Genomic DNA, 71,872 nt, shown 5'->3' with positions numbered 1-71,872 from the left:
TATTTTTCACACTTTGTAAACTCAATAACGTTTTGTAAAGCAATTTTTACACTGAATGTCGATGTACTGTAAACGTTTTATTGTAATTTCTTATTTATGTGTGTATAACTGTTCAAAGACCACATTGCTCTGTAAACCAAATCATCCAGTTGGGAGTTGCTACTATTAGAGCCCAGCATACTGTAGCTCTCTTAGTATGCCAGACCAAAACAGAGAGAGATGAGAAACTTTGAAAAATCCTTGGAGAATAAGTCACCCTCCTTCTCATAAAACACTCTCTCCTTTCATCTTGTTGAAATGTCAAGTCAGAGTTCTCTGGAAATCTCAATTTAAAGCACTGAAAATTTCAATATGCCATCTCAAAGGCACATATTATTTATGAGCTGAGTGGGAAGGCTTTTTTCAACAGTTTTACCTCAACTTACGGTCAAGACTTTTGTACTATCAAGTGGTTCATTGAATACTTGGCTAATTGGTTCATTGACTTAAGGATCCCTGACTCCTCTTATTACAAATCATAAATGTGTGTATTATGTTAATAATGTTAAATAGACTCATATTTATATTGTTTACTCTTTTTCCTATTTATTGTAAATTAATTTTATGGTCTGTCTGATAAATGCCTCACATAATTTGGCTACCTTTGAAAAGGCCGACACATTTCAAGGTGTTGTCAATAAAATGTATCATATTTTCAGCCTTTTCATTATGTGATTACTCCCATTTAGGTGGTACTCAGAACTGTGGCTTTTCACTGTAAAGTTTATTGATAAGACCTCAAGTTCAGTATGTGCTGATGGTGATATTTGTACAAAAAAAAAAAAGGAAAAAAGTGAATAAACTTGTTTTCTTTATGTAACTTCTCCTCTGGTCCGTACAATAACCTGGTAAACCTTTTGTCTTCTTCGGTATCATTTGGTACAAGTTATTAGGGTATTAATTAATTCAAATGTCAATATATGCTGGTATTAGTCTTAGCATTGAAGCTTTATGCATTAAGTAGATGCCTTCTTCCGCAATAACTTAAAATGAGCCCATAGGAGTTCAGTGTCTTCCTCAAGGACACTTCAAGAGGAGTGGACACATTGGCTGGTGACCTTCTGGTTACGGGACGGTTGATCTATCCATCTCCAGCCGCAGCTGCAAACACTCTCTGCTTTCACATTGCATTTGTCCCTGTGCTTGTTTGATTTGAAATATAAAGCCTGACACTGGCGTATCAGTCGTGTCATGTCTCCGCTATCCTCCCTGCTCCCTGCTCAGTGTCAAACACAGGGCCCGCACGTGTTACGTTATTCAGTTTGAACACGGCTGTGTCAGCAGTGAGAGATAAGTGCGTCTCCATCATACACACAATGTGTTATGCATGCTGGCGCTGGTGTTTTATGTTTTTGGGTTTGAGAGGCACAAGAGCAGCACATACTATCTCCCTGCTCTAAAATAAAAATGTACTCTTTGTGAAGAAACTGTATTGTTTCCAGCAGAGAACAAGGACACCTTTGATCCTATGTGTGCATGCGTGGAAGTATGTGTGTGTGTGTGTGTGTGTGTGTGTGTGTGTGTGTGTGTGTGTGTGTGTGTGTGTGTGTGTGTGTGTGTTGTGTCAGGCACTGAATCAGTATGAGAAGGTAGTCAGGTTGATCATGTCAGATACATATAGAGGGCAAATTCTTGTGGTAAGTGCTTCCACTGACATAATCAATAGAATCAGTTCCACTGTGTAATGAGGAGTCTATTTGAGAGCGATTATAAAGCAAATGATTGCTAATTGAACACATGGGAATATTAAATGGAAACTACATTAATTGCTGCACCTGGACTCTTCCTACACCTGCCTTGAGGCTGTACCAAGCCTGCCGACCTGTTTCACTCACAGGGATTCATAGAGCATTTTGATGTGTTGTGGCTTGATGTCACACACACACACACACACACACACACACACACACACACACACACACACACACTCACACTCATTTACCTTGTCGCTACAGTTTACAGTATTCATGTATTCACACTGGGATGACTGACTGACAAGTGTGTGTGGGGGTGGGATGGGAGAACAGGGAGGGTGTGTGTGTGTGTGTGTGTCTGTGTGTGTGTGTGTGGGGGGGTGCATGTCCATTTAGCGATAGGAGGCATCAAAGCTCAACTATACTCCCATTTCAAAGCATTAAGGAGCTCCAGTGAAGTCTCCCCATCCCCTGTCAATCTGCTGTGTCCGTCCACAGCCCACTGAACTGAAGAATTAATGAGAGACATCAGACTGGCATCCCCAACACCGGGGCCTTTATGCATAACATTACATCAGGTAAGCACTGTACCGACTTTCTCAGCTTCCCCTTCCCCTGTATAATATCCTATCAGTAATTTCTGTGTGACAGGAGCGGCAGAGGAACTGAGGAATAACGCGTCGCAGTCAACCCGGTATTATAAATGATTAATCCCAATGTGCACGGCAAAGATAATTGAATGCATTTGAATGTTGATCTGTTACAGGCCAGTGGTATAGTTCTGTGTGGTAGCCTGCACTAAAATAGGCTTGGATTTCCACACATGCATAAAGCACAATGGCGTAACCACAATACACAGCGTAATGCTGAGGCTCAGGGTGGGTGCGAGGTACTGTCATTCAAGACACAATATAAAAAGATAATGCCATCATAACTCTGTGGAATATGAAGTGATAACTTAGCCCCGAGGAGGAACGCTGCTGTGGCTTCAGTAGTGAAGAAAAGGAAAAAAAGGAAAAGGAAAAAAAAGAAGAAAAAAAGCCTATTTTAGTGACTAATGCATGGCATTGAAGATTACATGCTGGCCTTCCTCAGGGTCAAACTGTTCGCAGGAGCACAGCTGCAGTTAATTGCCTGATTGTCTGAGTGAGGACAGATGATTGAACAGCACCCACATCTACATCGTAAGCTGAAAACTCACATCCATTACGTCAGTGGGTCTCAAACTTTTTGGCTTGTGACCCGTTAAAGTTTCATTTTGATTTTCCCTTTTCAGGTAATTTCATTTGATTATCAGAGGAGGCCTAGATGCTGAAAACACATGATAATTAATTTGTATAGTAGAAATGTTTTTTTTTCCTGTTGCGTAAATCATCCCGCGACCCCCCAAAATTATCTCATGACTCCCTGGGGGGTCTGCAATACCACTGCAATACATAACATATAATCATATAATTTAAGAAGGAAAACTGAAGAAAAAATAGTGCTGCCAGTAGCCCCTACACAAAAACAAGAAAAAATGAACAATCGCAAAATAGAAACAAACAAAAAACAATCAGTAACCAATACAGAAAAATAATAATAAACAGAATAAACAGCTACATTGACTGTACAAAATATTCTCTTACTTTTTTCCTGAAGTACACTAATGAGGTGAATCCAGGTTAAAGCAATTATCCCTTATTGATTACCCTTATTAAATCTACACCAATCACCAAGGAGGAGATGTGGATAAAGAGAAGCAGATGAGTTAGAGAGTTTTAAGCTTTGAGACAGTTGAGATGGGCTGGGGCTGCAGTGTAGATTAGTATTACGTGTTTGTGGGAGAGTTTTAGTGTCTGTTGGAAATGTTGTGACTATGAGGTGTTGCCCTCTTCTAACACAGGTGTTTTTTATGTACACCAAACATGCACATCAGCAAATCTTTTCATGGCTTTCCAAATGTGTGCCTATCCTCACAGTAGGATATGCGCCCAAACATGTGAAGATGAATATGTGAATTCCATATATGCTGCACACTCCTCTTCCCCCATTCTTTTTACCTAGATCTGTCTCATTCAAATTCCAGCAGCTGAAGTGAGCGGAGCGGGCCTGGCTCTGCAACGTAGCGCAGATGAAAAAGCTTGGTTTCCTCGCTCTCTTTAATCTAGCTTTGCCTTTGAAGCAGCGGTGACTGAGAGGGACTAGAACAAAGTCAGGTGTTCTTCACTGAAACGCTGGTTTAGACGCCGTGACGAGAAATGGGTGACACTTTATGTGTGTGTGTGTGGGTGGGGGTGTGTTTGTGTGTGTTTGGGTGTTGACTGTGTGCATGTGTCCTTGTGTGTGATTATACTGAGTGGGAGTTCCTTAGTTGATGCTCCATTTTAAGAAGAGAAAAATGTACTCTCCTTGGAAAAAAATATCTCTTTGTGGCTTAATTGTTGAAGCATTTCTACCTGACTGAGATCAGAAATAGTTTCTCCCATTGCCATATCACTCAGGAAAGATTTAAAGTGTTTTGTTCCAACAGGAGACATCAACTATTTTAGAAAAACAAAGCTACAAATAAAATGTTGTGCTTTTTGAATGATTGATGTCCTTGGTAGACAAAATGTTAATTTTTTTTTCCAGACAGGATCCTGTATATTTTGGAAATTTTGAATGATGAATGGAAAAACTTGTATATCCAAAATGTCAACTTTTCAGGAACTAAGCAAAACCGCGTTGTTTTCATCTTGACCACAGTGCATTTTTCAGTTTATCCAATGGGTTTAGAAAGGGTTTCATATGAGGGTGGTAGAGTTTTCTCAACCCATAGAGGATCCTGGAATCCTTCAATTTAAGTTGAAATCTGAAAATCACCAAAATTGGAGTTACAAGGTTTCCTCCCGCCTACAACGATGATGTGTTTGTATACGTCGCATTTTGGAACGGACCTCTCTGGGCGCTCTGGTCCTGCAATCTTCTAGTCTTGCTTTAGGTCATGTCTAAGTATAAAGGATGTGGGCGGGATATCCCATTTATTTCCTTTGTACATCCTGTTGCAACAAATGGGGGTGACCGTTGCCTAAAGGTTGGAGAAGCGTGCTTCTGTCTGGAAAGTTGCCAATTTGAATCTTCAGACCCACTGGGAAATTCAGCGTGGCTACTGAATAAGTAATGCTCCCTCCTACCTCAGCAACTAGCAGTGAGGTGCCCTTGAGCACGGCAATTAACCCCCAACTGCTCCAGTGAAGTTGGTAAGCGGTAAACAGTATAAGGCTGTGGTTATACCGGCTTGCTCCCAGGTATGAATGTGTGTAACTATTAATGTGAAGGAGGGCAGTGCTGCAATACAGCATGCACGCTCAGCAAAAACCCGTTCCTGAATAAGTAAAGGGCAAAAAAAATATGCAGCGTGCAAACTCACATTCCGCTCCAGTCTGTGTATTGTATGTATTGTAGAGTGAATGACTTGTGAATGTAGATTTGATTAATCAGTGTTGTTAGTCGTGCCAACAACAACCAAGTCTGTCATACATTACAATATGCAGCACAATCAAGAGTTGTTTCTTATTGCGGAGTAAATGACTGATTAGTGTGGGGTAATGACTGATAATTTTCCATTCATTAAGCCTCCTTTCATAGCCTTAATTATGTGCTAATGGCTCATTCAGACTTCTAATTAACAAAATGGATATTTTTCACTGTCTTTTCCCCATGAAGGACAACTAAACTGTTGTGGAACTCACGCCAGTTTCAATCACAAAAATTTTGCCACTGTTTTTTTTTTTTTTGTTTGATTTTGTTTTTGTTTTTCGATTCGTTGGTATAACTGAATCTCTTATCTCTCTTTTTCACTGCATTATTTGATTCATGTTGCTTACGAGGCTAAGCTGACAAAGCTTGTGGTGTCTCTTTCTTTGATCTGACCATTAAATATTTTGATCGCAGTACAAAAATCAACCTCTTTGAACATTTCAGCTCTGTCTGACTCACTTGGGCCATATAAAGCACCTAAACGTTAGGAATCCCACTGTGAAAAGATTGAAAATATGAAACATTTTATTAACAATGCCTTGAAATATGCTTTTATGAGGGAAAACCTTGATTAACCAAACAGAAGTATTTTCAGAGAATGCTAAAAAGCTATTTTGCATGCTGCCTTGTGTTTGTCAAAAACAAGGAAACCTGAGCATTTCTAAGCCTCTCTAATCCTGAATGTTGGCCATACTGTCACAGATAAACAAGGTAAGAAGCCAGGTTTTCTCTCACTAACTGGCCCCATAATCTTCTCACAGTCTAGCCTGAAGATGTCTTTTCATGAATGCATATTTGTATTGATGTCTCCCAGCATTTCAGACCAGTGGTTAGACACTGTTAAAGGTCACGGGTTTAAAGTCGAGATGAAACGGCATTTCGAGAGTATCTAACTTCCGTATCGTGACGTATTTCCGAGTGAAACAGGAAAGACAGGAGGGACATAACGTTGGGAGGAATTTGATTTGAACGTTGAAAAGTGGGTGTACTGTTGCTAGCTAGCTAACTAATGAATCTTAGCCTCTTAGCTCTGTGCGCTAAAAGTTGAAGATTGATTGATGGGTGGATGTCATGATATTATTGGTTGAAATTAGTTACGGGCATGCTTATGTAAGCACACGGCATATTTTGTTTTACAGGAAGAAAACATGATTGAATTTTGATATAAGAATACAATGAAATAGATTTTTGGTATTTTTTTTGGCATATATTGTTAAATAGGTGCACAGTATGACCGGGGATGTGATCTAAAAGGGTTAAAAAGGCATTTTTCATTTCATCTCGTCTTTAACAGCGTCCTGTTAAAGAGTCCAAGAGCATGTAATGTAAATGTATTTCACTTCAAGAGGTAGGCTACACATATTCCTCTATGTCTTCACAGCAAGGAGTTGTTTATTCACAAGATAGATGAAGCTCTTCAACAGTTAGATGCAGTGATGAAGCGGTACTGAGGCAAAGCAGGAGCCGACTGAGAGGCATTTTTTCATTTACATTTTTAGGCATTTAGCTGACGCTCTTATCTAGAGTGACTTTCTATAACTAAGACTATGACTATGAGTAGGTAGGTGTTCAGTGTCTTGCTCAAGGCCGCTTTGACCGGATACATGGCTGACGGACACATTGGCGGTCGTGGGGATCCACCCTGTGACCCAAAGGTTACAGGACTGTACCTCACCCTGCCACCCATCTCTACTCACTGCTTCATTCAGAGGAGACAGTGGTGCCGTTTCAGCAGAAACCGAGCCACTGCCGCTTTTGCCAGCGCCGTCTCTCCAAACACCTCCGCTGTATTCACAGACCATGCAGCCTAATCCAATAAAGAGCTGCTATTTTAGCATGAAAACAGGGAGTCAGGGGGAGTTCATGTGGAGCTGTAAAACAGCAACAGTAAAGGCGGCTCAACTCTTGCTTAATGAGCAGTATAAAATATTCAGAACCCCGGCCCCAATGCCGAGTTAACACTTAAGATAATTGGAATAGAATAGCGATGGAAGTGGTGGGGTGGCAGGGAACAAAAAGGCTTTAACCGTTCTTCTGTGGGACGGCTGAGGGAGAAGAAGAGGGGCGATGCTACGTGGATGAGAGGTGCCGTCGGCTTTCTAGCGTCGCTGAGTGTGTCACAGTAGGTGGCAAATGGTGAACCATTGGCCATTCATTCATTCATTCATTCAATCATATATTTATTCACTTATTCATTTAATCATACATTCGTTCACTTATTCCTTCACTGTTTGCTGTTTCAATTTACGTAACACTGTTGGCATATGAAAACCTTGTAACTCCAATTTTGGTGATTTTCATGTTTACACCTCAATTGAAAGACTAGATGGTCTGGTCAATCTGTGGATTGAGAAAATTCCTTTTGGGTTTATGAAACCCTTTAAACAGCCATTGGATAAACTCAAAAATGTTGTCATCAAGCTAAAAACAAGGCTGCTTTCTCAGTGGAGATACAAGGTTTACACCCTACAGCGATAATATTTTATAACAACTACTGAATCTGATTGTTGCCACATTAATGTAAATGAATGGAATGAGGTTAGAAGTGTTGGCTGACTGACTGATATCCTTCTGTTAGTCAAAACTGCCTCAGAGGGCCTTGTGAGAGACTCTCATTATTCAACTCATTAAGAAGTGACACAGTTTCTGATACAAAGCTTTCTACAGAGACATTCTGCTCTAAAAACAAAAATGTAAAAAGCGTGCTAATTGTATGTAGAGGCACAGCGCCATTAAGATGCTGATATATGTATGGTATTCTGTCTTTTACATGTCTTGAAATGCCTCCTTGCACTGTATGAATGGTCATGATGTCTTTGTACCATGGGTTCCAGCATGTAATTCTGCTACTAAGTTAATTGTTATGTTTCTGTACCAGTGCCACCAAGACAAATTCATGTACATTTATTGTACTTGGTGAGTAAAGTCAGCCTGATTCTGAAAAATGACAATGTGATAAAAATTACTATTACATTCTGTAGCCCTTGTTGGGTTGAAAATACTTTTTTTTTTCAAGTGTTTTGTTCCAAAATTAGATAATACATTGAAAAAAGTGATACCTATTCTCACAAAATGATCGATAGCATTGAATGAAAAGAGGTTTTGGTACTTGATGAAAGACAGTAAGTAACATTTTGTCCTTGGTTGATAAAATCCAACACTTCAATAGACTGGATGCTGTGTATGCTTTACAAAATGGATATGTAATATGAACAAAATGTTTTGAAATAGTACTCTTCAAGTATTTTTTTTCTGTAGCAATAGCAACGATGGTGGCTGGTTGCAGAGGGTTTCATAATCCAGCCCAGCTGACACCTGGTTTATCCTGGGAGACAAACATATTCAGTTTCAGTCTCTCCTGCGGGGTGGAGGCTTTGATTAACCAGTGATGTGCTCCAGTATTGATCCGGCTGACTGCTCCTTATCTTTCTCAGTTATTACTGGTTCACTGCAGGCACCCTGGTGGGCTCAGTGGTCTAGAGTGTTGTGTTGGGAATACCAGCTCTACTTCGCCCAGGGGAGCCGCTCCTTTCCCCTGAAACTAGTTTTCTCCTGTTATACAAACTATAACAATGATATATTGAGAAGTTAGATATCCTTTTTGGAAAATACTGTACTTTAAAAAAACAAACATATGTGTTGATCAAGTGTAGTGTGTGCTATGTTTTTCAAATGATGGAGCAAAACTCTTAATTTGTTAAATTGTCCTATTCATCAATATACTCTCAGTAATGCATAAACAGTGCATCGATGCTGTTGGTGTAAAGTGCCTTATCTCCAGACAGTTAGCTTTTCAGAAGTTGAGTAAAAGCAGCTGATACTTCCATTGTCTCTGATGCATTTTTTAGAAAATCTACAATGGATTTAGAATTGGCTTCTGGGGTCCTAAGGACCATGTGCACTTTCAGTTAAAGTGTGAATAAATAAATACAAAAATAAATGAATAAACACAACAACCCAACCAAAATCCAAAATACATGGTTAGCAGCGGCAGGGATATGATCGAGGGTGTGTGCTTCTTTTGATCCTTTCAGCGAAGTCTATCGACCATATGGATCATTCGATCCTCGAGTGTTTTCACCGAGTTACTTCATCCTCCATGAATAGTTCCCTGAATGGCCTACTTGGGAACGGGAGCTCTAACCAAGTGTCATTAGCCCTGATGAAAGCAAATTGATTTCAGCGGCAAGAGGATTGCTAGAAGAACAATTGCCTCCATGAGATTATCTTAAAAACGAAGAGGATCCGTCGCTGTTCTTTCGGTAAAGGTGCACAGATGGTGCGCTCTCCCTCTGCAGTCCCTGTGAAGCGGTGAAACATCAAGACAGGAAATGAGCACAAAATTCAAGTCCCACTTTGAGAGATTGATCTGCCTTTATGAGAAGCTGCTTCGTGATGTTGTAGTTAAGTCACTGGGGCCAGTGGGACAATCATGCTGAGAAACATGAGGTGAAAGGCTGGTTAAAGCCATGCTATACACATGTGTCGCTCTAGTGTGGAGAATTAGCAGAAAGGGGATACAAGCTGTACGATATTAGCTGCCTTTTCATCATTTGTGACACGTTTTTATTCAGCATGGATCTTTGTTAGATAAACATGAACAGCATGTCCTCAAAGGTGTATACATATTTCCAGTCACATGACCATTCCAATTTGCCACTGGATATCAATAACGTGATGTGCCAATTCAGTGTACAGTGCTGTGAAAAAGTATGTGCACCCTCTGTACTTTCACATTTATTGATCAAGCGAGGATTATTTATTTTTCTTTAAAAATCCCTCAATGTGCTCCAGAATTCAGTACACCCTACATCATCAAAATCACAATCACAAAATAAAATCTGAAGCTAAATACAGAACATCCTCAAGTCACACTGAAATAGGCTGTAAGAGAGATATCAGTTTAATTGGATGCCCCATAATACTGTTCACACAGTTCTTTCTTGTGTTCCTAGTGGACAGGTGATGAAAGCTTCAGTCATTCATTCATTCAGTCATTCATTCTGTCAATTCATCCAAGAAGACAGATTTTCCATCACCCCTTTGTCCGACTGGCCTTAGGCAACCTGAAACTTAAATGAAGGACCTGAACAAATCCTTTAAATCCTTCAAACAAGATGTGTCATCTCCTGACAAGGCTGTGTTGCCGACTCTTGTCTCTATCCACCGACTTTATACGGTAAACTGGATGGTGGTTTGAAAAAAGGATCTAACTTTTCAAAACATAAAGTAAAACTCTAGACTCCTGCAGCACGGTGCGAAAGAAAGACAGCGTTTCTGAGGGTTGAAATCGATAAAAGATTCATCTGAGCAAGAGGGAGAGACTTGGAGTTAAACACAAGCAAACACGAGAAACGCAGAAGAATATCAATAAAAACAGCTTCAGACCAAAGCAGCTTATTTGACAGCATGACAAAGAACTATATGCTGTGGAATCGATTAAGCTAATTAACGTTTCACACAGGGGCGCTCTGTAAATATCAACTGAAAAGCCAGTCAATAAAGACAAACTCAATACATTTTACTTGTTGCATTTGTCTTCCCCCGCCGACTTAACAAACTTACATTTGTCTCACACGGATCGATCCAGTCACTCTTATACTCATGAGGAAAATTCGTCACAGGAGCCATCGTCCCTCAACTGCAGTGTAATTGCATCGACAATTTGGGTTATTGCTGGAGCAGGGCCTCTTATGATCACATTGAGAAACAGTCCCATAAGTAATTGCCATTTGAAAAATTGAGGCTCAGGGGGAAGCTGAGTGGTAAATGAGACTAAAAAGTCCCAGGTTTGGCCGCCACAGCAGTGATATGTTCTGCTGAAGCGTCCTTGAGCAAGACACTGAACCTCTATCTGCTGAATCATGGTAAATCTCTCTGGGTAAGAGCGTCAGTTAAATATCTACGATGTAAAATGTAATGTACATCGTTTTAACTTTCTGCCTACAGTACGATAAAATTGATTCTACCAACAGGATAATATCCCTGACTGTGAAAAGTATGATAACATCAGCTCTGTGGCTATTGGCCATACTCTGGTTAAGTTGTTATTCAAGATGAGTTGTTTATATGAACTCTGGATACCCAGCATATTCCTGTTGCCACGAATAAACCAATGAACAGAATATGTAATATGTAAAATATAGAATATGTAGAATATGTAAACAGAACGATTGACCAGCAAAAAAGTATGAAAAAGATGCAGCCGCCAGTTGTCGTGTTTCACTGAAGAGTAGATTGCTTCTATTACAGGGGAAAGAAATGATGATCCCTTTAATAACAGTAATAGTAAGTACTGCTCGCCACCATATTTGTTTATTGACATCAAAATGTACCTGAGGGAGACCTGAGTGCCTGTGACTTCTTGTAGAGCTTTTTTTTTTAGCCTATATTTGTTTTTCTCATGGATCAGCACCCCATGTCACATTGAGCACCTCTCCTGTTTACTCTAGTAAGCACTCAAGGCAGCGTTACTCCTCTTTCTCTTCTATTGTATCCATAACACTGTTCGAGACGAAAAGTGATGAGAGACTTTTACGGAAAGTAAAAATTTAATGAGTAAGATGTTTCCATGCCACAGTAACCAGTTCAATATGGGAGCAAACCAGGCATCTTAACTGGGCAATCAGAGTATGAGCTTAATTGGGTTACTCCAACTGAGTTATGACATTAAACACAAAACTGGGTTGGTTACATTACATTAACTCTATAGTACAGTATGGTGACATTAACTCTGCCTACAGTATTTTAACATTAATTCTACCTACAATATGGTCACATTAACTCTACCTACAGCATTTTAACATTATCTCTGCCTACAGTATTTTAACATTATCTCTGCCTACAGTATTTTAACATTAACTCTGCCTACAGTACGATAACATTGACCCTATCTCTACAGTATGCCTACAGTAATGTTTCTTTTACATCAGCGCACGTTCAAGCTGTCGTTCTCCTATCGCTCCCCCCCTGCTTACTGTATTTTCCCCGGCTTTTCCATTTCCCCAGTCGGTTACCTCTGGTAAGATTGAAGCCTTCCTGCAGGGCTCTTCATAATCATGTAATCCATCCATTCACTAGATGGAACCTCCTTAAATCCCCCTTATATTTACCTCCGTGCTCTCCTCGGGGTGTCGGGGCCTCCTAATAAGCAATAGGCTACGGTGGCGGTAATACTGTGAATCCTCCAATCCTTTATCAGTGATAGGGGAAAGACCTGAGGAAAGCCGCGGGGAACAGAGATAGACGTGGTTATTAACAGTGGACCACCTCAGCCAGCGCGCACATACGGACAAACACGTACATGTAAGGATGCACAAACATGCACACACGCACACAAACACGCTAAGAGCCGCCACACACAACTTCTATCTCTCTCGCTCTCTCTCTCTCTCTCTCTGACAGTCTCTCTCTCTCTCTCTCTCCCTCCCTATGTCTGAAGCGCAGGGCCATATGTCTATATTGTATGTCAACACACAATCTAAATGCAAATGGTTAATCGTCTCAGGTCCCCGTGGCTTCATCTCTTCTGTAGCCCACAGCCCCCCAGGAGTCAACACACTCCCCCAACAGACATTCATACCGTTATTGGGTTAGCAGGGATGCGATCACAGGTACGATCAAATAATTAAACCTGCATTTTTTTAAAAAACACCTCTATTGCCGTGCCTCACCTCCAAATGGCCAAGGGACAGTTGCTGTATTTCTATGTAGACCTTGCTGCCAACAAGGGATGCTGCTGTGCGACGGCTATTATTTCTGAGGCCAGATTTGCAATATCAACATGCTGGTGTCCAAGAATGTTTTTGTGTTGTTGGCTTTGTGTTCATATGATGATTATGTGGCGTTTTGTTTTGTTTTCTCTCCAACAAGCTACAGTATCAGAGAAATGGAGAAGCAGGGCGACCTAGATTAGAGAGATCATCCTGTATCTGAAATGTCTCATCTTTAATCCCTACAACAGCCAATGTGTCCTGTCAAATTGCTATTGAGGATAACACTGAGCCCCAACCTGCTCACTCATTTTAAGTCACTCTGCATAAGAGCATCAACTAAATGACTGAAATGTAAAATTCAAATGTAGAAAGGAAACCTACATTCTCAAGTCTTATATAGGATACTTAAAAAATATAAGTAAAAGGTTTAAACTACTGCTGTTGCTAAAATAATATTCACTACATGTTTGTGTTGCTTCTCTATTACTACTCTATGTTGGGGAGGAAAAGGCTTAATTACATTTTAATGCCAGTGTAGGCATTTGACCTTTTCTGACACCAATACATTAGCTGCTCTCATTGTTCAATAGAAGCACCAGGGAATAGATCCCCCACCTCACACCCGGGCCAATTATTGGTGAGTAGGATAAGTCTCCACTTACTCCCACATTGTGGGAAGAGAGGGGAGAGAGGACAGAAAGTCTTACATACATGATAATTAGAAGGGCAGCATGCTACAGCTGCGCCTGCTTTTGGTGTTTAATATCAAATTACATCTGATATTTGAAGTAAGTCTCTTCAAGTGTCACCCCAAATAGCTGCACTTGATGCTTGTTAAAAGTATTTTCCGTTACACTGGACTGTAGTACGATGAATCCAACGCCTATAAATATTTGATGCCCTCAGTATTTTTGCAGATGTGTCTTGACAATGATGGATCAGGGATTGTGGTTTATTCTGAAACTGCGCTCTGGCCTGCTAAGAGATGAACAACTGAACAACTCTGCACATTTCCTCTCACTGAAATCCCTTCAGAGAAGATCTGTGAAGATCACAGCCATCTACTTCTGCATATCCTTCAGCAGTGTCTGACTTAGCCTATAAAGTTTCTTGTTAAGTGCACATCTTGCCAATGATAACCTACATTTCTTCCAGACAATCTTTGGCTAGTTGGGGGTTGGGGTGGGGAAGGGGGGAGTTGCTGTGCGATTATGCAGAAAAAAAGAGAGAAATTCAGTTCTGGAGCAATCCCTTGTGAACATTGAACTCAAACTAAAGGCTATCATGGTAGACTTCTGGCTTGCAGCCATTTCTTTTAGAATAATTCCTCACTTCTTGAATTAATTATTGCTTTCATGGTCTCACTGTGGGGAAAAAAAGAGAAAGGGTGGACTTTTCTAATGCTATTGTGTCACAAAAACGTGAGTTTTGGATTTCAGGGCTTTGACTATTGATGATATGGGAAAACTAACTGTTTCCGAAGCTGAATCAAGGAGGCAGAGAGGCGCACCCCTCCTGTGATAGTGTTTTGCTGCATGTTGGGTTGAATCCCTCAAGACTGAAAATTGCTGGCTTAGTTAAGGGGCTACCAGAGGGCGAGAGAGAGAGAGAGAGAGAGAGAGAGAGAGAGAGAGAGAGAGAGAGAGAGAGAGAGAGAGAGAGAGAGAGAGAGAGAGAGAGAGAGAGAGAGAGAGAGAGAGAGAGAGAGAGAGAGAGAGAGAGAGAGAGAGAGAGAGAGAGAGAGAGAGAGAGAGAGAGAGTTTAATGTACTTTGAAGCACAGGGAAAACAAACTAAATTGCTGCTGTAAAATTCCTGGAACGCCTCGCCATTAAGCTCCCTGCCGCTTTGTTTAAACAACTCAACGCATCACAAAGACGATTAATTCACCTCAAGGCGCCAAAAGCGTCTTCGAGACAAGGCCCCGCCCTTTTCTGTGTATTGTACACATTCTCATGCAGAGCATCTGTCAAAATAGATATTCTCCCCGCAGCATTCTCAGACACCTCCATCCAAGGACAAATCAATTAGCAGTGAAAGACAGGCAGATGGTTTTGAAGGACGTCAGTGCCTGTGCCTCAGGTGAGAGGCATCGGATGGCAGTGAACAACTGTCAAGTAGAATACTCATCTGAACGATTCCCCCATGTCAGCCACACATCTCCCTGTGTGCCTCTGCCAATATCAGACACATGCTGCCACAAAGAGCGCGCTCACAGCTTACCGTGGGATGCGAGAACGAACGGTGAGAGAGAGAGGGAGAGCAGCGTGAATATTTTATACACACATTATCAAACTGAATCACAGATTAGCATTCCTGCTAAATTACCTCAGGTAATGCTAAAGAGGTTCTGTGGCAAAAGCCCCTGAATTTCTGTGCGCCTGGAGAGAGAAAAATGGGAGATCAGAATTTGAATATTCCAAAAAAGATTAGAAAAATACAGCAAAAAAAAAATCAAAAGCATATTTTCAATCCTGCTTTTCTATGGCAAAGTAAGCAGGCTAATCTTTTTGCTGATCATACACTTACAAAGGGACAATACATCAAAGTGGCTAATTAGGTGATTTCCCAGCGTCTTTCATTTTACCTCGCTACTGATGAGATAACAAGCTAACTGAATTAGCCTAGCCGCTTATCTGCGGGTAACCAGGACGACCGTTTGGTTTGGTAAATAATTGAGGCAGGGAGGTAGCAGCAGGTACAAAGGCGGCCATTTTGAGAACCTGTGGCGAGGAATGATAAAGATAGAGAGGGTGGAAGCAGAAAGAAGGGCCTATCAATTATAAGGCCCATTGTCTCCTATTCAGCCATAATTAACGTGGACAAAGACGGCAGGATACAGTACACAGCAGCTAGCATGGAGAAAACAAAGGGCCAGAGACAAAGCAGCCAAGATAGGAAATCATTAATTAAAAGACAAAATGGCAACAGCAGCTAAAAACACAAGACTTGTCTTCAACAGTAGGGGTGAAGGGCTGTGGAAAAAGAATGGATGATTTACTATCAATTCAGTCAGTAGCCTCTTCTGCTGCTTTATGCATAACAAGAAGGGTGAATCTCATTCCAAAATGCAATATATCAATTATGGGAAATGACGTTCATTGCTCAACATTTACCCAATTTCCCCTCAGGGATCAATAAAGTATTTCTGATTCTGATTCTGATTCTGAACATTTCAAAAGTACAGCTGATGTGTCATGTAAAATATTATAATTTTGTCCTATACTTAATCCTATACTTCATGTTTCATATCATTTCAAAATGGTGGACCGAGTGAAACTCTTTAATTAGCGGTTTTCAAAATGTCTCCATTGACTCCAGCTGACAAGCAGTCCGGGTCCAATCATGGAAATGGACTCCGCAGAACTGCAAAAAAAGATCCTAATGCTAATTGAGATTCATGGATTCAACTTCCAATCAGATAAAAAATAAAGTGATTAAGTCCTAGCTTGTCCAGATCTTTGAATCATAGCTTCCCCTCCCAGTGCATTATCCTCTGATAGGTCATGTCTCATCATTTCATTATTAATCTCTCTTTGTTTTGGAGCAGTGTTGCTCCCATGAGAGCTCAGACTTGGTGCAATTAGAAGATGTAATTATTCCTCTGCAGTGTAGTAAATCTGAACAATCTATATCTGTCCTCAATGAGCTTGAAGCGGACGCAGATCACTGATCAGTGCTGTACATTACCGTTCTGTGATCTTTATATGTATTGCATGGAGATGAAGGCCTATGAGTTTCCAAAGCACTGACTGAAACAATTACAATACAGTTACATGCAGTGTGAATGGTAACAGTGATTAACTTGTCTGTGTTGTACATTATATTGTGTTTATATGTGTTGTATGGAGATCTGTGATCATCACATTTCTATAGCACTGTTTCATTTGGCACAAGTAGAAGTGTCAGAATAATAAAGTCAAAGTGCTGTTAAAAAATGAAACATCGGCAATAAAAAAAAGAAAAAGAAAAAAGTGACACTTGACAAAATGCTTGATACCACTAAATGATTACAAATTATGTCACTTTGACAGCAAACTCCTTGGTTGCCAAAACTATAATACTGAAATAACAGTGGATTCTACATAGTGAATGTAGAAAATATCAGGGGAACTTAATTACTTTCATGAAGTACACTGATGAGGTGAATCCAGGTGAAAGACAGTATCCTTTATTGATTTACTTTATTAAATCTAGACCAGTCACAAACGGGGAGATGTAGACAAAGAGAGGCAGAGGAGTTAGAGAAGGATTTTTAAACTTTGACACAACTGAAATGTGGATTGTGCAAAAGCGGCTGCAACTCAATATCAGTACCTAATATTTTGTACTTTCAGTGTATTGAGATATTTAATGATAATGATAAATTGGCTAATTTTGTTTCTTTCATTCCCTAGATTAATTCCCGTGAGCTATTGAAAACACTCACATCAACCAATGAGAAGCAGCCTGCGCTGTAACCAGGAAGTGGAAATGACCTTGCCCTACAGTGACAGCTTAATCACCAATGGCCAATATTGAGAGCCTGAATCACCAATGACCAAAATTGAAAGCTTTAATCACCATTGGCCAATATTATGCTGACAGTAAGCCTGTAGCCAGTCTGACAACTGAAATAGTGTTCACTTCGACAAAGAGTGTATCTTTTTACGATGGCACTGAATCAAAAAGGAATTAAGCACTTTGCAAACACAACATTACTGTGATGAGCTCGGGGTAAATTATGATTAGGAATCGTCATCATGCTGCATACATGGATCATTTTAGTTGCCATCTGTTTTTATTGCTCCCCTGTGATAAAGGGAATGGAGGGATTTTTTTTTTCAGTACAGTACAGTGGGAGTAAGTAAGTATTTTACCAGCTGTCGAGTGTGAGTCCATGTCTGGCTCAGTCAAATAATATAATAATCTCTACGTCAAAATCATAGTGCTTTTCCATTTTCAAATCCACCGTATCCATAAATGCATCTCGGGCCAGCTGTGCTATTGAAGACACGAGAGTGTCTTTCTGGCACCAAAATGTTAATTAAACTATAAATTGAATCAGGTCATGAAAAAAGCAACAGCCCATATCCATGATTGGTACGGGAGAAATGGAGTTCAATGGCGAAGCGGGTTTCCATTCATCTTGACTTTGGAGAACATTAGGTCGATGGCTGAGTGCGGCCCATCCCTCCCTCCCTCCCTCCTGCGTTTAGTCAGGCCAACTCCCACTTATATGGAATTGTTCCACTGGATGTTGAATTAATTTCACAATTTGACTCATTAGCCTCCTAATGAATGAGAGTGTGGGACCGTTCCATTGGCCGGCTAGAGTATTCGGGGTGCTGATTTCATTTCCATTTCCCCCGGCCCTCGCAGCAGAAACAGAGAGAGAGAGATTTGGGAGCCAGCACGTCGTGACCTTGACTGCAGTGGGACTGCGGTGTTATGTCTGATATCCCCCGGCTCTGTCCGCCACTCTGCTTCAATTGAGACATACCCCTTTCAGAACAGCCTGTTTTATGTTTTTTTCCATCTGTCACTGTCTTTCTCTTTCTCTTTCCCTTTTTTTTTTTTTTTTTACCCCTCTTTTTCTCCCCGAGTGTCTCTACTGTCTTCTTTCAAAAGTGTGAGGCGTTTGTTTCCCCCAAAGCGGCGGTGATCTGAGAGACGGGCTGAGTTCTGCTGCTTACATAAGCTGTCAGCGCTGAGGACTCGGCGAATTCCCAGATCAAAGTGAGGCCTGTCTGAGTAGCTGGAGTGTCCTTAATCTGTTCACCTCAGCAGGAGGATCCGCAGACTGGTTCCTCGCTGCTGGTTCGTGACTCAGAAAAAGAGACATTTCTGGAGTCTCAAGAGAGAAAGATTAAAGCCCATGGAGAGGTAATTCCGTGACTGCCTTGTAAATAGGTAATTTGTGGTCTTATGTGCATACAAAAAGCACCTAAAAAGTATGAGAATTCAATTACATTCCAATTTTGAAATGGACCTATCTGCTTTCCTGGTACCGGCTATGAAATAGGTGGCGATAAACAGGGAGAGAGTAATCGTCAGCAGTCTCCTACGGATAATAATTTACTGTGTATGCTAACTAATTCTATCAATGAATAATATGGCTCACAGTATGTATTGTGTAACTCACCGTTTAGTAACTATCTGACCAGAACGAGGCTGCGAAGTTGCCGGTGGCTGCGGACCTTTCTGCCTCAGTATTTAGAAAATCTGAATCTCTAAGTTCATAAAGATAAGGCTGAACTGTTGCACCATGTCTTTGGTCTTGTTGTTAGTAGAAATGTGAGACTGTTTGTGTGACACAGCCAGGAGCTCTGGGCAGGCAGCTGTCAATCAAGCGTGACCTGACCGCACCTGCAAAATTCCTGAGATATTGGTCTGATCAGCCAGATAACCTGTTTTTGAGCTGTGTTTTAGAACAGTTAACTTTTTGGAATTCATATTTTGGTGGATACTTAGGAAGCTCAACTGTGATATCATATTTGTGATATTTGAATATTATTTGAAGCTAACTTTCTTCGACCTGGAACCTATTTTCCCACCTCTTTCCGTCATACTGACCAACTCTGACCAAAATCTCGTCAATTGCTATAGAGCATTACAGAGCTGCTTACATCTTGCTTGCCTGGCTGCACAGCTCTCCAGTACAGTCCTATAGAGCCAATGGAAACTCAAAATCTCACCTCAAAGCACCCAAAGCACGTCTTTTTCAACACATTGATTGCTCTCTCTGTGATGAGACATGGTAAAAAGATTAAATGGAAAATTCAAGTCATGCCTCTCTCAGTACAGTTTTGACGCTACCTTGGCCGCTGCTTTAGCACCTTCATGTTTACTCTGCCGGCCGGCTGCAGCTGCCTGCCTGTGTGCACCAAGTAGTAATAAAAAGTAATAAAAAAAGTAATAAAAAGTGAAAGATGTCAGATCATGGATAAACTGAAGACTATTTGCATGTCTCATTACAGAGTGAGCGTCAATATGTTGGAAAAAACATGCTTTGGGGTTGAGTTTTGAAGCATGTATTGGCCCAATAGGACTGTATTGGAGAGTTTCATACCCAGACAGGGCCAAACATTGAAAATGGACAGGAGTTTGGTTAGAATCAATCATTATGATGGAAGAAGATGGGAAAACAGGGTCCAGGTTGAAAATGGCTGGAGTTATGCTTTAAAGTTATCTTGCTCATTTCTTGTTTCAGTCGTTACATTCAACAGGAGGCATGACTGTTGATGGGCACATTAGCAGTTGCAGGAATCGAACCTGTGACTTCTCTGTCGCTGGATAGTGTCTGTAACCACGTGGCTACCTTGCCCCGTGCTTTGATATCGACTTTGTGCTTCACTTCCCCTCTCTCTCTCACTCTCTCCCTCCCTCCTTTCCAGAGCAACATGTGTCTCTCCAGACGGTATGAATCCATCTTTGAGGTAGATAATCACGTGTTTTCCCAATTATGTGCCTTTCTCTGCGTCCTGTCATTAAGAGACCCTCGTTAGTCCTGTGTGACGCTATCAGTGATTAATCACAACCATCAGCCTCATATCCTCTCTCACATCCTCCACCCGGAACATCAAATGCGTGAATCCTGATAAACATTGATATGCTCTCTGAATGCATTTGATTGCAGCGACTTGGAGCTGCGCCAAGCTACCAAACCATTAGTTGGTATGCATTTTAGTCATTGACATCATTTAGGAGGCACAGCGGTCGGTGATAGAATGTATGCACAAGCAAATCAACTTCATGCCTCACTGCTTTTGCCCGGCTTGAGAAAATAATAGAGCTGTAAACAGACTGAGGGACAATGGAGCATTCAGTGTCTTACATTTAGTATGTCACATTATTAAATAGTGGTATTTGTTTGTGTGTGTGTGTGTGTGTGTGTGTTTGTGTGCTAAGCCTAATGGTGATGTTCACATTTTAACCTGTCCATCACAAGCCATAACCAGGAAGTAAAGGGCTTTAATTAACAGAGAAGATGCTTATCGTCATGGGAACAGACGTGAAAGGGTGTTATTGACGTGTTTTGCCACCTTGAGAGGTTCGAGAATTATATGGTGTGAAACACACACACGCAGACGCGCACACACACACACACACACACACACACACACACACACACAAACCCTACCCCCCATCTGTTTGCAGCAGACATTTGCCTTGTCTTAACAGAGCTTTAGACCCTTACATGTGTGTCCAAGCAGATCAATAGGAGCTCACTATAAAATGGACCCAGGCGTAAATTAACACACCAGGGAGCTGCCAGAGCAAGCCACCGCTGTAAGATCCACGGGGGCGTTATTTAACCAAATACACACTCAATACAAGACATAGAGATTGAAATGTGCACCACTGCTGCCTGAATGAACAACAAGTAGTTGGGAATGTTATGCGCTCTACAGTTTTTATATTTCTGACAGAAAATCAGTATTTATTCAACATGTAAGTTAAATCTAACCATTGTGTAATTATCTACCAGATTCTACTTCACAAGAGACTACAACTACTGTAGCTTGTAAAAAAATTAAAAAATAATAGAACTTTTCTCCTAAGCTCCTATTACTTCTTTCTCTGGCAGTTATCATACAATATGATTATTCGAGGATACCAGATTATTTGTTACATATATTCTCAAGGCGTTGTGCTGTTGCACTCCTTGCTATTGGTTGCTTGTAATTTTGGTGATCTACTGTATCTTTTTTTGGGGTAATTTTGGTGATCTACTTTCATTCCTGTGCAAATAAACCTAATCTAAACTGAACTCTCCACCTACAGAAGGAGAGGACAAAATAACAGAAACACCCTGTGAAAAATGACTTTGACTTTGAAGTAACAAAGTCATAATTTCAAAGCTACACAGGTGAATCATACTAAGCTGGATGCCAATTAGCAGTATGTGTCAGCTGTAAAAGAGCTCTGACAGTCGCCGTTGTTCTACAAAGTCGTGTAACGGCTAAGTAATATGAGGCCATTTTACAGGACCAGGTTCACAAACACTGTTCCCTTATGATGTTCCCATATTAAGATGACAATTCAACCATACACACTGCCAAACAAATTCAAGAGTGAAGTCAAATCCATATCCCCCTGAATCACCAGATCCAAACATCATTGAACCTTTATGGGAAGTTGTGGAGCTGAGATGTGAGGTTGATTCCCAACTCCTTCATCCTTCATCAAACTGGAGACTTTCCTTCTTTGAAGAATGATCCAATATCCCACTACACACAGTTTAAGACTCGTGTGACAGCATTACAAGGAGGACCGAAGCTGTTTTGAAGGCAAAGGGCGGCCCTGCTCCTTATTAGATACTTGATATTCATATATTTTTAGGTGTTTCCATTATTTTGTCCCCCTACTGGAGTCTGCAGCAATATAAGTTTGTTCGCAGCGTAAAGCCCACATACACACTAGGTTGCTCTGTTACTACTGGCACCTCTTTTCTTTTTTTTTTTATCCCAGACCACACATCTATTGATTCAGAGCCAGCGCTGGTGAATGCTTTGGTGACACACACACAATGGACCCTTTATGATATGGGTGCACACACACACACGCACACGCACACGCTTAGACACACACATACATACACAGGCTGGTCAGCAACATGCACGCACACACGTTTGTGTCCACGCGCATACAGACACACTCACACACACACACTCACACTAGTATATACACACACACAGACAATGGCCCGCAACCCCCCTCCAGCCTAGCAGGTAATTGCTGTCTATGGGGGGACAGGTGCTTCTACAATAGGGCGCCAGTGTCCAGGCAGGCTCTATTCACTGCCACTGTAATTACCTAATTGAAAAGCTCACAGGGGAGAGAGAGAGAGGGAGAGAGAGAGAGAGAGAGAGGGATAGAAAGAGAAGGAGCGAGGAGAGGAGAAAGGGAAAGATAAGGACTTTTAAGCTATACACTTCACACCACACACGCTTGCACACACGTACTCACACCTTCATACACATACACATACACTGACTCTCACGTTTGGATGTATGCCCATATGCACGACCACACACACACAAGCACACACCAAAGTTGTTTTTTTCTCCTGAAGCAGATCACTTTGGGGGTAAATATTGTGGAGCTGTGATAGAGGGAGGGAGTGAAGGGGGGGGAGCGGTAATGGGAAATGTATTGTTGTGCGATGCGGACGCGGCGGGGGAAAGAGGAGGAGGGTCAGGGAACATTGGGATATAAAAGCAACGGGGTCACTCTCATTTCTGATGTCAGCGCCTCTATCTCTGCGCCCCTCTGCTGCTGCTTTGAGTTTCATATGGGACCTATACAGAGACGGGAGCGGACGGTGCATGTGTGTGTGTGCGTGTGTGTGTGCATGCATTGCCTATGTGAATGTGTATACCTCTGTGTGACTGAGTGTGTCTGTGTGTGGGTATGCAAATGTGCACGCCTTTGTGTTCCTATGTGTGTGTAACAGAATATAGTTCCCCGTTTCCAACTTTTCTCTGCAGAAAATGTGTTTTGATTATGTTTGCATTCAGAATCGGCCTATGCAATGCTGCGTTTGCTGCCGCCTGCTACCTTATATCACATCAGTGTAGAGAAACAACGTTGAAACACTGCTGATTAAATCTCTGTGGACTGAAATGGGAATTGTGGAGTTGCAAGCTTTTGACACAGTTGCTAGCTTTCATATTCGCAAATGCAGCTCCTCAAAACCACTTCAAAAAAATCCATTGAAAGTCCCATTTTGCTGGGACCTAGCCAGCAGCAACTCAACAACCTAACGTGATTGAAAAGACATGGGCCTCATGCAAGAACCACTCGTACGAACAGATTCGTTTTTAAATCACTCGTACGAGCGATTTAAGAGAACTTGCCGCATTCACCAATTTTCTCGTATTTAGAATTTTCTCTTAGGTACGAACAAAATGTACGAGTGGTCCAGACCTGTCGTATGAGTCACGTACAATCAACCAAGTATCCATGTGGGACAAAGGCAAGGTTAGATTGCATTGGGGGAAATACATTATAGAGGGAGATAAATCTGATTTCTAGGCTATTTTACTCCAGTTGATAACGTTAATGTGGGTATCACTATAATATTCCTATAGGGAATTATAGCTTTGTTGTGATATTTATTTAGTATTCATCTAAAATGTATAGAATACTATAGTTGTTTTTCATAAGGGAACGCTCAGACAACACTGCATTAACAGCATAAGTTATTTTTTCCCATTCCTTGGCTTTAGCAGGGCCTTTGATTCCACTATTGAATTATATTAAATATTATAGGGGTGACTTATTTCTGATAGTAGGACTTTAATCTCAGAGCTGGTAGACTTCTCCTTAGTCTTCCTGTCAGTTTTATGAGTGAAGCTTCCCGACATATGGGCCGGACGCCTAACCTTATATGGCATTATTGGGGCGTCAATTATGCAAATTCACAATTCTCGTGAACGCGCGTTCATTTAGAACAGGTGCCATTCATCATGTTTACGCAGGTCATTTACGACAGTTTTCTGAAGATACGAGCGTTTGGTGAATCTGACGTGGCACACTCGTACGAGTCCACCTCACGAAAAAAGTACGAGAAATTTAAGATAAGAATACGAAAATGTTCTTGCATGAGGCCCAATAACTATGTCCTGTTATTGTCCTTGGATACTTTTGTCTTATATATTCTGGTGAAGCGGTACCGTTCTTGTTTATGTGCGCCTGCGGTCTTGTACAAAGGCAACGAGCTCATATTCATCCTTTCTAAGAACGGACTCACCGGTGCTCTTTAAATGTTTTTTTTTAAGGAAGAACTTCTGTCTTTGAAAATGTTCACGTGCTTTTTCTTGAATGCCAGAGAAATATGAGCACGTTTGATGAGCACATTGGGTGTTTTTGTATTCGAAGCGTGGCTTGTCGTTGGAAGTGTGTGTGCCCTCTGATGGGCGCAGAAAAAAACAGAAATGCACATCAGCCATGAGAAACTGGGTCAAGCTCTGAGGTGGATTTCAAAGATGGGGTCTTTGAGAAATAATGTGACAAGATTGGAATTCAGAGAGGAGGGAAGGAAGAAAGGAAGGAAGGAAGGGAGGGAGGAAGGAAGGAAGGAAAGAAGGAAGGAAGGAAGGATGGACAGAGGAAGGGAGGAAGGAATGACAGGATGTATAAATGAAAGAAGGGAAGGAAGGAGGGGAGAGAGAAAGAAAGGAAAGGATGAATGAATCGAGGAAGAACCAAAATAAGGAAGGACTGAAGAACAGAGGAAGGGAGGGTGAAATTAAAGGATGTATAAATGAAAGAAGGGAAGGAAGGAAGGGAGAGAGGGAGAAAGGAAATGATGAATGAATAGAGGAAGGATTGAAGGAAGGACAGAGGAAGGGAGGGTGAAATGAAAGGATGCATAAATGAAAGAAGGGAGGAAGGGAGGAAGGAAGGAAGGAAGGAAGGAAATAAGGAAGGAAGGAAGGATGGGCAGATGAAGGGAGGAAGGAATGACCGGATGTATAAATGAAAGAAGGGAAGGAAGGAGGGGAGAGAGAAAGAAAGGAAAGGATGAATGAATCGAGGAAGAACCAAAAGAAGGAAGGACTGAAGAACAGAGGAAGGGAGGGTGAAATTAAAGGATGTATAAATGAAAGAAGGGAAGGAAGGAAGGGAGAGAGGGGGAAAGGAAATGATGAATGGAGGAAGGATTGAAGGAAGGAAGGACAGAGGAAGGGAGGGTGAAATGAAAGGATGTATAAATGAAAGAAGGGAGGAAGGGAGGGAGAAAGGAAGGAAGGGAGGGAGGGAGGAAGGAAGGAAGGAAGGAAGGAAAGAAGGAAGGAAGGAAGGATGGGCAGATGAAGGGAGGAAGGAATGACCGGATGTATAAATGAAAGAAGGGAAGGAAGGAGGGGAGAGAGAAAGAAAGGAAAGGATGAATGAATCGAGGAAGAACCAAAATAAGGAAGGACTGAAGAACAGAGGAAGGGAGGGTGAAATTAAAGGATGTATAAATGAAAGAAGGGAAGGAAGGGAGAGAGGGAGAAAGGAAATGATGAATGAATAGAGGAAGGATTGAAGGAAGGACAGAGGAAGGGAGGGTGAAATGAAAGGATGCATAAATGAAAGAAGGGAGGAAGGGAGGGAGAAAGGAAGGAAGGGAGGGAGGGAGGAAGGAAGGAAGGAAGGAAAGAAGGAAGGAAGGAAGGATGGACAGAGGAAGGGAGGAAGGAATGACAGGATGTATAAATGAAAGAAGGGAAGGAAGGAGGGGAGAGAGAAAGAAAGGAAAGGATGAATGAATCGAGGAAGAACCAAAAGAAGGACCAAAGAACAGAGGAAGGGAGGGTGAAATGAAAGGATGTATAAATGAAAGAAGGGAAGGAAGGGAGAGAGGGAGAAAGGAAATGATGAATGAATAGAGGAAGGATTGAAGGAAGGACAGAGGAAGGGAGGGTGAAATGAAAGGATGTATAAATGAAAGAAGGGAGGAAGGGAGGGAGAAAGGAAGGAAGGGAGGGAGGGAGGAAGGAAGGAAGGAAAGAATGAAGGAAGGATGGACAGAGGAAGGGAGGAAGGAATGACAGGATGTATAAATGAAAGAAGGGAAGGAAGGAGGGGAGAGAGAAAGAAAGGAAAGGATGAATGAATGGAGGAAGGACCAAAGGAAGGAAGAAAGCAAGGAAGGACAGAGGAAGGGAGGGTGAAATGAAAGGATGTATAAATGAAAGAAGGGAAGGGAGGGAGAGAGACAGGAAAGGATGACTGAAGGACCAAAGGAAGGAAGGAAGGAAGAAAGGAACATGCAGACAAAGTAATCACTGCTGGAAGGAGGGATGGAGGACAGAAAGAAGGACGAGGGCCACATTTGGGCAGAAAGCCTGACGGCGGTGGAAGATTCCTGGGAGCTGGCTCGCTCGGAGGCAGTCAGAGCCGGACGGACAGATGTTCTCTGGCTCCGCTTTGTGGCACGGGAAGCATCAAATCTGACAAACACACACAGAAAATGAGCTGTGAAGTAAATAAAGCAATCTGGTGGCATACCCATCTCTCTCTCTCTCTCTCTCTCTCTCTCTCTCTCTCTCTCTCTCTCTATCTCTTCAATGTCAGTGTGTGAGCTAAGAAGAAGTCATATTCCATCTCGCTGGGCATCAAACCTGCCCTGCAGTCGTACACATGTAAATAAGAACCGCAGAACATGACAGTCGGTTTGCGGGGGAACACTCGGGCCCGTATGCCTCTCTCTCTAATCTCCTACAGCGGTGATATGTAGTTCCTATTACAACATGTAAATTACCCCCTGCCGTGTGATCTAGGACTGCTGTATGACACACATGCTCAATTCCGCGAAGCATAAGTTGTATGTGGAATAAGAGCGAGTATATGTGTGTGTGTGTGTGTGTGTGTACGTATGTCACAATTACAGTAGATGCCGTCTTGTCCGTCTATACGACAAGTCACATTAAGCGGAGGAACCTCTACCTTAGATCAAAGCATACACTCACTGTAAATTACTATAAATAAACATAGCCACAGCTCAAAGAACCCATATTGAAACAGATAGCAGCCGGTCTATGCTGAAATTAATTATCCTGTCATAGCAGCAAGAAACAAACCAATGTTAACCAGCAGGCAGCTGCTGCAGCACATTGGGTAGAAAGACAGTCTATTGGTTAGAGAGGCTGTCCTGTAACTGGTTTGATCCTTGCAACAGACAATGTGTCCATAAACAGCCATGTATTCTGTAGGAGTGTCCTTGAGCAGGTCGCTGAACCCCTGCCTGCATTCCTTATTATGGAACGAAGAAAATAGTATGTTTACCAATAATTGTAAATAGGCAAATATTTGTATATTGGCAGAATCTGCTTTGTTTAAGTCCTGTCTCCCACCTTTTTTCTCCTATTTACAATTATTGATAAACATATTATTTTCTTTGTTCCATCTGCATAAGTTTCCTCTGACTGGATTTTATACTTGTTCAAACTGAAAGGTTTAACAAACATAAAGAAAGCAATTCACTTAAAGTTTTTTTTATATTGTCAGAATCTGCTGTGTTTGCGTTCATGGCCAGGAAACTACACAACCCAAGGTAGTTCAACATCACTTTAATTTCATCCCAGTCTACAACCCATATCCTTTTATATTTAGTGCCCCAGTGTCATTATGGGAAGTATATAATATGCTGATGGATTAAAAGCAAAAGAAACCCCTTGACCAGCTGTTATATGAAAGATAGATTGCCTGTAATCCACTCCTTCACCTCCCTGGGTCCCTGTGCTTTCTATTTGTCTACTCTCCGTCTGTTTATCCTCATGGCATCCAGTACGAAAGAGAAAGAGTTCCTCCATTTGATTTGGTAAAAGATACAGTCTTGTGTAACTCAATGGGTATAATTGACCCACCTTTTTATTTTTTGCTACATCACTGACAGTAACGCATGATGAAAGCTTCCACCAAACGGCATACGTTACTAGAACATGTCTGTTTCTCTGAGGTATCTGTCTTTTTTCTTTTGATTATATCATTCTGAGATCCCTCCAACTCTGTTTTCTGGAAAGCAATATCCAAAAGATAGAGCACTGAAGCTACAAAGTGCCCTAATTGCTATATTGGCTATCACACCCTTGTTCTTTTCTTTCATCACTAACACACTCTCATGGTCTCTCTCCATCAGTATTTTCTCGGTCAGTACTCCTCCAACTATCCACTCATCTCTCCTCTTCAGCATTTCTTTCTGTGAAAATAGAAAAAAAAAAATAGCCAACCTTCCCTGGAATGAATCCAAGGCTACATTGGAAAGGTTTGTAACCTTGTATCCAACCACAAGAAAATAATATTTCAGGCAAACAATTCCAGGCACAGACGATGACAACAAAATCTCTCTTTCACTGTGTGTTTCTTTGTCTCTCTCTACAGTCTTTGTCCATCTCTCTGCCACACACACACACACACAGCCTATATACACTGGATTACTGTGTGATGTCCTCATTTTTTCCTCATCTTCCACTGTAGCACTGACCCGCTCTGATCGCCGCAGGTCACGTATTTATTTGAAATAGTTCTTCTCCAAGCCGTGATGGCACAAAAGAAATAAAATCAGAGTTATTTATTGGGATATAAAACTTGTAGTTTCGGGAAAATGAAACCTTGGAGGACGGCCGATATTGAATTTTTCAACATGGTGCTCAATTCAACCCATTGTCTTCCTCTCCCTCGGGACGCGGCCTGCTACATGTTGCATTTAAGCAAACGGGTCAATAAAGGTAATTGATAAGCTCTCATACGGATATATAGTGATGAATGAAGGATATTTCTGGTGCGATGAATCAAACTACCTCCGGAGCCATAAATGGACGGTTGTATCCCCCACCTAATGGGAATAAGCATAAACCCATTCCCCATAGTCAATGCCATGCAGTGCCACAGACAGGCACCTATACGGCTGCATTATTGGTCCATCACTTACACTTTATGAGCACTTCAGAGAAGAGGCAGAAATGGTGTAGCAGCTCAGGTGGCCTGGTCATAGATTATTGGCCGGTCCATTGATCTGTCCAAAGAGGCAATAGAAACATGGCATCAATCTCCCTCAAGTTAGATCCTCGTGGAATACATTAACAAAGGTACCTTCTATTGGTAAAAATATAAAAATCAAAAATGAAATGTTGTCCGAGTTCGGCTGATCCAAGCCCATCTAATGAGGGACATTGAAGTGTGTCAACGGTCCCAAAGTCCTCTTCAAATTACATGCTGCCAAAACAACAATGGCAATTTTAATCTAAAACACATAAACAAAGATCATGATTTTTTTCCTATCTGTATAGAACAGTTTTCATTCCCTTCTTTAAAACAAATACTCTATGTTTTTCATAAAGTACCGGCAAGATGCCTCAGCTTCATTCCTGATCACTGGTGTACATGTGAAAAAATGCTGCCCTCTGGTGGTTAAACAGCACACACTGCTGTACACACTACAAAGATGAAAATCACCTTTAATGTAAAAAAAGTACTGCAATTTCCTTTTTTTTTTACAATGACAAATAAACAAAGTAAACATGGAAATGTCATGAAGGACTTCCTTGTGTTACAGCCATGAAGACACAGACATTGCTAACATTTTGATTTCAACCAACAGCGTTCAAATACATTCAACAGTGCAAAAACAAAAACAAACAAAAAACCTTTGGCATCAAGAAAGAAACTTGTAGCTTAGACAAGTGGTTCTTATTCAAATGTTCAATAGCAATTTTTCAGCATGGTTGTGGGCTGATGGAGCCCACAGCTATACTGTATATCACATGACTAAACTAAACTAACTCCTTAACAGGAGTAGTCATCTTCAACACATCTGTGTGTCTAGTTTGACACAACACGTCCTTTAAAAAGAAGTCTATACAATCTCTTTCTGTTTCGGCAATGTTCATGAAAGATGTCAGTGCAAAACAACATGTGGAAACATGGACAAATTTCACTTACAAAGAAGAAATGAAAAACAGAAACAACAAAAAGTGTAGACTGACATGACCTTTTGCCAGTGAGTTTGGCACCAGAATATGTGAACTATACAGCAGTCAAGAACAGCTTGTGAATCACCCTGTTAATCTGTTCTTTACCTTATTTTTTTATCAAAATATTTATTAATTGTACAACCTCTATTACAGATAAAAGAGCATAAGATATGACAAACAGTAATTTGGTAAAGGCTTCAAATGCTCAGCCTCTGTCACTGTAGAAATAACTCATGAAAAACTGTAGATTTGAACATTCGATCATTTCATAGTGTTGTCACAGAATATTATTTTCTCTTATTCACATGATATCAGTATGTCCTTTGAAAATGACTTCTTTCGTCTTGTTTGAGTCGAGTGGTGACTGAAGGTTGGCAAAGTGGTCCAGTGCGAACATCTCTTGAAATGGGCTTTGTAGGAAGAGTTTTTTTGCAGTTCTCACACGGTTTCTGTTTCAGTAGGTTCAATAAATTCTCCAATATGGAAAATCAAGAGCTGCTCTTCCAAAGTTTTACAGATCCTTTGCATCATGAGGAGTCTTCTCTTATCAGTGACATAAGGCAGTGGAGGGAGAAAACCGTAACATGGAAGAGCTAAGAGGCATGTTGGTTTGGAAAACAATCCCCCAGTTGTCAGTAAACTGTGAATGTTTAAGTCTGATAGACTCCAGCCAACGCCTGGAAAAGGCCTTCTGCACGTCTGTACCAAATCTGCTTCTCTGCGAAGTTCAATACTCTGCTACAAGACCAGTTGGCCCGTGCTATATTTATATTTTAGGCGTTTAGACGACGCTCTTATCCAGAGCAGCTTGCAGATTAGGTTCTAACCGCGAACCTAACCTGCAACGCCTCCGTCCCGTTGCTGTCAGTCAGTGTTGTCACCGTCTGTGCGGAGCGTTCCTGTTGATGTTGGCCAGGCTCTGTGCCAGCCTCTTGGTGAAGAGTTCGTGGGATTTACCGCAGTAGGTGTGTGTCGTCTTTAACAATTCCTCCTCTAGAGGAGCCAACAGGGAACTGGCTGGATCTGCTCCGAATGAGTACTGGAACGACAATGAAATTTAATGCGTTAGATTTGGGGCCAGCTTGTGTTCAATTCCAAAACATTTTGTCATTTTGTCAATGGAGGACTTGAGTTACTCTCTTCTGAAACTTACTGTAAGAGTGCAGGCAGAATAAATACTTTTCATGTGTTAGCTCCAGCAAGCAAAGCCTGATGACGTATTGTAATATGCAGCAACAATCAGACTAAATACAAAGGGAAGCTCATTATTATCAAAATTTTCACCTCATCTTTTTTACTTCTTTAATTAATGGCAAAAGAATAGAGGCAATAATCGTTATCCTGCCTCTTTTGGGCAATTACATTCTTTTACTGTTTGAAATGTAAGCATTACTTTAGGTTAATGAGATCCTGGGACGGGGTGGTCAGGGGAAAGGGATTAACAGTTAACGAGAAAGGAATGTGGGGAGGGGAGAGGGGAGCTCAAGGGGAGATGACTGTCAATACTGTCTTATTATTAGTGTCTCATATGTCTATTATGTTTGTATATATGTTTCTCTTGATAGCAATAAACCACTGCTGATTTAGATAACATTGTCACTGAGATCTGAGTGTCTTGTGGAATATATTTTGTATATTTGCTCTGTGTTAATGTCCATGGTGATTCTGTCCCAAATGTTTAATAAAAATAATATCATAAAAAAACAAAATTTTTACCTCATTTGATGACAATTTTAACTTTTAGAACAATTCATTTGCACCAGACAAGACAAGATCCTTAAATACTTTCCTACCTCTTCCTGATTCTTTAGAAAGCTGATAAATGGGGTTGATGTTAGCCTAAAGCTTGGAGAAGCAGGCTTGAGACCGGAAAATCACCGGTTGAAATCCCAAATTACCTTCAAAAAGCCCTTGAGCATGGCACTTAACCCCCCCGCTGCCCCAGTGGAATTGCTCAAATTGTAAACTAAATCTACTAAGCTTGCTGAACTCAGATGGAACTCTGAATCTGATTGGCCAGCCAGGACGAAACATAAAGCAGTCTGCGTTGCTGGAGTCAGTTTTCAGCTACAGGCTTTACTGTCCGGTGATAGTCAGGGATTACCGAAGAATTTTCATGTCTTCCCAATAATGAAGGAGTCTTTACAATGCTCCGAGGAAATCAAAGGGGAATTAACATTTTTTATGCCAGCTCATTTGCTTGCGGTTGGGTCTCTGATATTGGGTCACAAAGAGAATGGCGTTTTTATGAGCATATACTTTCACACATACACACACACACACACACACACACACATACATCCTGCCGGTCATAAAGTTGCATTTACAGTCAGTGTATTGATTTTGTGTGGCTGATGGGGGGCCGCTCGTGTGCAGACTCAAACCCTAAACGCACCATCGGCCGTAAAATTTAACTGCTGCTTCCTGGGCTCAGCTTTTGCAGCGGAGGGAGGGGAGGGACGCTTTATGACGGACAGACCGCTGCGGTCTGTTTGAGGAGGGAGACACAGACAGGCAGACAGACAGGGAGGAGCAGTGGTGTTTACATTCCCATTTCTTTGTATGAGGATACAGAGCGCAGCCATCTGTCAGCCACTGATACTTAGTGCCCAGTTTATTAAGAACATTATCAGCTGAAAAACAGTAACTGTGAAGCTACGATATGCAATATACAATATTTTTGACATTAAAATAACCAAATAAATACTAAATAAATAAAATATATTGTACATTATCAGCCTGTGTCTCTCTTTGACCCTGTGTGCACATGCCTGTATTTCCCCATTTGCCTGAAATTGGATTTTTAATGATGTGTGGGACATTTTTGGGCATGTACCTTTTACTGTGGGTGTGTGTCATAAGGGGCGTGGCCAGGGTGAGCTAAGTTGTAGCTATCTAGCACTGTCATAGCAACAACAACAATGGCGGAAAGCAGTAAGAAAAGCTAAACGCATGGTAGACAAGACAGGTGAACATCTTCAACGCCTGTGGTGGATTCACCGATGCCGTGTAACGACAGACAGCTCATCAAGATGAGTGACAAGTGCTGGGGGAATGAACCTGACCAACCGAGAGGGAAGGAGGGCGGGACTAACTAATGCATGTCCTGCCTCAAGGCAAAAAGCTGCGTATTGTAGCTTTAATTGCTGAGAGGCTGTGTAGGGATCAGACCGCCCTTGAACTTTAAAGCCTGGACTGAAAACTAAGTGTCCTTGAGCAAGACACTGAATCCCTTCCAGATCCAGGGCTGCTGCCCTGACCTCTGACCTGTGGAGGGGAGAAAGCCCATAGACAAACTTCTCCTTCAGGGGTTCAATAGACCGCCATAAAAAAGTAGCCTACAATGAATCTACAGCATTTAGCCTTGGTGACGCAGGTGCAGAGACACAAATTTATCATCATGTCTTTTTTTTTCTTTTCAGATTTCTCTCTATTTTTTGTTTTTCTTTCTTTTTTCTCTTTACTGAATAGTTTTAAGCATCTAGGCCTAATTAATCAAGTGAAACAACCTGAAAGGGGGAAAATCATTCTTTGTTTGAACTCTTCACCACTCTGCATATGCAGCTGGGATGGGGGGGGTCGTGAGCAGGCATCGCTTCATTTTAAGGGGTCACGAGCCGAAAAGGTTGAGAACCACGGCGATAGACAGCCGAGTATCCATATCACTCTACAAATAAAAAGGTTGGGAACAGAGACAGAAAAAGAGAGGGGATGTTACTCTTTATTGAGTTGCGGGGTGTGTGTGCATTCGTGTCCTCTTACTGATTCACCTCGTGACAGTATACCGATAGCCTCAGGTTCTGCTGCAGAGGAACAAGCAGAAACTGATGAAACGGTCTGTCCAGTGTGATTAAACACACAGAGGATCAATCCATACTCCTCCATCCTCCTGGCAACCCAGACTTAATCACACACCTATAAAAGTATCAATACCAAATAGGCTATTGGACGAAAGCTGTAGGGGTGTGTGTGTGTGTGTGTGTAGGTTGTACACCCGTGTGTTTTCATGCATGCAATGTGCCCATATGGTGTGTGTGTGTGTGTTCACTCCTGCAAGCATATACAGGTACATGCGTGTCTCTGTACACTGTCGTAATTGATCCTGTCCTATAAACCCACAGTCTTAACCGAGGGCTAAGGATAAGGTATTGATCAGCCTTCGCCCTGATCTATGTTCAATGCTTTGTTAATAGGAAAGCGATGAGACCCTGGACGTTGATGGCTTCATTAAGTAAATGCCACTCCTATTGTCGATATCATTAGACTGCCGGTAAACAACCCATAAACATCCTCATGGGGGGAAATTACCTTTCCCTCCGACCTTATGCCAACGATTACTTTTTTGGTGCATCACTTTCCCCTCACCCTGCCTCATCTACTTCTACTTCAGTTAGTGATTTCCTACATTTCCCAGAGTGCCCTTTGACAGCCCGCAGAGAATGCGCCTGAACTTGCTGAATACAGTGCGTGTTGGTGGAGAGAGCAATAGGGAGAGCGATAAGCGAGAGTGTAGTAAGAGCAAGACAGTGAGTTTTCCCAGTCAAGAAGAAGTAAGTCGTGCCCTTTACTCAAAAGAGAACATGTCTTGTGGCTGCATTGCATTCTGGTCTATTGAGGCTGCTGTCAGCGGAGATATTGGTTTCCCTGCCTCTTCTACAATGGATTTCTCCCTGTATGGTTGTTGAATGTCAGTGCAAAATGGTGAGTCTACAAAGAAGCTCTTGCTCTTTGCTTTTCTGTGCGTCTGACACCATTTACTGTTGATGTTTTAGATAGTTGGAACAAACTCCATTGTAGCTGCACTGCTGGCAAAACTACCTTTGGCTAGTTATATGGAGTAAGAAACATGCACCACCGAATAAAATGGGCCCAGAAATGCAAGGTACATGGCCAATAGTTTTTTTTGATAGTATTAAAGTGTTTTAGGGTGGATTTTTCCCTCAAGAGGAATGGAGAACGTTTTCCCTTCCCTTGCCCAGACAATCCCAGCCCATCTGGAGTTTTGAACCAGTGATCTTGGATTCACAAGCCCAAATGAACTAAATTCACCCAACTGAAACACAGAATAACGTACACAAGCATCACACACACACACACACAGAGGCACCCCCACCTTTCGAATGGCGTCGTAGACCGCTCTGAAGGCAGGCTGTTTGTGGTCGTGGTAAACGCCTCTGTTTCCATGCAGGATGTAGATGCCGTTCTCCTCGGCTGAGGCACAGTTGCTGCCGTAGATGCAGTGGTCCGGACGGTAGTTCCACTGACACGGGAACTCCAGCAGGCGCTCTGGAAATGGGGATGCACACACACACACACACACACACACACACACACACACTTTAGTTAACATATCAATGCTACAAAATGGGTGTTCTGTATAATGTTACAGGTATGGTGGACAGGTAAGCTGTTGTCTAATATTTAACTGAAAATCTGTAGCTTATAAGGGAATTCCTTTAATATTTGGGCTAACAATGGAAATTCATTCCTGTTCAATTTGTTACTGGAGGCTACATGGCAGTAGGGCTGCAGCTATCGATTATTTTAGTAATCGAGTATTCTACTGATTATTCCATCGATTAATCGAGTAATCGGATAAGAAATACTTTTGCTTTATTCAAGAGCAATAGTAAATATACAAAAGAGAAAAGCTGTCCGCACGAAGCTGTCCATACGACACTGTGATTTACTGAAAACGAGGTGAAATAATAATTATTATTGATATTTATTACTAGGCCTAAATATTTTAAGTATTTTTTTAAGTATTTTATGCATCACTGTGAGGGGAGTAGGTGTGTGTGTGTGTGTGGGTGTGTGTGTGTGTGTGTGTATGTGTGTGTGACTATCATAATAATAACATGAATGAAGCTCAGGGTTTCACAATTTGACTGCAGCATTTTATTTTCTGTGGTTATTTTCCTCAGCAAAACTTAGCTAACTTAGGGACATCATAACTAGCCACCATATTGATTTACGTTCTTAACTAGCCATTACATATAGCCATAATTAACGTGCATTCTTTACTAGCCTTCATCTCATCCCGTTTTAATATTAAGTGCTGACTCCGCCCACCCGGCCAGTTTCGGCGTACGCCGGTAGCAATTACAAGTGGACCCTATCCTACAGTCCCTGCTCTCAGCGGAGGGAAGGAGCTACGCTGTGTGTGGGAAGCGCTGTGACCGTCAGACCTCTCTGGATTAGACAAGCAAGTAGAGAAAACCGGCATCAGCCGAACCAATTTATTGCCAAATGCTTTGGGATTCAACACATTAACATTGCTTCCCAGGGTCAGAAAAAGTCGGCAGATTTGTCGCTAGTCGCTTTTGAGAAATAAAGTCGCCAGGGGGGTCTGAAAAGTCGCTAAGTCTAGCGACAAAGTCGCCAAGTTGGCAACACTGGATCCGAAACTTTGGACACTTTCTGTCGTTTTCTCTGGCCTGTCTCTTCTCTTCGCCCCTCGCTATTTTCTCTCTCTTTCTCCAGCGCGTTGTGCAACAGTAATAATCATCCGTGCGAAACACTGAGTGTGTATATAGTTATATGGATTAAACGAAGCTTCGAGGCAAAGAATTTGCATCGATGATTTTTAGTAATCGAGTTACTCGAGTTTCTCGAGGAATCGTTTCAGCCCTACATGGCAGTGTGTGTGTGTGCGTGTGTGTGTGTGTGTACTCCTACCTGGGTTGTGGTGGAAGATGATATTGAGAAGATCCTGGTCTCCCCAGGTGATGTTGAGTTTATATTTCTGCAATAGAGGCATCAGCAGCTCCTCCCAACGCAGCCCCACTGACGTCATGTCATTCTGTCAAAACATACACACACACACACACACACACACACACAGGAGACAAAGAAGAGATGAGATATTTATGATAGTGACCAGAGATTGTCGAGTGGTTTATGTCTCTGAAGCCTCACACTGCAAAAGGTCTGAATCCCGCCATAACTTCCACTCATTTGTCTCTCTGCTTTCCAACTGCCTGAATGAAAAAACATTTTAAAAAGAGATATTTATGGTATGATGCATGTGGATTCAGTTTATTTAATTTTGCAGTACAGGTGCTTTGTTAGGCGCTCCAACAAAGCCTTCATTTCCCAGCTAAATCTGAGGCACCATAGAAATGAGGTTTAGTACCTTAAAACTGTTAAACCAAACACAATCCATACTGCAGTGCTGAGAAGCATTTAACAGACGTCTGACAGAGCAGCACAACTGTAGCAGAAGGGGAACCTCTTGTGGTCAGTGAGAGTATCTCAGTTTTACAGAAAACCAAACAAGACCTGGACAAATCTCCCCTGGAAAATGGGTCGTCCGCTCTCAACCCCCACCTTAAAGTACGTGTTCCTTATCCTGGTCATGTTCATCAGCATGACCCCGGAGTTGATGCCCGTCCGGCCGTAGAAGGGGTGCCGGGCGAAGCGGTTGTACCAGGCGATGCGGGGCTCCTCGTGCTCCGGGGCCACGGCCGCCAGCTGGGAGGAGTTAAACCGAGACAGGAACGCCCACAGCCGGTCCACGGGCTGCAGGAACAGGATGTCCGAGTCGACGTAAACCACAGAGTCCACTTCCTTCAGGATCAGCTGGAGAGGCAGAGAGACACAGGCAGACAGTCGTCATTTAATCAGTATTTAATGTTGAATGTGATTAAGTATGCCCTCCACTGTTTTGGATGATGCACATTACGTTCTGTATTGGCCTTGAAAACTGAATTTCCACGACAATAAAATGTAACGCATCCTGTATCAATGATTTTGAAACATTATATTTCACTGTGAAAACTGCTACTCCTGGATATATGACATATATGGCAAAAAAGCACAACAATTGTATTGCCAAATTGAGATTTATATCATTTATCAGAGATATTATTAAACAGTAAATGTCAACATTTTTTCTAGACCTTGATTCCTTCACTGAATTTGATCATTTTTGTCTGTGTTTTGTGATATCGGTTGATAGTAGCAACTGTCAACAAGGTCTTTTCATTCTATAGCTGAAGATTATTCTCTACAGCAACAAATATTGCAACATATGACATTACATTGTGTCTACAGCTACTTAAAAGTATATGGTAATTCCATTAATAGGACTGAAAAAAAAAAAGTTTTTATATATATATATATATATGAAGGCTTTTTTCTATTCCTTAACTTTTCAAGACCTGGAAATGATCAAAATCACAAAATCATTTTCCACACATTTCCAGACTTTCCAGACCTGCAGGAACCGTAGCATCGGCTTGATTTGATTTATGTTGACTTTAAAAATAATTAAATCACTGAGGATGTCATAGTGAAGTCGGACATTTATTTTCCTCATGATGTAAAGACTCTTCTCTCTGTCAGAAACTCACAGGGAGGAAGAGCCTCTGAGAAGCGCAGGGTTTGAAGAGTTTCTTCCACTCGGCTGCGTTCTCACTGGGGAAGCTGATGGAGTAAACTGTGTAGTTGAACCTGGAGCGGATGAAGCCGGGCCACGACTCCAACTGGACACAAGATAGTGACACATCAGTTAGCTATTAGTAGGGATATACACAGTATGGGATATGGACGAAACACACAAATACAGGGTTCCTACACATTTCCCATTTGAAAATCACATGCTTTTCAAGAACTTAATATTTAAACAATGCAGACTTATCACTAATTGTTACGTCCGAATATATAGGCTGAAAATACTGCTGATCCTTAATCATATGCATAGTCTGTCTCAAGTAATGTGTGTGTTGTGATGGTGAGTTTCCAGACTTTTTCCAAACAACCTACAATTTTTTTTGTATTTTTCCATACTTCCCACACATTGCATTTACATACTTTCCATAAGACATGGAAATTTACAAATTCATATTCCATGCATTCCCATACTTTACAGACCTTTGTGGAAACCCTGCAAACAGGAAAAGAGTGAGAAAGAACAGGGATCTTAATTAAAAATGTGCTGAACTGTCAGTCTGGTGAGCTCAGTCGATAGTTGTAAAGAATGAGACTCTTAATTTCTTAAGGGTTGCAGGTTCCAGCCTCACATTGGCCGCCAATTTCCCCTCAGGGATCAATAAAGTTAATCTTACTTTAAAGGTAATAGGTAATACAATGGTGGATCTGAAGCTGTCCAGCGGTTTTATTGTTCTAAGAATAATTACACCGCTGATATTTAAACAGTTATACTCACAGCTTCGGTGAAGCTGGCATGCAGCTGATCTTCAGCGAAGATGTGCAGGCAGAGGCGTTTGATGCTGAGCAGCACAGCCGACTTCACCATGGTGAGAGTCTCCTCCAGCCGCTGGCCGCAGGCTACCACAGCCAAGTGCATGGCAGGCTCAGGTCCGCTCCGACCGCCTCCGCCTCCACCCTCCACCTGGCCCCGCTGGCGCATGATGTACCTGACAGAAACAGACAGATGTTGGAATAAATCATGGTACGCCTTTTCTACAACTTCCCAACATTCTTTCTGCTAAAATCAGGATTGTGTGAAAGAAGAGATCCGTGTCAAGCCACCAGAGGATGCTCTTTCATCAGGCTTAGGCCATCAATGATGATGAAAAAACTTTTCATAGTCTGGTGTGTCTGTAAGCTTTGGGTTCCCCTGACATCAGTCAAGAATCAAGAATTAAATTAGTTAAAAAGAAGTTTTCATTACATTGTTATTTGTAATGACTGACCTCCTTGTGTGCTAAATGACTGTGATGAGATGAGAGACTTCAAATACACGTAGCATCTTCACACCATCCCTTATGAAAATGAAAAATAACCCTATAATAAACATGATTCTAGAAGGGTAATATACCCGAATATACCCTAAATATAACAGCAAAACTATACATCCGTACAGGAGAATTACTGTGACACCACTGGAGAAATGCCATAAAGTAAAATAAGGTCATTATAAACACATTATCAAGTACTACAGATACACTATAAGTCTCTACAAGGATATTATAGTCATAGCTGTAGAAGTTGAGCATGGTCTCGGCCTTGAGTCTCGAGACTTTTGCTTTCCTGACGTCTTGGACTCGTCTCAGTCTTGTGCCTGTTTTGACTCGGACTTGTCTTGGTCTCTGCCACTATTGGATACTGACTTGACTTTTTCCTCCCCACCTACAAATATACTGTATATATTTATATATCAAATGGGTCACTTTTTAATGTTTGGTTTATTTTCTCACAAGCACCACAGACAATTTAAGGGTTTTCACCTGTAGAAAGTCCTGTAGGCTATGTAGTGGGCCTCAGACTTTGATGCATTAATTAGTTGGATGTTGAAGTGTTTATAGACCAGAAATCCTAGAGATAGGTCTACATCTCTGTTCAACCTTAAGAAACTCCTTGAGCAATTTTTATATTTGGAAAGTCATTGTTTATTGCCTATTTTGCTCTGGTCTTGACTTGGTCTCGAACCCCTTTGGACCAGGTCTTGAGTCAAACTCAACTGGATCTGTTCTTGGGAGTAACTTGCACTTGACTAGGATGCTCTTGACCACAGCCCTGATTGATTATAGTGATTTTTGTTAGGGATTAGAAATACAATCCATGAAGTAACTGTTGCCCCAGGCGCTCCTTTGAAATGTATTAGCTCCCTGCTCCTCCCATCAAGCCCCTACTGCAAACCCTAGGTCACACTTCAAAGGTTTGACAGAGAAATGAACAATCAACTGTGAAAACAAAGCTGTGTTTGCAAATGCAGTTTCTTCCTGACACACACACACACACACACACACACACACACACACACACACACACACAAACAATGAATGTGAAATCAAAATGAAATGATAGTTGCATTATGTCTTTTATAGGTAAGTGACTAGCCTAGGATTAGCCAAGGATGAGAGGATGAATGGCAAAAATCAGAGATGCAACAATCTGGCAGGACTTAAATAATGCATTTGAACTATATGAGAGAAGTGTAACTTAGCATACAGTGCTTCACAGTGAGCCAGACTTGTGTCCAGTTCAGTCTGGATCTCATTTCAAATCATCTGAATCTGGTTGATATGCACATAAATGTAGCATATTTTTTATTTGTTACAATTTTGTGACAGCTTCAAATGGTGAGATCATTCTACAAGTGATAAAAATGATTGTTTAGAGACTTTTTTAAATGAAACCATACAAAAACTCACCAAGAAAAGATAGGCCTAACATTCATTCCAAATATATTTAGGACATAGGAAATAGGCTACAGATTCTTCCTGTAACAACTGACTCTGTATCTGCAAGTATAGCCAAACATATAGGCCTAACGTTACTCGAAATATGTTTAGTAGCCTAAATGAATCACTATGCTGAAGTGTATTTTATGTGAAATGTATTATTTTCCGTACGGGACAGTTCATCTGTCAGCGTCACATTCCTATACATTGCCTATGTTATACAAACTAGATATCTATATTTGTACGCGCACTTATCGTCTGGAATACAACTGTTTTTCCATAGCTGCACCCTAAGAAAGCAAGGAAGACTTGAAAATCCAGTCCTACCTATTATACCAGTGTGGACTTTGGGGCCCAGTCTTGTGCCTGGCTCCGGGGACTCTCGGTGGGATGAAAACCCTCCTCGCACCGGCTGCTCCGACCGACACATCCGAATAAAACAGCTTACTGTAAACGTACAAGCCCGACAACACGGCAAACACCGTGCACAACACCAGTGCACGAATGTAACGCCGCATTATGGAGTTTTAAACCGCAAATCAGAGCTGAAGTCATGACACAGAGACGGACGGATAATAATAAGTATCAAGCCAGCACGAATGATAAAACATTTCCGGTCAAACCTTTCACAATAAAATTCTTATAGAGGGTTTTCAGTTGACATAATACGCCCTCTGGCGGCCAAATTGGAGATCGACAGCTCTTAGGCAATACTGACAGTAGGTGATTGCATTTCTGAATTTATGTCCTGAATTGAATAGACAATTTCTGTGCTGCTTTTGGATGGGAACTGATCACTGATACTTATGATTATGTGTTGAAACAATGCCAACATGTTAGCTAGTTAATCCTATCTGGTCCCCTGTCTTGTTATAAGCACAACTGATTTGCACACTATAATTTATGGGTTGCAAAGTTAGCCTGCTGGCTAGTTAGCTAGGTACTTTTGGATTAGAGGCTTGTCCTAAAGAGAAAACTTTGTGTTACATTTAAATTTGGAAGCAAATTCACCTTTTCAGACAATTCAATAGGCTACTTTACTCAACTGACCTACATCCACACTACAACAACCTTTTTCAGGTGCTCAGTTGTTATACTTTTAACCATTATTTGCATATCACAAATAGCCATCGCTAAGAGATTTGTGACAATTAACTGCAAAACGTACTTGCCTTTAAGAACAACTGTACCACTGCTATGGGTTAAATTGACTTAATTGAGATAGTAGGGATCCTTCTAAGGTTTCTGGTATGTTTTTGTGATGGGTTAGTATTTAAGCCTTAAATGTATCCATCCACACTCTTTCACTGAACATTAACATTTATAATCTTTGTGGTGTCGATTTTAGAGCAAGTCATTCTTAATTTAACGATTCCACGTAGTTACACAATTCGGATGTTCTGTAGTTGACTGCACCCCAGTACTTTTTGTCAAGGTGGCACGTGCTACGCCTTTATGTTGAAGGAGAAAACGTCACTTTTCCGGTCTTACCCCGACTCTCTCTGGCGAGCTTGACGCAGTTCGTGTTACCAAAGCAGCAGCGGAGACCCCTGTGTTTCCAGTGGGGGGAAGGGTGGGAGCAATAAACAAAGTTGATTCCTCCCTCTCCCTCCCCCCCTCCGGCTCTGTCTGTGCAACTTTCAATTGATTTCACTCCTGAAAAGGCCCATTCACAGCCTAAATGATATAGGCCCGCTGCTCTTTGTTGAGGCAGCTCCACTAGACAAACAGATCTGAACTTCAGCAGCATTTACTGTGGGAAAGTGGGGGATGTTGACAGTGATCTAGTGGTGAATTACAAGGTGTGAACACTATAACCTCCAGTCGGTGATCATCATATGGAATTAGAGGCATTGATTTATGTTTTTTTACTCTTAAAACACCCTATCCTCATTTAACTTCCTTCAAGAGACCGTCTTTCATCTGGATGACTATCAAGTCCCTGTTTAGGCAAGCATCCGCCCTGCTGAAGTGTCCTTGAGCAAGACACTGACTCCCTACCAGCTCCTATAGGTGCTGCTCTGTAGCTGACACAGATCAATATCCCTCTAGGGATCAATAAAGGACCACATGATTATTTATTGGTTTAACAGCCTTACTACTTACTATGTATACTCCTGATAAGGTGGGTCAACTCTATTGCACAAATAAAAAGGTGGGCAGACAGAGTTGAGGTGGGTTTACCCTCCACTACAACACTAGCCGTCTTTTTTGGGCTAGCTCTACGAGATGAACAGGTCTGAACATTAACTGCATGTGTAGTGAAAGTTGCACAGTCATCAGATGGAGCTAAAATACAGGAACTGACGAAAAAAATAAATAAAAAATCCTCTTTGCTTGTTTGTACAGGGAAATATTTAGGATATCTGAGATGGGACACACACCAAGGGAAATACTCTCAAAAGTCCATCTGATTGAGTGTATTTGTATGTGTTAATGTGTCTGGGCATGAGTGTGTATGCAAATGTACATCTGTACATTTGAGTATGCATATACTGTATGCGTGTGTGTGTGTGTGTGTGTGTGTGAGAGAGAGAGAGAGAGAGGCGCCCGAGTGCATTTAAAGTCAAGAGGACAACACATAATTTCGCTAATTTTCTTATTCAGACATGTAATAAACCAATCCACACATTTTAAAACAAGAGCATGGCAAAGCAAAACAAAAGATGCAAACTTTATCAACAAGTGACGCTGATGCATTTCCAACCAATAATAAGTGTCTTTCCATTTTTGACACAACCAATAACAAATGTTTCTCCAAATAGTCCTCATGAGTCCACGCGCCTAGTCCCAGCTAGAGTAGTGAACCTATGGGAATATGTCTCTAACACATTAAATGATACTTACAAACTAAGAGACATAGCCTGTCCCACATTACATATACCAGGACCATATATTATCATGCCGTGACAGTTCTCAGGAACTGTCCTAAACTGTTATTATAAAGTAAAAATCTTGACAATAACACTGGTATGATGTATAATACAACCACATTAAAACATTGTAGTACAATAGATCGAGAAATATCCTGTGTTTGTCTAACGTTTTATTATTCTACAGGTTTTTAAAAGTCATTGTTTAGTTATGCTGATCTAAAGTTGCTCTGCCAGGAGTTTAGTGTGTTCCAAGGCTCCTCCACTGCACTACACCGAAGTGGAGGAATCTCAACAGTTTCTGAAGTCCATCGTATTGCCAAGCCATAACCTATACAGCTACTGAATGTGCGTGTCCAGAAGTCAAAACCTTGCTCCGAGACAATTCGGGTTTTTCCATTGTACAAGCACCGTGCTGTATCCATACTGGGCCCGCTGTGGGTGCAGCACAGTGTCAGCACCCTCTGGTTTTCCATTAGAACGCTGAGCAGGTGCCGCCCTGTTTGTGTACGAGCGACAGATTAAAGGAGAATACCAGTGCCATTTAGTTATAGCCCCTTTACTATATTGTCTACATCAGTCAACCTTTTTCATATCAAGGACCCCTAATTTAGTGCATATCAGGGCCACAGACCCCCATTTGATGAGATTTTGCCTCTTTGACCCAAATCTAATATCTAATATTTTCATTGTTAGATAAGATTTTCTCCAGAATAACCTGACTATCTGTATTGTATTGCTCTTAAGATATGAGCCACCCAGACCTCTGAGGTCATCTGGGACCGGTCTGTTAGTTGTTCCCAGGGTGAAAACTAAATCAGGTGAAGCTGCTTTTAGTAATTATGCTCCAAATTACTGGAATAAACTTCCAGAAGACCTGAGATGTCCTCCCACTGTCAGCTCTTTTAAAAGCCGGCTCAAAACATTCTTTTTCTCTGTGGCCTTCCGCTAAATCATCTGTATGTAGATGTAACAGTGTTATTATCTTTATTTATTTCTTTTATGTGTGTTTTACCTATTTTATCTCTATCTTTCTTTCTGTTCTTTCTTTTTTAATGTCATTTTAAATAGTTGTGGTCTGTGTATGTATTTCTTCTGTTTTATGTGAAGCACGTTGTATTTGCCTTGTGTATGAAATGTGCAATATAAATAAAGTTTGCCTTGTCTTGCCGGTAGACAGATAACAGTGAAACTGTGCTGAAAATAGTAATTCTTACACATTCTCTTATTGTAACTTCTTAGTAAATTAAATAATGGTGAAATTTAACAATTCATCAATTTGCTGGGGACCTCTTGGAACCCCCTCAAGGACCCCTGGTGGTCCCCAGACCCCACGTTGAGAACCACTGGTCTACATCTAGTTTACATTTCCCCCCAATCATTTTGCAAATGCTATATGTAATTAGATTTTTGAACATTTACTTGTTTTTAAAACAAAAAACCTAGCTTGAAATTAACTGCTGTCCCAGCTAATAAAGACGCCCCAAATAAGAAGGCATGTATGTGACGATATAGTTTGTAAGGTGACATGTTTTTGAGGGATTATTTTCTGGTGGAGACTTACGCTTCTTCCTATGGGTGTCTGGTGATTGACAGGAGGCAGAGCGTAACATAATCGCAAAGGATGTCAGCATATGTTTAACATTGTGTCAGGCACACTCGCTCATCCAATCAGAGAGCCTGAAATATTCTCTGGTCCAATGAGAGAGGCCTCTGAATGTGTGCACTGATATGAAAACACTCAACTTAGGCACAATGAAATAACAGCAAAACAGAAACTTCGACAAACCCAAATCAAAGCTTCATGTTTACTGTGATGGATTATCTATCTAGCTCTGTGGAAGTTGTTTTTCGTACTGTACAAGAATGACGAAGAATGGCAGTAAATGGCTTCTTCTGAAAGGAGGAAAACAAACCCTGATCTCTCCAACTATGCCGACTGCGTGCAGAAACCATCAGGAATAATGTAAAGGAGAGGAGCATCCTAGACCATTGGCACAAACTTCAAAAACACCGGTATTATCCTTTAAGATGATAATCCCTGCCAGCATCCTTTAGAAGTGGGCTGGTTCCAACTATGTTTAGGTGCTTCGAGCATACCTGCAGCAACCTAACTGCACAAAACATAATGGAAAAACACACCGAGTGGTGCCAGTATGGGTACGGCAAACGGCAGTGGAAAAAACAACAGAGTAATGATCGCTCTAAGTTCTATAGCCGAGCCAGTCCAGAACTAAAAGCTTAGAGTATCAGGATGGAGAGCAAAGGTTCGCTGTGAGGATGGAGGTATTTGGGAGTTCAAAGTTCAGTGTAGGGATGCTGGGAGTGTGGTAGTAGATGTTTCAGGTGTATAACAGGGAGGTAAAGCGTCCAGATGGAGGCTGAAAATTCAACATGGAGGAAGAATATCTCACTCTGCCGGTTACTGATGATGCTGGGAAGGGCAGGGCTGCACAGAAAAATCAAAATTGAAATATCGATTACTGCAATTTCCAAGACGGTGTATGGTTTTAGAAGGACAGGCGTTTCAGAGAGCTTTCTAAACAGGGAATTCCAGTGCTGTGGCAAATCTTTCATTGGATTCAAACCGGCCAAATCTGAAGCATTGGCATCTCATTTCTGTCCCCCAAACAATTCACTCTTGAACACCTTTAAGTCACTGAAAAAGAAACGATGCTGAAAAATCTGTTCAGATGTATCGCAATTCTTACTGCAATCGCGATATCCAGAAAAAACAAGCAAACAAAAAATGTGATCTGATGTTTTTGTCAATATCGTGCAGCCCTAAGGTAGGGGTGAGAGGGTCCTCCAGCGATGGGACGGGGGGGAGGAGCGGGGGGGTCGGAGGGCGGTTCAGTGGGACTCTCCATTCACAGAGGTTCCCTCCCCCCGGGGCGAGGAGGAGCGGGAAAGCCCCTTCTCTGTGTTTTCTGAGCTGGAGCCGTTCTGGCTGTGGTGGTCGGCCGTCGACGCGGCGCTGGAGGACGTGGCCGAGGTGGACGAGGGCTTGGCCTTCTCCTTAAAGTCCGTTATGATGACCGTCAGGTCGCCCACCGTCACCTCCAGGTGCTGCGCGCTGCTGCGGTCGATGTTTTTTAACCTCGGCCTGACGGGCGGACGGAGGAGGTTGGGGAAAGCCAGAAAAACAAAGATTAGTGAGAGTAAATAAAGGCTGTCTGTTTTTCTGTTATGTTTTATGTTTTATGTCTGCTTTTCGGTTATCTATCAAACAAATGGGATGGGACAATGTGCTTATTTATTTCACGATACAATTCGATACGCGATATGAGGTTCACGATTCAATACAAACACGATACGATGTAATAAATAAAAGTTTAATAACAAAGTATGACTGTGCAGAATTATGTTCATTTCTGAGACACAAATCTTTCTAACAACTATTTAAAAATGTCATTATAAAGTGCAATTAATATAATTTGGATGGAGAGCTTGTAAAACTGTGATGGTCAAGCCATCTCATTTGTGATTACTACAGCAGAATAAAATGTAGCTAATATTGCGATTAATTGTTCTTTCCCACGATACGTATTGTCACATTTTTGTATTGCGATATATTGAATTTCAATATATTATCCCATCCTTAGTTATTGACTATCTCACAAACAAAGGAGTGTAAAACACAGTCTATCCCAAATACTATGGCACCAATAAAGGCATTTTTATTCAAAAGTAAAGAGCACCTTGGTCCTCATTTTTTTTTACAATTCCACTGAAAACCCCAAAGAGCACCTTCCTACTTTTATCTCATGTGTATCTCTTCACTTGGATGTTTTGATAACCCAAGCACTTTATGAGATATGACAACACAACATCAACCTGAGTTCAGATGGCAAATCAAACACGATCCAGTGTTTATTCATGCATCCCTGTAATATCCGATTCCTTTTCATCCCTCCCCTCCCCCTCCTCCTCCCCTCCTCCCCCCCGGCCTCAGCTTGTTTACCTCATCTTCTTGTGACTGTTCTTCTTGAGCGCCGGCTCTCTGTCGCTCTTCTCCCTCTCGACTCTCTCCTTCTTCTCCTTCTTGGGCTGCGTGGGTGACGCAAACTGCTGTGTTACCTGCTGCTGGGAGACCAGTTGGGAGACAGGACGAGGCTTCCTGATCGGGGGAGAGGGAGGGAGGGAGGGGGGGGAGGGATGAGGGAGGGGTAGACAAAGAGAGAGAGAGAGAGAGAGAGAGAGAGAGAGAGAGAGAGAGAGAGAGAGAGAGAGAGAGAGAGAGAGAGAGAGGCAGATTAATGACAGGGAAAATCACAGTGAACACATGGCTTTATGCTAGCGTACAAGCGTAATCAAGGAGCCAATAATTACTGCCAGTGCTGGTTAGGACGGCGCTGCTGGAAGTGTTCCTAACAGTGGTAGCCAGTGGCAATACATACTGAGTGAGTCCAGGATAAAACTCAGTATTCAGCCAACTGTGAGTTATGTGGCACACCTGCGTAGGCTTGTTTCAGCGCTCGCATCAACACACACTGACGCAACCAGATCTGGACGGAGATACAATACTGACTGTAAGTGTACAAAGCATACTGAGTACCGAGCGTCTAACAGGTGGGCATCTTCGAATAGGTTTCTGGTTGGGTGCTCTGCCAAAAACAGTAGGATAAAAAAAAAAATCCATGAAAACCACGAGAAAGGTGGTTAAAAAAAAAAGCAAGGCCAGACTTGACCTCAGTTATGTCATACTTTTATTGACGGCCACATGTTCCAGCAAAGGCCTTAATCAGAACATCATTTCATTTTCGCTACGTTTTCATGATTCTTTTTGTGAGTTAACATACTCAGAATAAAACTCAGATATGATATGATATGATTTACCTGCTGCACAAAACTCAGTGATATGAGCCTTTTTTGGTGAAGACAGATACAATGTTAGTTCACTACAAATGGCTGCCTAACAACTGAGGATGATGCACCTCAATACATGGGTTACACAATGTGCTAAAGATAGGCCCAATACCAAATTTAACACATTGTAACATGGTTAGCTGAGTGTTCCTTACAGTCACAACTCCATCCTCCAAGAGCGTCTGTTGTCTCAAAAATTATGCATTATGCAATTGTTCTGGCACTGGTTTGCATGCATGAGGGCTGTGGGCATATCTGCGTGCAAGCGTGTGTGTGTAAGTGTGAGTGTGTATGTGTGTGTGTCTTCCCTTGCTTGTGTTTTGGGGCTGGCAAGAGCTGTAGCCGAGAGTGTGTTGAAAAGGCCATCTGTTGAGGGAGCCTACATATCTAGCGCCTAACTGTGCACACGCGCACACGCACACACACACGCACTCACACACACACACCATACAGGTACCACACAAACAACAAAAAACAAAAAACAACAAAAAACGTGAACGCAAATCAAAAGCACATAATGTACACAAATTGTACACACACACACACACACAAACTCACACATGCACACACGTGAAAACGGATGCATGAATGTATACACAGACCATACAGACACCACACCCACCCACACACACACACACACACACACAAATACAGGAATCATAGGCACATATGAACGTGTGCACACAAATGCTTGCATGCGTGCACGCAGACACACACACACACACACACACACACACACACACACACACACAGAGCAGTCAGTGAGCAGATGAAGCCTGGGGGCATGATGAGACCAGCAGAGGAACACAGTGTGCCGATTTCTCCACCACAACGAGCCGAGAAAGAACCGCCGTTGTTCTGCCTGGTCCACAGTCTGCTGGAGGAGCTTTTCTGAGTGCTCTAGGCCACTCCTGTTTGTAATCAGGGCTCAAAACTACCGCCAACAACTAAATCCAAAATTCATCAGCCACTTTCAATATTTTACCAGCGAAATATGACGTTAAGAACAGATTAGGACGTCTGAACAATGGCTGGCTTCTTGCCAAAGTGGTTGGTTGAGTAGACTAACCAACCACAGACCGGCATTTGGCTTATCAGCATCTGTCTGGTGCCTTTTCTTAATGTCCCACCCTGTTTGCAATCATCCTACCCTGTGAAATGTGAGATTTAAGATATTGGTCAGAAAATACTATCATAATAATAATACAATTTATTTGTACAGCGCTTTTCTAAATACTCAAAGATGCTTTATATAGTAAACAAGATACACAAACACACTAATGACAATATCACTGAATAAGACAGAGAATAAAACCTTTTAAATATTAATGAATTATGGCAAATTATGGAACTATACCACATTACCAGTGTATCTTAGCCATTTAAGTGTTTATGTTAGAATTTATCAATCATGATGCTGCAGAATAGCCCTGCGGGTAACACTGTACAATTGCCGTATTCAGCGTACTAACCTGTGTATTAACCTATGGACAAGTATTGCAATTACACAATATTACTCTGTCTAAGTGCTTCATGAAAATCTCCCTTCTCACTTAGCCTACCTAATGTACTTACAAGAGTGTTACAGCACAATGCAAGTACAAAGTCCACAAATGTACTGTACTAAAATAAGTCCTTACAAAAAAACGAGTTCCAGCACCTGGCGTAAGCGTTGCTGTGCAATGCGCCAAGATTTTCCCCAAATAAAGTCTTACCGGCCTATTTAGTTTGCTCTTGGAGACTCCCATCTCATTTTCTAAGAGGAAATATAAGAGCTGGGTCTGCTGGTCTGCTGTCTTCTTCTAAGGGGAAAGCTATTGTTTAACAATTCTGTCATGACCTAAATTGGGGCCCAGCTTCAAAGAGTCTTTTTTTTTTTGGAGTTATCATTCCCTTTACAGTACATGGAGAGACGCTAGCAAGGCCAGACTGAAATGCAAATGGGTCTCTTGGCCTACATAACCGTCTGATAGGGAGGAGACGTAGAGATCCTCTAATATGTCTGTCTTGTCAGCGCGACGCCGCAGAACTGCTGACACCTTTTAAATAAAGGCAGAGGCCTCTCAAAGTCCTCTGTTCCCAGCTGAAGTAATTTGCTGCTTGCCTTGACATCCTTACCCTAATAATTCTTCTACAGTAACAAAGCAGTGTCTGGTCTTCTGAATTCCCTCCACTGAAGCTCACACACACACACACACACACACACACACAACACCCTCAGTCACATCCCGAATCGACCGTCCTGCCCTCAAGCCAAACATTACCAGCTTCTAAAAAGAAAAAAAAAAAAAAATGGCCACCTCATTCATAACCTCCTTCGGTTAGCCTTTGACTGATGATTTCTGTTCAGGATGTCATTATGCCCTTGCAATTTTGCGGTTTCTGTATGTACTGTATGTAATGAATGGATGAATTATCGTCTCATTTACGCAATGAATGGGTGCTGTATGTGTTGCCTTTTTCTGTGCACTGCTGGGTCTCTTGATGTGCAAGAAAAATCTCGCCTGGGGCTAATTACGCTCTGTGCTATTCTATTTAAAACTGAAGGAGTGGCTGTGCCGGGGAGCAATGTGGGGAAACTATAAACATATTTTGTACATCCTATCTTCCTCAAGTATTACAATGAAGTAGATTTTCACTAATAGAGGCAGCTCAATAACGCGGAGGTGAAAAAGGAGACAGACAACCTAATATTAGGGTGAGGCAAAGCAGCAGACCTAAACAGAGCTGCCTCTGCTAACCCAATCAAATGGTTATTATCCAAGCACTTAGGCCTTCACCAATGGCCTCCATCTGCCTGTGGTAGCTGTGTGTGTGTGTGTGTGTGTTGTGCACGCGTCTATTGATTCCAACAGGAATTTCTCTGTGTCTAATGTAGCGGCCTATTCTTTCTGACATTAATACTGCGTGTTGGAACTGTTGTTCCAATCAATATTCGCCCCACTCACGCCATCCATTCTACAGCAGCTAATGGAGTCCCACACTGGGAAATTAGGACGTTATGAGGAGGGCTTAAACGCACTGAATTGTATTTCCTCGAGAAGGGGAGAGTAAAGGAAACAACGGATATTAATCACAATCTCTTTAATTCAGGGAATGTGCTCAGGAAAACATTTATCTCCTGTTAGAAAAGAAGGGGGAGCCGGGCGTCAAATGAAACGAAAATGAAAAATCAGATGAGATATATTGTAGCCACATTTGTTGGTCCACAACATCATGTATCTCTGTCTGTCACCGTCTCAGTCCCTCCCTTCTCTCTCTTCCAATTCAGTTGAAGCTTTATTGGCACAAAAAGATCATTCTTAAATTGCTTAAGTGCAAGAGCAAAACACAATACGGTCTTCCATCTTATCTGAGATTAAACAAACAAGCGAACGCCTGCATAATAAGCCTGACTCTCTGTCAACCGCTCTGGCTCACGCTCTTTCTCGGCTCTTGCTTTTAACCTCAAGCTTAAGACAGGCTCTTCCAGTCTTGCAGACTAGAGAGGGGGGTTAGAAAGCACAAACGCTGCCACTGATCCCTCACACGTACAAACACTTCACTGAGAGGGGAAGGGAACTCTGGCTGACCCCTTACCAGCACACGCACACACACGTACACTTGCCGTCTTTCTCTATCTCGCACCCCTTCCCTCTCCCTCCCTCCCTCTGATGCACTCACTGACCTCACACTCTTTCATCTCGGAGCCTGTGCTCGAAAACGGAGAAGAAAAAATCAAAAAGAGATCAAAAAGAAAACATTCGATGTACCAACGCTAGGGGAAAATAATTTCTCGGGCCCTGATCATGATGAAACGGTGTGACAGTGAACGCATGTCCGTAACAGATTCAGCAGATGGTGAAGGTATGACTCTGGGTGGCTCGGCTAGACCGCCACCTTTCCGCCACGCTGGACAAATGGGTCATCAACACTATTGCTCACCGTGACTCAGCAATTAACATGGTCAGTGTGGCTGTGTGTGTGTGTGTGTGTGTGTGTGTGTGTGTGTGATAGAGTGCTCTAGTCTGTTACAGCTCACAATTTGTAGATTGGGTTCCCACACTCAATTGCACATCAAATTCAAAGACTTTTCAATGGCTTTCAGTGTCTTGTTTGGTGAAATTTGAGGATTCGAAATTGGCATGTTTTGGGGTAAGACATGTCATTGGTCAAATTTCATTCATTAATTTTTACTTACTTTTTAATTTGTGAATACTGCAGCTATATTAATGCAAATATCCATCACAGGGTATTCCTCAGGATGTGAAGTGTTAATACTAGAATAGAGAATGAAGTATATTGATGAATTTGGGTGCCATACTGGGAGCCAAAATTAATTTCAAAGGCCTCATTTTATTGTCCTCAAATTTATAAACTTTTAAGTGTTTTCAAGGCCCGTGCAAACCTTGTCTAAAGCTTCAATCGAAATTCTCACCATGCGAGTGTAACCGGCCTTTTGTGAGTAACTTTTGAGAAGCTAATGATTTTGCGTACTGCCAAAATAACTAATCAAACATGGCAGATAGTTGTCATTGTATAATACCAGGGTGTCAACCTGCACAAAGCCCAAGAGGAAAACTTACGGTGAGCTTGGCTATTACATTAGCAAGTATGGGACGGCTCAGTTTAGATTCAGCGTGTGTATGCAGGGGACTGAACTGAATTTCCCAATCCTTCAGTCAACTCAAATAAACAACAATCTGCAAGAAGCTACTTTTTATTCACAGGAAAGTTAGCTTTCATATGCTAGTGTAATATGAGATTTATTTTGTTAGGGATTTTATATTAATTTCATGGAATTTAAAAGAATGTTTATTTTATCATTTTAGTTACTGAATATTTGAATATTGCCCAAGAGGTTTTATCATTTTATATTTCATTGTTTCAGTCACTTTCATCTTATCGTGTAGTGCGCATGCGCCCGTAGTTTTGTAGTTCTACTTCCTGGTTGTCTTTTGAGCGGGATAGCCAGGGTGAAGTCGGGGAGACGAGATAAAGCGTTAAGCTAAAAAGAGTGAGTTGTCCCAGTCCTTCTTTACTCATGTCAACCCTCTTACTTCCCGTAATACATACAAATACTGTGTATTACACTAGCATCTCATATGCTAGCGTCTGTCCAACACTGTTTACAGTTTACATGCATGGTCTCTTCTAGTGTGATTGACCATCAACTTGTCAATCAAAGCTCTGTTGTTAACAGAAAGGATACACCCACATAAAACCAGTATTTTTTTTTTTTGTAAAAATGAAGGCAAAGATACAGAATGTATTGCACTTTTAAGGTTTTGTGCCAACAGTACAAATTGAATATAAAGTCACCAACATGCGTCTTTAACAAGACTAGGTGTCCGTAGCGATGGCTGGGGCATTCTGGCCACGCCTCCAGGCACGTGCACTTCAAAATGTTAAAACTGGTAATGTGTTAAACCCCCAAAAGATAGCAGGTAAATTGCGTCCTTGGTTGATATATAGAGTTGTGCAGACGTTTGGATTGCTTGCTAACATTTGTATAGAGTACGCTGTGTGATGAGCAAATAGCCCACAGGAGTGCCAATAGACTGCAAATAAGCACTGGAGTGTGCTGCTATAAACCAAAATCTCACAACACTATTCTGTGATGATTGTAAGATCATTGTGAAATAGCTTATTTTATGGCCTGTTGAAGCTCACTCCAGGTGTATATATGCATGTGTGTGTGTGTGTGTGTGTGTGTGTGTGTGTGTGTGAGTGAGTGAGAGCACACGCGTGTGTCAGGTTTTCTATCAGCAGGTTGTAGGCTGAGTGTTGCTCCCGGGAGCTCATCCAACCCGATGATTAATGTCTCTCCCTGCCTGAACATGCTACCGCCGTGTGTGTGTGCGTGTGTATGTGTGAAAGAGAGAGAGACAGATGGCTCTCCATGTCCTGTGGTTTATGACACCTTCTACAGCCCACTCGCCACACTGTACCACACTCTCCACTCACTCTCAGACACACACACACACACACAGATCAGTATGTCATGCATCAGTGTCACCACAGTAATTACAGGCTTATCACGTAGCCATAATCTTGAGCCGCAGTGACATGATAACAGCCAGCTTCATTGTCCCTGGCGTACAGTCAGTGTTTGTATGCTGGATGAGTACTAAAACCAGTTACCCACACAATTGAGCCGACTGCCCGACTTAGAAGATGTAACAATTAAAACGGGCTGAACCAATACTGATCGCTGATATACGGTCCCTTTCAAGGGGGGGAAAAAAACATGTCGTATGCCTGTTAACTTTTGATAAATGTAATTTGTATCAAAGCTGTAATTTTACTTAAACAGAAAAATGACGATAAAGTAATAATCTGTGACATTTTCATATTAATAAATGTCCGTTTTGCTGCTCTCCATTGCAAATTGATATAAGAAAAATGTGATTCAACCTACAGCCTGTTCACGAAAGCTTTTACATTTGCTGTTCTTAACACCCGGTGTCAGGTAGGTCTTTCCTGGGGAAAAACCTCTGTCGCACAGGAACTGATGTGTTTTACTGTTCTGGCAGCAGCAACGGCAGTTTGTTTGGGATAAATAGAAGAAGAAGTGGGTAGTTAGCATGAGCAGTGATAGCCACCATGGCTGAACAGACAAAGAAAAGAGCGCCACCTACAGAAACTCAAACTGCATCAGCAGAAAATCCAAAGGAAAAAGATGTCACAGACCCGCCCACACTGTTTGATTGACAGGTGATCTGTGGAAAGTGCAGTGCAGAAACACCACAGCAATGAGTGCTTAGCACCAAAGATGTCACACAAAAAAAAGAGGATTATGAGAATTACCACTTTAACTGAGTGAATAAGCGTATTTCTACACTGACAGTCAAGTGTGATGCTGTCTGCTAGTGGCACGTCCCATGTTATCAGGGTGGCAAATTAACACCAGCCAGCAGCCAAATGTGGTAAATTTCAGTTGCGGCTGGTAAATTTACTTATTCTCCCACACAGTTTGGCAGGTAAACAACCCGCCTCTTTTCTATTCTGAAAAGAAATTTGGCCGGTGTGAAAGAGTCTGTTGAGTTTTGGAACCTGTGAAGGGTGTGGAGGGGGGCAAGGAGAGGGCAACCATTTTTAATGCAAAAAGGAAACTATTTATTCAAGCTGGCAGTCATGTAGATATAAATGTGTACAAAGGCAGTGGAACAATAAATATGGCAATACAGTAAATGCACACTTTAGGCAATGCATTTCAAATAGATGCATTTTTCCTCAGGCTGCACTGCTAACATATGCATACTTTGTATAGCCTTGTTTACTGTTCCATGGCCTTTGCACACATCTGTTAGTGTGAATACATACTTTCCTTTTTGCATAAGAAGTGATTTCCGACCCCGGAATTTTGGAATCCACCACCCACTCTGAAGTGAGACATGTGACCCTTTCACACATGCAGCTTCACCCAGAAATCTTCTGGAAATTTTCCGTGTCAGCGTCATGTGTGAACGGGAGCCGGAGTCGATATTCTGCAAAAGTTGATCCTGCAAATTTCCCCCCTCAAGACCAAGTGAAATTCCCAGTAATCTTCCTTTGTGATGCTAGTGTGAACAAAAGCCGTAAGATTCCCGGGTTGAGCACAAAAAAGGTTAGGACAGTATTTCATAATATGCTTTCACCTACAGCGAGTGAACCAATCACAGGAGACTCGGAGATGGCGTATATCCACGACTTGCCCGTGGCAGTGTTGGTTTGGAGCGGGAGAGTTGAAAGCTTGAAAACTGGCAAAGTGAGCTATGTTTTTGTTTTCAAAAATGTCTGGAAATTGGACAGACTCCGTGACAAGGGAGTAACTAGCCATCCAAGCTGAGACAAGATTAAATTGCACATTAATAATAGTGGGAGAAACTTAGCATCTGGCCACAGAAGCTCCTCATCTGCCATTTTTATAAAATAACAAGCGTTGCCTTTTGTAACGTACCTTAAACGCAACATCTGGCCCCACCTCACCTATCCTAACCTATCATTCTACATGGAAATTTAAAAAAAATAGTAGCCAATACTGTGAACAGGGGAAACTACTACTGCTGCTGGAAAAGTTAACATGGTAATCTTACAGGTTCTATGTGTGAAAGGGGCTTTAGCTTCATGCAACACGCTGCCTTGTGGCTCATGGCTGACAGTTTCTGTTTCACAGAATCAGGCAGCACCAGTAGGCCGATCATTATCTCATATTTACAGTTGATATCTACTGAAACCAATCGGTGGCTGAATGCATAAAGCTTGCATAACAGCTTTAAAATGACAATGATTTCATTAGCGTTATCTGCATCAGCGCTATTTTATTTTATTTCTCTTCCTTGTTATTCATGCATTTTGTTGTTATTGTAGGATTCTCCTTGTTGAGTTTTGATGTAATTTGTTTGCAGATGCCCTATTCACTTGTGTTTCAGTCATCTTCATTTTTTCCTTCTTTATTTTTTGCTTTTGGGGTAAGACATTTTCATAAGTCCTTTAGGGATTCTTTGTCCTCATTCTTTCTTCAGAGTTGTATTATTTGTATGTGCAAATAAACTAAACCTAAATAAAACTGTTGGGGCTCAGACTATAGGATTCCTGTAGCAGATAACCTAGACTGTGTCATACTGAAAGCAAAATAACACCTTACAGAAGGTTTAACCCCGCAATCGAGCCAAGTACATAATAACAAGCCAAATTGCCACGGTGTGCGCTGTATGTCAACTGTGAGGGGCGAGCTCATCCAAAGGATGATAAAACAACATTTAAACATGCTGATGTTGACAGGTTGTCAGCCAGCCAGAATGGTTTGCGCTTGTTTAGGTGGAGCTGACGAAAGCCGTGCATCAGTCAATCTGTCACCAGAAGACGCCCTAGGTTAAGTTCAACTCCTGGTGAGAGAGAGGGAGAGACGGAGAGAGAAAGGCAAGAGGGAAAGAGAGAGAGAGAAAGAGAGAGAAAACAAGAGTGCCTAAGAGGAAGACAGAGGGAAAAAGAAGAGATAAAGGTAGGCAGAAAGCAAACACGAACAGGAGAGCCAAAGAGGGAGTGCGAGAGAGACAGCAAATGATAGGAACACGATCAAGCTCACTGTCGTGACTTGTGGAAATACAATACGTCCAAACAAGCTCCTGAACTCTTTAGAGTACACAGAGCGAGTGTTTCCCTTGTGGGCCTGACGTGTCGGAGCGCTCAGCTCAGCTCAGCTCAGCTCGCACATGTGGGTGGTGTAGGCTAGACACCAGAGAAGGTCACACACAAACTGTTCTCCTACACCCAGTAGTATTTGGCTGTGGATGATGTTTGGTTATCAAGCGCTGTTTAACGGCCGTCTATCAGCGCTACTCCCAAAAGACATTTCACTCTCTAACATGTCAGCTTTTTTTAAAACCAGACGGAGGCTGTCTAAGGCCGGAGCAATAACTCTGAAACATCTCTGTTCCTTCATCTTACATTTTAAACATTTAGCCGACACCATTATCCAAAGCAACTCATAACGGGTGAGCTGGGAGGGTTTCAGTGTCTTGCTCAAGGACATTTGGACAAGGCATTTTGGCTGCTGTGGGGATCAAACCAGCGACCTTCCAGTGATGAAACTGCCTCTCTAACCACTACTCCGCCACCATGCCATGACCTTCCTCTATGATACTGTAGAGTGCTTTTCAAAGACTGGGACTGAACCCAAAGATGAGTTGCAGGAAGATTAAAATGGCTCTCCCAATTATTGTGGAGAAAGTCTTAACATAATGAGGCTGCGTGCTATATTGTGTTGCCAAAGCTCTCCAAAGTCTGTGCAATCTAAGACAGGCTTAAGAGGATAATATAAGCTATTAGCTTTGTAACCTTAAAACAACATATTCTTCCCACATTAGTCTGCACAAATGCCTGCATCAGTTCTGGGTCCAGAGAGCAATTATTCTGAAGACGTTAATGCAGAGAGAATCTGTAACAGAGCATAATAGTGTATGAAGTATGGCTACAGAATGAATAAAAAAAATATTGAAATCACAATATTGACAACTGCAATTTCCAAACTGCAAGATGCTGTGATTGTTTCTTATAGGGAAATATGTTTCAGACAGCAAAATGAAATATGGAGGAAAAAAACTGCAATAGGATTTTTGGTCAATATTACCCAACCCTAGTATGTGGACTATGCTCTGACGCTCCTATGAAGGTGGACTAAATCGAAAACATAGCAATCAATAGAATGTATCTTAGTAGAAGGGAGGTTAATTTCTCTGTGGACTAGTTTCCATCTCCAAGATCTTCGCTCTTAGGCCCAAAGTGGGGTTGCAGTCCTGGTTCTGTTGGATTCCCACATGACAAGAGGACTAGCATATTTTAATGCACACTGGTTCCATGGTTACACTAAAGTTCACAAATTTGGTTTCCCGAGCTGAAAAAGTTTCAGAGCCCCTGACAGAATCAGCAGAACATCGGCCAATTCACTCTCTCTCTTCCATTCACTCTCTTTATCCGATAAGCTAGTCCAATCCCGCTGATGTGTCCCTATCTTCTGTCAAACTCACAGTCTGAACAATGTGCTTTCAATCAGCCGGCGGCTTTAGGCCGCTGCTGTAGATCATCTCTCCGCATCAGAGGGAACTAGACGGCAGGATCTGCTAAACCTCAGCCTCATAAAACATTCATCTTCATCTCCTAACGGCTATCTACATGCAAACATCTCTCTCTCCCTCTCTCTGGTACTCTCTCCTCCATTTCTCTCCCTCTCTTCCTCTTAAACCAATCTCTACCTTGTCCTCCTATAATGTTCCCTTCCCTCTCAACATCCCTCCCCTTCCCTTCACCCTCCACGCTCACTCCTTCTTCCAGAAAGGACCTTAAGCCTGTCAGCAAAAGTTCACTTTTACATTTTATGCATTTAGCTGGCGCTCTTATCCAGAGCAAGCTACTATGAGTGATCAGGTAGGGGTTCAGTGTCTTGCTCAAGGCCACTTTGACAGGACGCACACTGGCTGTTGCGGCGATCAAACCTGTGACCTTCAGGCTATTGGACAGTCTCTATAACCACTGGACTCCTCTGTCGACTGTGTCAAACATTTATTCACAAGTTCACAATAATAGCTCAGTCATTATAGCTTATTTACTAAACAGCGTTGAGTTTTCTGTGTCCCTGCATTTATATTCTGCATGCCATTTGCCCTTTAGCACCTTCTAGTTGCCCTCTCACAGATCCACTTCTGTCTATTTTGTCCTCTTGTTAACAGCTGTGGCCACCTGTGTGGATATTTTGCTGCAGTATCACGTCGTGTGTGTGTGTGTGTGTGTGTGTGTGTGTGTGTGTGTGTACTATAATAGCACAACAAAACTACTGCTACACTTCTTTAGCACTGCAATTTCAAAGACGGTGGGTTATTGACCTTAAATAAGACAAGATCCTGTCATGCAAATTGTTCAAAATGCGTGTGTGCTGATCCTTCCTCTGTCCTTGCCACCTTTCCAAAACACCCAGATGGGAGAGACAAAGGATGTCAGGGCTTCATGAGACGTGAAGATTCAGACAGGTTCTTGGCTCAGAGGCAGGCAGCTTGTTTCTATAGAAGTATACAGAGAGCCACCCGAGTGTCCTCTCAACAATCAACGCTAAAAAACATTAAGCAAGACCCCAAGACAACATGAAAACCATCTCCCTTAGTCGCTCTCTTTGTTTGTGTGAGCAGCAACTGTTTGCTTGTGTGTGTGTGTGTGTGTGTGCCGATGTGTTCATGAGTGCGTGTGCAAGAACGCGCGTGCGTGTTTGTGTAGGAATATATACGCAGTCGTGTGTAAAATTTGCATGTTGTGTGCATCTGCGCGTGTGTGTGTCTGATGACAGCAGGCTGATTAAGCCGTTGCATAGTAATGAGCCATGGCTGTCTGTCTGGCAGCTGGTCTGACAACCTCTTTTCACAAGTAGCCCTCCCACACACACACACACACACACACACACACACACACACACAAGTGCACACGCATACACAAGCATAGAAGTGCATGCATGTGTCCGCTCACACACAAACACAAGACACGCCACATTACCAAAAAGGCATCAAAGCAGGCAACTGCATCGATGCACCGCTGCTGTTGTAGTTAAATGGCTCATTGGGAAGGTTGTGGTAATGCAGAACGGGATAATTGGCTATGCATTAAAGAGGGGTATCATGTTCAACCTCTGCTAACAACAGACACTGCTTACCATAGTCGGTGCTAAGAGCTACACTTCCTCTCTCTTTCTCTCTCTCTCCCTCTGTTGTGTTTTCATCCTGATACCGAGTGCCACTCAGGAACAACACTGCCATTTCCTGCTACTGGCTGGCTTCAAATCAGTAAAGTCAGGACAAATATTAGCCAGTACAGAGAGCACTGTGTGTGTGTGCTCTCACAGTGCACTCGCAACTCCTATGTGTGCCCATGTACACGCTTTGTGTTTGTGAGCCTAAGTACCTGTGTGTATGTGTGAGTGTGTGTGCATGCGTATGAGAGGCATTTCCCCGTCTGCAACAAATATCTCCAGGGCAACAAGATGGATGTGTGTGCTTAAAGAGCAAGCCATCCCTCTTCCTCGTTTCACAGAGGTCAGTGTCAACACCCCGGCAAGAACACGGGAGACTAATGCACTGCTTAGAGGGGTGTGTGAGTGGGTGTGTGTGTGTGTGTGTCTGTTGCATAAAAAGAAAATATATAGGCTATAACAAATGAATCAACAGCTTAGCTTGAAGAAAACATGGATCATGTAATTTCCATATTCTGCTCTTCACTCTCTTGCACACAAACGTTCACATACACACATTACAGACATACACACTCATGACGAATAGTCTATTCGGTGTATTGACTGCATGGTGACTGGTTGCTAATACGTGCAATAACTATGCAGTATCCTATATCAACACCTAACACACAAGGGTTACAAATCATTTAAAGGTGTAATAGGAACAGAAAGGGGTTCCCAAACTTTTTCAGACCAAGGACCCCCAGATATATTATTTACCATCAGAGAAGATGTCTGCTGCTGGATATGAATTGGAAAATAATCATATGTACCATGTTTGTTTACTGTCTATACTGTAGATTGGGGAGGCAACAGTGGGGAGAGTGAAACCTCTGAGGAAAATAATAGTCATCCTTATCCATTCTCTCACCATGCAAATGTATAGGGAGCGCAATAGGCCTACTAGTGAAATTAAACTATTCCTGATTTTGCTGGAGGGGCCCCCTCAAGGACCCCTGGAGGTCCCCGGACCCCACTTTGGGAACCACCGATTAAAAAAAAAAAGGGACCATTAGCCTATAGGACTTCCAGGCACTGAGCAGCCTGTGGTAATCTATACATCATCTTACCTTGTTGATGTCCCTTTCCTGACATCGCACATCATGCACTTAAAAGCCTCCGCCGTGTTCTTGTACGTGCACACGCTGCAGTCCCAATACCCCTCGTCGGAGGAGGGCTTCGGTTGACGCTTCGGCCTTTTTAAAACAAAAACACAACGAGAAATGAGGAGAAGAGAGGAGAGGAGAGAAGAGGAGAGAAGAGGAGAGGAGATGAGGGAAGAGGAGAGGAGAGAGTGAGTTCAGTTCACATCCGCGACAGATGATTGCAAGGCTATCGATGGCAAACATCTGGGTAAGCCTATCGGATTTGGGAAATCATCTGCAAGCGCTGTGATCCGACACTGTAATTGGCGATAGGATTTTAACACGCGCGCGCGCACACACGTACACACAAGCACGCACACACATACACACACGCAGACATACACACATACACACACTGTGAAGAGAGGCAGGCAGGCAGGGAGAGAGAGAGAGAGAGAGAGAGAGAGAGAGAGAGAGAGAGAGAGAGAGAGAGAGAGAGAGACCGTGGAGAAATCCCATTTTTTTTCCGTACGCTCGCCGATGTCCGCTTCCTCAGCTTGAATATCTAGGACGCGCGAGCTCGGTCGTTACCTTGTAGGACTCCTCTTGTCGCCCATGCCAGACCAGGGTTTATTTGGAGGCGTTAAAACGAGGATAGTCCGGCTTATTTCTTATTATTTTAGCAAAGAAGCGATGCGTCTGTGCCGCTCGGCTTCCAGCTGTCGTGGAAACTCCGCTTGGGAAATGGTCACATGACCCGCAGTGCCCAATCAGAGGGAGAGTCACTTCCTGAGGCTGACATTCCTCATGATGAATCTATGCTGCCTTCAAATGCTCCCTGCAAGCTCCTACTTCCGGGAACCGAAGTCGTAAAAACGTTCAAATGGTTTTGGCCGGATTATAATGTCAAAATTGATCCTGCAACACAGTGGTCTGCAAGCATGGACCATCCAGAGCCATGTATATTCAGGTTTTTATTCACACCTTCAGTTAGAGAGGGGGAACTAATCAGTGACGTCAACTGGTGTAGTGATTGGTTGGAATGAAAACCTGCAGACTCTTGATGGCACATGGTTGATAACCACTGCTAGGCTAAATACTGTTTACAGCTTTTGTCTCTTCAGTGCCAGAGGGCAACGTATTAGTATGCACAAAATGTGTGAAAACTAAAAGTTGAGAGAACGAGTTAAAACATGCAACAATACTCACTATTTACACAGAATGCCAAACAATAATATAAAGTAATAAAATGCATCGCTTTTACCATCAGATGTTGACACGGCTTCCATGATTTCTGCCCCCTAAATGTCACATCTCACAGGAAATCGTCTTTCACAGCATTACCTCTCTGTTATTTCCGGCAGCACTTGAATGCAGCAGTAGCCACAATGTTGCGTCTGTAGCAATGATCTGTTGTTACAGCGGTAACAATCACCAGCTCACTGTACTTGGACTCCTTTGATGTCTCCGCATCTGCTGCCTTGTTGCCTACAGAAATAGCGCACCGATTAGATCACAGACGCTCTGAACATCGGGGAATCCCTCGCTTTATTTGCGTGCTGACGCAAGCGAGCATCAAAACAGACGATGTTAAATTCCCAAGCAAGCAGACTAAGCTAGGGGTTCCCAAAGCTTTTCATATCAAGAACCCCCCAAATAGATCCGCATTAGACCACCGAGAATAACATTTTATCCCATCTGAGAGCATTTTGTTGATACATATGATTTAATATAGTGACTGTCTACAGTAGGTGGCGTGATATTATAAGAGTGGGAAGAGTAAAACCTATGATTAAAACAGCCATCCTTTTTTATTCTATTGTGCTAACTTTTATAAGTGAAATAACAATTTCTCATTTTGCTGGGGACCCCACCTTGGGAACCACTGGACTAGACAAACTATAACCAAACACTACCTTAGGCATTCATCAACTGAATTTTCCCTTTAACATTCAAATTACCAACATAATAGTATTCACTTGGTCTGCCATTATGAAACGTTTTATTGACCGCAGCACTATAAGCAATATTTACATACATATGACTCAGTTCTAACTGTGTACAACTCCGATCGTACAAAATACTAAATGTAAAAAAATGTATTCCAACTTCGTAGTCCATATCTGAAGCATATATGTTTCCTCAGCCCCAGTACAACACAACATGACATAAATCTAAAATGGGAAATTTCATTTCTATTTACATTTAGGTATTTGCTCTACACTGTTTTTGGTAATGTCCAACATTGTGTATACAGTTCATCCTCATTATTAGTCACTGAGCTCCTCCTCGTCACTGAAGTAAGCGCTCTTTTTGATCCTTGGTTTCTTGGAGTCGTCAGATGTCGAAGCCTCTGCGCTGTCCTCTTGAGCCACGGTCACCCGCTTCCTCCGATGCTCCTCTTCCTCCTCCATACGGGCTTGCTGGGGCGGAGACCAAAGACAGAGGAAATGTGACCGCACTATAAGATAACCCAGCAAGAGTTGGTGGCAAAGCTTTCAGTTGCTAGAGCCACAAACTCCAAAACAGTGAAGCAGTTCATTCTTCAGCGCTGAATTCCAATGGAAATGTGATGATTTGGTCATGAAGACACAAAAGGGAACAAACTTTCCATGATAAACTTGGTCAGTTGGATACTTACATTTGAATCCAATATTTCTATAGTGACTGTGTTTTTCTTTGTTTTCTATATGTGCATACTAACCTGAAAAGCTATGGCTTGGCTTAGACTATCAAGGGCCGGATCCTCTCCCTCTTCCTCGCTGTCTTCCTCTTCTTCTTCATCTTCACTATTAGGGAAAACATGTAAGGATTAGAAAAATTACTCAATCCACATTCCATAAATATCTGATCAGCATAGGTAATAACTGCAACAATCCCTATAAAATACTTACACCTGCTCAGCTTGTTGAAGCTTTTTCTTCTTTTTCTTTTCTTTCTTCTTTGGAGGTTCCCTCTCTCCCAGCATGTTTTTGGGGCACGCATAGCTCAGGTGTCCTTCATCCTGTGATGCGTCATTTAATAGACAAAAAGTGAGCATGAAATGACCTTTAAACATCTGGCAATTGTCTGTAGGTTGTGAGTGGATGCAAAATGATGGTAGTGATTTTAAGTTATTTGGCATGTATGAACAAACAGAATGTTATTATCTTTCATACAAAAAGGACAGACAAAAGGTAATACTTGCAAATGTAACACTAGATGTATCCATCTCATATCTGATTATCTCACAGGACAAAACAGTATTAAATATGGACTTACCCCACATTCATAACATTTGGACTTGTCTGTGTAGTTCCGTCTCCTTATAAACTCAGTCGCTCGGCCATTGTCGATGGCGATGCTCGCTTTCACTGTTCTGCCAAACAACTGTGGGGCAAACAAACAGAGGCTTTTCTAATTAAACCACAAGTGAATGTCCATGAAAGAATCATCAGTGAGAAAGAGATTACATTGATTGAAACAACAGTTTAGGCCGAATCCCTTACATTACTTGTAATCCAACAATGGTCTTAAATTGGCACAGACCCACCTGCTTGTTGTTCAGTGCTCTTGCACAGTTAAGAGCTGATTCTTTGTCCAGGAAGAGAACAAATGCCACTCCTTTACTCCTGCGAGTGTCTTTATCCTTTACAATCGTAACTCTGAGAAAAGCATGACAGTTATTAATGTCCTTTTTTCTATTTGTAATAAGATTGATATATTACATCGCTATAGGTAATTATTCAAAGCCTTCAACTGACTACGTTGTGGTTTATGTCTGCATGGTTGATGCACTTGCAATAAAAATATAAATTATGACAGAGCCATTACTCACTTTACAACTTTTCCATATTTGGTGAAGAGCTGAAATTAGATAGACAGTCGTTCAGTAAGGAAGTCGCTTGGACAGTAGATATGCAAGACTCATTTGGTTTAGTCAAAGAAGGGTAATTTCATTTCAGATCATTCTTCAGCACTTGTTGACAAATGAAGAGACAAAATACCTTGTGCAGGTCATTGTTGGTCAGAGAGAAAGGTAGGTTGGACACATATACAGTGCTTTTGCTCGGTGCCAAACCCCCACTCATACTGCTTTCATTTGACGAGGGACTGACACTGTAAGACAGATGGATCAACAGTGATCACAACACAGCCAACTGATACACATTCAAATGTTAACAGACACAGCTAAACAGCTAACTTCATCTTGAGCTTACTGCAACCAGCTGAATCAATTAAACAAACGACTTACCCACCGTTCACCCCACCGTTAAAAAAATACCTAGTTATTTAGAAAAAGTAGTTGGAAAAGAGAATATTACGGTCATTTGCAGGTAATGTTGATTTAGCAAAAAGACGTCCAGCTGCTGAACCCAAGGCGTCGCAGGATAATGACGTGTTAGGCTGTCATCCAATGAAAAGCCGCTTTCTGTGACGCTACCGGGAAAGGCTACGGGAAGGTGAGAGTATTTTCCTATCTTACATGGCGTAAATTTGCCTTTTGTGCACGTTACATAACGCATGTTACCCTATTAAAGACTATCATTCGTTGTATATATTTATTTTAAATTATTAGTTTGACAGTATCGGCTAGCTAGCTCTCTTTCACATAAAATAAAACGCGTGGATCTTTGCAAAATAGACGGATGCTAGCTAATTAGCAATATTACCCGTCCGTTCTAAATGGACCTAGCTAGCTAGATAGTTAACCACATGCACACACAACATGTTGTGTTGTTTTCCAACTCAAAGGTTAGCTGGCTGCTATGTAACTTGCGTAACGTTAGTGCTAGGTGTAGTAACGTGTTTGTCAATGTTTGTCACCTGGATATTCACCTTAACGTTTAACATGCCTGTTAGCAAATTCCTCTTAACCTAGTTTAAGTAAAATTGCACTCGCTTTGGTTTCAGTGCATATTAATCCAGCATTTTATCTTAGCTGGATAACGTTATAAATCCTTTTGGTTTGTTTGACTCATCCACACACGGGATACACTGGCAGTAGCAATCAGTGCAGTGTATCTAGTCTGAAGAAGTAACCTCAGCTAGCTGAATGGCTGGATCCCATCTCAATTCCCAGCAGTGTTTCCTATCTTTAGTTGACATATTGTTGAACTTGTGGCAAAACACAGCTGATTTTGTTTTCCACATTACTGGAAAAAAAGAAGAAATTAGTCTTTTACTTTTATAGTCTACACTATGAAGACTTTTCTCAAGACAAGAGTTTAGATACTCTCACATCTTATACTATGTTCATATAGTGTTGCTCTGTTTTTATCTTTCTACAGATTGCGTTGAAGATCTCTGTAACACTGCTTCACAGAAGCCCTCCAGTCAACAAGTAAGTTGGTGACCAACCCGCCTTTCCTCCCTCCTACATTCATCCAGCAGCAGTTTAGCACTAAAGCAAGAAAACAACTAAAACTTTTATTTATTTAAGACTCAAAACAACCATAGTTTCAGTGCTGCAACTTGCTCTAGAGCCAAAACTAGGACCAAAATGCCTGCAGATGAGGGAGGAACTGAAAACAAATTTCTTGCAACTGCCACAATTGCAGAGGAAACACTGGATCAACCCTATACAGGTCAGGAAAGTCAGGAACAGTATGAAAAATGAATTTGGTAATTTCCAGGTCTTGGAAAAGTCTGGAAAAGTAAAACTGTTGTTCAGACTGTTAGGAACCTCTTAGGAACTGTTGTTCAGTTCTGATACTATGTTTTGTAATTCTTGGCCCATTACCATTGTACATACTCTAATATTTGTGTTGTGAAGAATTATCCTCAGTTATAGGGTGTGGTAGCCTTGTTGACAGTCAGATTGCCCACAGTTACTATGAACATACTGTACGTCCCTAATGAACAACACCTATCAAAATCATGAAACTCAGTCAAATAGTCAAAATGGAAAATCTGTAGGAAACATGTCAACCACGATCCTGGAAACAGAGCAAGGAATTGTAGGCTGTTTATTTTGTGGCACTATGTCTGGATGATAACACTGTACATTTCCTTCCTTCATTGCCTTTTGCAGTGACGTACAGGAGAGAAAGGAGCATACGAGACGTGTACGAGGAACGCTTTATACCAGAGAGACCGGTGAGAGTCTGTTTGATACATGAGGATATTTTGTCATTTTTTTACTCCTTTTTTTCCTCTGCATATTGCCTTTGACGTTGCTCTCACATTCAGAAGTAGGCATGTTGACAGTGACTCCATATGCCAGAAGTGCTACTTTTGACAATGCCAAATACATTTACATGAACTCAGAATTTGTCTCTATGACTGGATGACTGTAAGAACAAATTTGATGAGTGTGGGGAAAAAATACATTTGTATTTAGAAACATGAAGGAAAAATCAATCAGTTGGCCCTCAGCACATAAGCTTTATGCTAAAGACAGCCATGGATTCTGGTAGGGTCTGTGGATGATCACTGACTTTAAAGCCAAGCACGTCCGGTACAAAGATCTTAATCTTCCTGATAATCGGGGAAACAGTAATGATTCGACAGCTTATCAGAGAGGTCAGCAAGCTGATAAATTGATGCTGGGATAACGACCTGGAGCTCGAGTCAGTCAGGAAGCCCTGACTCACTTCTACAGACAGAGGTCTGGAAAAGAAGAGAGAATGAATTTAAAAATGCCAGTTTTTGAAAAGTATGGAAATTGCATGAAAACGGCTGGAGAAGTTTGGAAAAATATTATTATTCTGTCCCAATACATATCACTGCATAGTTTATGTAGTGTTAGACATGATTTGGCTGCGATATTTCTTGTTGTAATGAGCAATCTTCAATAGAGCTTCATGTCCTAGTTGATAGTTATATTGCCTAGCCTCCATCAGCATACATCGTATTGTACAGTGATCAAAATCTTCAAATCCAGTGAAGAAATAGTCTAGAAAATGTATGCAACTTTGAAAGGGAAAATCTCTAGGAATTGACAGGTGTGGTATGTAATCACCCCTGCATTTGGAAAGCGGTTTTACACACAGCATCCAAAATCCTAGGTACGACTTCTCCTCCAAAGCAAAGAAAGCGTCCACAAGCCCCGTCCACACGGTCTGCTTCCTTTTTCCTGCTGCTTCCATCAGGAAGGAGATTGAACTGCTCTACGCTATCTGTCCAGAAGCCATCAAGCACTTGAACCTCAGTTAGGTTAGCTGAGAGGACTCTTAGAAAGCACACAGGCTCTTTTATTTATCTATTTATTTATTTAATTATTTTATTTCATTATGGACTGTACTATTACTATTCTATTGGGAGAGTGCAACAAGTCAAACTTGGATTGAGGAGGACTTGTGGACTAAGTGATCTGGTATTAACCATTTTCTTATTTAGTATGGACTTCTTAATGTGAATGTTTGTCATTTGTGAATAGTAGGCATGTAATGCTTGGCACTGTTGACTGTTTCTGTGTTTCTTTCATTTGAGCTGCACTGAGACAAATTCCAGTCAGCTTTGTTGACAACAGTATTGAATTTTGAATCTTAACATTCCCAAAAAAATCAGAGGCAACCAAATAATTGGTGTGGCAGTGTCTAAATAAACAACTTTTCACAAACGACAGAATAAAATTATATTTATCCCAACAAAAATAGTGAAAAAGAACGAAATATTAGCTACAAATAACAAAATGTACCCATCATGTTAGGTGCCGTACCCGCGAGCAGCCGGGGCGGTGGAGAGGAGGGGGCCGTTTGGCAGACCAGAGGATGACTATGGCCGCGGCGGGTATGAATACGATGGAGGTCCCCGCTTTTTCCCTAATGGAGGTGGCCCACGCAATTACCATGGCGATGATCAACGGGGCTACCATGGCGACGGCCTTCATTTCCCCGCTGAGCGCAGAACTGTCCCACCTTCAAGAAGGGTGAGATGATTACTGTCATACAATTTGTATTTTTGTTTTCGTTTATTTTGCACATATAAATGATGAAAAGTCGACTTGGTGTGTGAGGTCAGAGCTTAAAGTGATGTTAAACTTTGGTAGTACCTTGGGTTGTGTAGCGTAGCGTCCTGGACATGATATAGCTTAGCCTAACCCCAAAATCGGCTCCGGCTAACGTAGAGACGGAGATTTTAGAATTGGCGTTTTCTTTTCTCTCTGTCCACTGCCATTATGTGGCGAAACGGGTCTTAAAATGACACCTTTAGCACATAAACGAACACGAACAAAGCAGGTTTTGACAATATTTTAAAAACTTGTCAGTCTGCTGAAATGTTTTTAAGTGAATCGCAACAAGTGTAACAGGAATTCGGTCGGAACAATTTCGGTGTTACACTTGTTCAAACTGACAGGTTTAATAACATTAAGGAAGCGATTCACTTAACCACACCGAGCAACAGTACCTTACTAGTTTTTAATATATTGTTAGAATCTGCTTTGTTCGCATTTGTTTGTGTGCTAAAAGTGTAATTTTCAAACCTGTTAAGCAACACAATGGCAGTGAATGGAGAGAGAAAAAAACCCAATCGTCTCTACCAGAGCAACAGGTAACAGAGAATTGCCGATTTTGGGGTGTATCAACCCAAGGTACTACCAAAGTTCAGCATCACTTTAACCCATGTCGCTTTGTGTCTGGAGCATCATGTTGAACACAGAATGTAAACCCATTTGCTTTGGATGACATTATAACGTGACAGTCCATAAGATATTTCCATGTGCAAGGTTCGATGTAAATTGCCTCCTAAAGGGGATGGACATGGTTCAGCATACATTAATGTCCTGGTGTGTGTGTGTGTGTGTGTGTGTGTGTGTGTGTGTGTGTGTGTGAAAGAGGTAACGGACACACACATTTGAATTAATAAGAGGCATCAACAGGGTATAGTAGATTAGTCATATATAATACCCCCTAGTGTTGGCAACACAAATAGTTATGCTTCGAAGACATTTATTCTTAAGTAGTAATTAGAAATTCAAACCCCTTGGGCTGAAGCTCTATTGTTTTCCAGGCAGTTTGTTTATCCCCCAAACTCATGCACTCATGCACAGAGAAGTGTGTAAAAGTATGGACATTTAATTTGATAATTTCCAGGTCTTGAATTATTTTATTTTAATTTTCTTTTTAAATCAACGGAAAGCTTGGAAAGCACTGGAAATAACTTTTGTTCAGTCACAGCACATGTGTGCCTACACAATTCACCTAGCTGCTGACACTTCTGTTGATAGTAAATTTCCTATTGGAGCTCTAAAAACCATGAAACACTGAAACATGACCAAGGAATTTACCTCCAAGCCTCATACAAAAATTGCACATTTGGCCAGATGAGGGCGCTGTAGTTA

At 41.8% G+C, this 71,872-nt stretch overlaps 3 protein-coding genes across 5 annotated transcripts; all 3 read right to left on the bottom strand.

Annotated features, from left to right (window-relative positions):
* Positions 1-29,865: 29,865 nt before the first annotated feature.
* Positions 29,866-42,100, bottom strand: LOC139911454 (glucoside xylosyltransferase 1-like). Its single transcript, XM_071898993.2, has 7 exons — positions 41,876-42,100; positions 39,568-39,778; positions 38,753-38,884; positions 37,728-37,979; positions 37,077-37,200; positions 35,512-35,684; positions 29,866-31,437 (listed from the first exon to the last, which is right to left on the bottom strand). Exons 1-7 carry the CDS (start codon positions 42,064-42,066, stop codon positions 31,276-31,278), a joined length of 1,245 nt encoding a protein of 414 aa, XP_071755094.2. The 5' UTR covers positions 42,067-42,100; the 3' UTR covers positions 29,866-31,275.
* Positions 42,101-44,130: 2,030 nt separating this feature from the next.
* On the bottom strand, positions 44,131-63,327 carry LOC139911460 (YY1-associated factor 2-like). The gene is made up of 4 exons (XM_071898996.2): positions 63,199-63,327; positions 62,593-62,718; positions 48,386-48,541; positions 44,131-47,527 (listed from the first exon to the last, which is right to left on the bottom strand). The coding sequence occupies exons 1-4, from the start codon at positions 63,222-63,224 to the stop codon at positions 47,275-47,277; spliced, it is 561 nt and encodes a 186-aa protein (XP_071755097.1). The 5' UTR covers positions 63,225-63,327; the 3' UTR covers positions 44,131-47,274.
* A 1,272-nt stretch (positions 63,328-64,599) lies between these two features.
* zcrb1 (zinc finger CCHC-type and RNA binding motif 1) lies at positions 64,600-70,448 on the bottom strand. 3 transcript variants are annotated; one of them, XM_071898992.2, is made up of 9 exons: positions 70,250-70,448; positions 70,138-70,139; positions 66,594-66,681; positions 66,425-66,453; positions 66,140-66,251; positions 65,869-65,976; positions 65,502-65,611; positions 65,312-65,396; positions 64,600-65,030 (listed from the first exon to the last, which is right to left on the bottom strand). In XM_071898992.2, the coding sequence occupies exons 1-9, from the start codon at positions 70,418-70,420 to the stop codon at positions 64,878-64,880; spliced, it is 858 nt and encodes a 285-aa protein (XP_071755093.1). In that variant the 5' UTR covers positions 70,421-70,448; the 3' UTR covers positions 64,600-64,877. The 3 variants fall into 3 exon arrangements, with proteins under 3 accessions (XP_071755093.1, XP_078138264.1, XP_078138263.1); XM_078282138.1 differs by lacking the exons at positions 70,138-70,139; positions 70,250-70,448 and adding an exon at positions 66,846-66,969 and having other exon boundaries at positions 66,594-66,705; XM_078282137.1 differs by lacking the exons at positions 70,138-70,139; positions 70,250-70,448 and adding an exon at positions 66,842-66,972 and having other exon boundaries at positions 64,601-65,030; positions 66,594-66,705.
* Between the last annotated feature and the right edge of the window lie 1,424 nt (positions 70,449-71,872).

This window comes from Centroberyx gerrardi, chromosome 24, assembly GCF_048128805.1.
Source record: "Centroberyx gerrardi isolate f3 chromosome 24, fCenGer3.hap1.cur.20231027, whole genome shotgun sequence".
Taxonomy (NCBI): Eukaryota; Metazoa; Chordata; class Actinopteri; order Beryciformes; family Berycidae; genus Centroberyx; species Centroberyx gerrardi.
This window is presented reverse-complemented; position numbering and strand designations above follow the sequence as displayed.

Bases quoted from the DNA above. Each gene is read 5' to 3' on its own strand.
- LOC139911454 (XM_071898993.2), bottom strand. From the start codon at position 42,066: ATGCGGCGTTACATTCGTGCACTGGTGTTGTGCACGGTGTTTGCCGTG. The intron at 39,779-41,875 runs GTAGGACTGGAT...TGTTTCTGTCAG, and splicing joins AGTCCACACTGGTATAATAG to GTACATCATGCGCCAGCGGG. The intron at 37,980-38,752 runs GTGAGTTTCTGA...CTGCCTCTCCAG, and splicing joins CTCAGAGGCTCTTCCTCCCT to CTGATCCTGAAGGAAGTGGA.
- LOC139911460 (XM_071898996.2), bottom strand. From the start codon at position 63,224: ATGGGCGACAAGAGGAGTCCTACAAG. The intron at 48,542-62,592 runs GTAAGATGATGT...TCCCCCGATCAG, and splicing joins AGGAAAGGGACATCAACAAG to GAAGCCTCGTCCTGTCTCCC. The intron at 47,528-48,385 runs GTAAACAAGCTG...TCCGCCCGTCAG, and splicing joins AACAGTCACAAGAAGATGAG to GCCGAGGTTAAAAAACATCG.
- zcrb1 (XM_071898992.2), bottom strand. From the start codon at position 70,420: ATGAAGGCCGTCGCCATGGTAGCCCCGTTGATCATCGCCATGGTAATT. The intron at 66,454-66,593 runs GTATTTTGTCTC...ATCTAATTTCAG, and splicing joins CCAACAATGACCTGCACAAG to CTCTTCACCAAATATGGAAA. The intron at 65,612-65,868 runs GTAAGTCCATAT...GACGCATCACAG, and splicing joins CCAAATGTTATGAATGTGGG to GATGAAGGACACCTGAGCTA.